Source organism: Symphalangus syndactylus, chromosome X (assembly GCF_028878055.3).
Source record: "Symphalangus syndactylus isolate Jambi chromosome X, NHGRI_mSymSyn1-v2.1_pri, whole genome shotgun sequence".
Lineage (NCBI taxonomy): Eukaryota > Metazoa > Chordata > Mammalia > Primates > Hylobatidae > Symphalangus > Symphalangus syndactylus.
This window is the reverse complement of record NC_072447.2, coordinates 133,388,302-133,460,390: the sequence shown is the minus strand read 5'-3', so window position 1 is coordinate 133,460,390 and position 72,089 is coordinate 133,388,302. Positions and strand designations below refer to the sequence as shown.

At 40.7% G+C, this 72,089-nt stretch overlaps 3 protein-coding genes across 6 annotated transcripts in view; 1 reads left to right on the top strand and 2 right to left on the bottom strand.

The window, feature by feature from the left end:
* The window catches only part of RBMX2 (RNA binding motif protein X-linked 2), an 11,393-nt gene extending 849 nt beyond the window's left edge, over positions 1–10,544 (bottom strand). Inside the window, exons 1-6 of the mRNA XM_055267927.2 lie at positions 10,442–10,544; positions 10,117–10,232; positions 8,637–8,688; positions 3,425–3,554; positions 1,300–1,477; positions 1–440 (exon numbers count right to left, since the gene is read on the bottom strand). The exon at positions 1–440 is cut by the window's left edge and continues 849 nt beyond it. Coding sequence (XP_055123902.1) covers positions 1–440; positions 1,300–1,477; positions 3,425–3,554; positions 8,637–8,688; positions 10,117–10,232; positions 10,442–10,446 — 921 coding nt within the window. The 5' untranslated portion in view covers positions 10,447–10,544. The remainder of the gene's footprint in view (positions 441–1,299; positions 1,478–3,424; positions 3,555–8,636; positions 8,689–10,116; positions 10,233–10,441) is intronic.
* A 16,417-nt stretch (positions 10,545–26,961) lies between these two features.
* GPR119 (G protein-coupled receptor 119) lies at positions 26,962–27,969 on the top strand. The gene has a single exon (XM_055267411.1). It carries the CDS (start codon positions 26,962–26,964, stop codon positions 27,967–27,969), a length of 1,008 nt encoding a protein of 335 aa, XP_055123386.1.
* Positions 27,970–38,976: 11,007 nt separating this feature from the next.
* SLC25A14 (solute carrier family 25 member 14) lies at positions 38,977–71,366 on the bottom strand. Of its 4 annotated transcripts, XM_055267939.2 has the most exons (12): positions 71,263–71,339; positions 70,895–71,132; positions 65,890–65,983; positions 64,478–64,625; positions 61,839–61,933; positions 60,457–60,542; positions 52,480–52,575; positions 52,074–52,166; positions 46,516–46,640; positions 45,594–45,729; positions 40,368–40,448; positions 38,977–39,425 (listed from the first exon to the last, which is right to left on the bottom strand). In XM_055267939.2, the coding sequence occupies exons 2-12, from the start codon at positions 70,958–70,960 to the stop codon at positions 39,384–39,386; spliced, it is 1,062 nt and encodes a 353-aa protein (XP_055123914.1). In that variant the 5' UTR covers positions 70,961–71,132; positions 71,263–71,339; the 3' UTR covers positions 38,977–39,383. The 4 variants fall into 4 exon arrangements, with proteins under 4 accessions (XP_055123914.1, XP_055123915.1, XP_055123916.1 ...); XM_055267940.2 differs by lacking the exon at positions 52,074–52,166 and having other exon boundaries at positions 70,886–71,132; positions 71,263–71,337; XM_055267941.2 differs by lacking the exon at positions 52,074–52,166 and having other exon boundaries at positions 71,263–71,337.
* Positions 71,367–72,089: the final 723 nt, after the last annotated feature.

The following is a 72,089-nucleotide window of genomic DNA, read 5'->3' as shown; positions in this document are numbered from 1 at the left end:
GCGCCGGGCCCTTTTATGCCTATGGGATTTATCTCGGCTCCTACTTCTACTTCTGTGACTACGCCCTTCGGAACGCCCATTGTACCAGCTAGAATGTGCATCTGAGCTCCGCCCTCTGTCCCTAATCCTGGTCTTTTCTTCTCTTGCCTCCCGTCTGCTTGAGGACTTGTGCTCGTGCTTGGGTTTCTCCTTCTTCAGCTCCCTCTCTAGGTCCTCTGCTCCACCAGAGTAGGCCATCTTGGATTTGGGGAGCTTCTGCCCCTCCCTGGGCTCTGACTTCTGAGCTCTCTCCGAGTTCTTGCTGCTGTGCTTCTTAGGGCCAGGGTGATCCTTTTCCTTTACTGTCTTGCGTCTGGGTGACGAAGAGGATGGTTGCTCTGCCTGTACCTCCCGGTCGGCTTTCTCTTTTTCTTTCTTTTTTTTCTTTTTTTCCTTTTTGTCTGGAGGATAAAAGAAGCAGTAAATAAGAAAAGGGAAAAAAATAAAGAACTCCCTTAAAAAAAAAAAAAAGCACCTTTCTTTTCTGAATACATCAACCACAGGTGCTATAGTTCAAAAACATTCACGGCTGGGTGCGGTGGCTCACACCTGTAATCCCAGCACTTTGGGAAGCCGAGATGGGTGGATCACGAGGTCAGGAGATCAAGACCATCCTGGCTAACACGGTGAAACCCCATCTCTACTAAAAAACAATACAAAAAAATTTCCCTGGGTGTGGTGGCGGGCGCCTCTAATCCCAGCTTCTCAGGAGGCTGAGGCAGGAGAATGGCATGAACCCGGGAGGCGGAGCTTGCAGTGAACCAAGACTGCGCCACTACACTCCAGACTGGGCGACAGAGCGAGACTCCGTCTCAAAAAAAAAAAAAAAAAAAAACTTTCACATGCTAGGAGGTGGGGAATGTGCATAAGGAGAACAACCTTGGCAGCAGCATGAAGCAGCCACTGTCTAGGCCTCCAGGAGAGTGCCTCCGAGAAGCCAATTTGGATGTCTGTCACCCTTGATATGTCAAGTTGCTGTACAAGGTAATTCCCATCCTGAGTTACCTCTTCAAAGACCTTATCTCCAAATACAGTCGCATTCTGAGGTGCTGAGGGTTAGGATTTCACCACTATTAACTTGGGGAGAGACACAATTCTGCCCATAGCACCAGCCTTCCACTGATACTCCCCACTTTCCCAATTAAACTATGCTTCCCCACACCGTCCCCTTTCACACTTGAGTTATCAACTATCAGTGAATGCAAGGAAGAGCAGACATTAAGGCCACCCAGAATCTTCTCTTAGGTCTTAATGCTTTACCTTTTTTGTGCTTTTTTGTTGGTTTTTCATCTTCAGAGCTCTCAGACAAACTTGGTGAGGGGGTATGAGCCCCACAGCCCTTCTCCTGGAGCTGTCTGGTCACATCATCCATTTCTTCTGAGTCTTTAGGAGCCCGATAGTTAGATACATGATCCACTCGGATAGTTCTTCCTTTGATCTAAGCAAGACAGGCGATGCTTCAGTGAAGACAGAGCTCATACCAAACTGTCAAACTATTTGAACACAAGCTACAGAGAACCATGATTTGAACTACATCCTTCACCTTCTTGTTAAATTCTGTCACTAAAGCAGACCTGTCCAACTAGTGTGTCATAGCATGTACACCTAAATATTAATACACTCAGCTCTCAGTGCAGCCAGATGAGGCCTGGGGCAGTTGTACCAGCAGCCTCATCACTTTACTCTGGGGCAGCATACAAATATCTTCATGTTCCATATGTGCCATAAAATGAAAAAGACTAGGAAAACTACCTCAAAGCATAAGCATCAGGGAAGACTGAGATTTAGATGCACGATGAATTACCCTTGATCTGTAACCTAAGTTTACAGTGAAACATACCCTAAGAAGGTCTGGCAACTAGAAGGAATTCTTGAAGTCTAGCTTAATGCTACAACTGCTTTCTCCACCCAGTAATTAGGAGGCAAAGTCAGACCAACAGTTTGGAGGGAGAAAGGAATCAAGAAAAGGGCACTTGCTTTTTTCTTAAGCCCTCACACCTTGCTCTAGCCCCACCATACTGGAACAATCGGCTCACACTGATTCTTGCACTACAAATCACATCTCTCCAGATGAACAACAACAAAAAATTAACCCCTCTGGCCAGGCGCAGTGGCTCACACCTGTAATCCCAGCACTTCAGGAGGCCAAGACGGGTGGATCACTTGAGGTCAGGAGTACGAGACCAGCCTGGCCAATATGGTGAAACCCCGTCTCTACTAAAAATACAAAACTTTGCCCGGCGTGGTGGCGCACACCTGTAATTCCAGCTACTCAGGAGGCTGAGACAGGAGAATCACTTGAACCCAGGCAACAGAGGTTGTGGTGATCCAAGACCACGCCACTGCACTCCAACCAGGGCAACAGAGTGAGACCCTGTCCCCCTCCCCCACCCCCCAAAAATTAACACCTCACTTAAAATAAAAACATTCTATTTATAGGCAGATACAGACTTACTCCCTAGGCAAAGTCATCCAAAATTTAAAGTTTGGCTTTTATTGTTCCAATACAAGAGCAGATTTTTATTTTTACCTTGAAGCCTGAGGGGCTTCTGTCATGTATCCTCTTCTCCATTTTGAAACACTTTGGAAAACCTTCCTTTTACAGTGATGCCCTCTGACTGCTGGCTCCCTTAAACATCAAGCCTAGAACCTTGTTCCACTGTTCTACAATCTCCAGCTATTCCATACTCGTGAATCAGTGACAAACTCTCCAACTCAAGCCTCCCCCCACCAACTCTGTAACACTCTTTTCCTAAATGAGTGCAGCAACCACATGGAGCATCAATAAGCCTGACTTGCCCTATCTCCTTCTAAGAACTCAGTGCCTCACTTATGACAGTGGAAATGAGAGGGAACTGGGGGGAGAAAATTTCAGGATGAAATTACTTTTGTAGAATCTGTCATCAGATTTTAACTAGAGAATTTCTAGGGCCCAATATGCTAGGTCACTGGAGATATATGACAGACATACATGGCTATGTCCTAGATTATGAGGCCATGATGAAGCCCAAAACCCCCAACACACCACAATATGGAAGAGCAATGTTTGCTAGTCTCTTCATCCTCCAGTATACCAGAGATGACAGTAGACAGTAAAAAAAGAAAGGTGAAAAACAGAGGCCTGGATGAGAGGCAGGCCTGGTGTCTATGCTCCTGGGGAGATGGTTTGTTAACAGATGGGGAAAAGAAGCAAGTCCTGCAGGGCCATGAGCCAATAGAATTATTTCCTGGAATCTCTTCTTGACCAGTGTCTCCACATCTCTGCAGCCCCCGCAACACACCAAGCTCACAAGTGCTGCCCTTGTGTCTGTGGGAACCAAGTAGAAAACGAAACCCCTATACATGGGAAAAAAGTCCAACCAACCTGCTTAGTAAGCACACTCACCTTGATCCCATTAAAATTGTCGACGGCCAGAATTGTGCTCCTCTGGTCTTCATAGCAGAGGAAACAGAATCCTTTGGATTTCCCAGTTTTCTTGTCCCGCACGAGATTAATGTTAACAATCTCCCCATATCTATTTATTTTATAAAAGAGTAAGACACTATTGACTTAAAAGGCAAAAACATGCAGATAAGGTAATAAAACAAAATTCAAATAATATAGTGTATACAAGAGATGCATCTAGAACAAGATGACATAGAAAGGTTGCAAAGAAAAAGTCAGACAAGAACAGGAATCCCCAATTAAAAAATGGGTGGCAATATCCAGAGCAAAGACTAATTCAAGGCCAAAATAAAAATATCACGAGACTAAGAAGATTATTTTACACTGAAAAAGGCCTAAATACACAACAAAGGTATAAGCCAGGAAAACTTTATGAGCCAATTAAGAAATCAAAAATGTTAATTAAAAAAGCTATTAGAAAGGCAAAAAGAAACTAATAGAGAAAGTTATGGGAGAATTTAACACATCACTTTGAAGTTTATCATGCACAAAGTGGACAGAAATAAACTAAAATCAGATTAATTAATACACATAATTACTCTATTATAATAACAAATATTAATGTAGGACTATTAGATACATAGATATCTTTGAATCCTACAAGATGACATTTTCAAGAATCCATGAAGCACGTATTAAAATTGACTATGGATTAGGTCTCAATGTAAACCTCAATAATTATACTACAAAAAACAGAACAGACTATGTTTCCAATTATCATGTTATAAAGCTGGAAATGAAATTTAAAATAAAACACATGTTACCTAACTAGAACTTGAAAGCTACTCTCCTAACTGCATGAAAGAGAAGACGAAGTAAAATTAAAAAAAAAAAATCAATGGCAGACTATTTAGAAAATAGCAAAAATGAGAATATATACCAAAACTTATGAAATGTGGCTAACGTCATACTCAGGAAAATTTGTAATTTTAAAAGAATTTTATTGTGAAGAGAAAGGATGAACATAAAGGAAGAAAGCAAACCTAATGAAAGCAGATGGCAGTTAATAAAGATAAAAGCAGAAATTAGGCTAGGCATGGTGGCTCATGCCTGTAATCCCAGCATTTTGGGAGGCCAAGGTAGGAGGACTGTTTGAGGCCAGCAGTTCGAGATCAGCCTGGGCAACAGAACAAGACCCTGTCTCTAAAACAAACAAACAAACAAAAAGGCAGAATTAAATAGAAAAAAAAAAAAAAAAGGCCAGGCATGGTGGCTCACACCTATAATACCAGCACTTTGGGAGGCAGGAGAATTGAGGCCAGTAGTTCGAGACCAGCCTGGGCAACAGAACAAGACCCTGTCTCTAAAAAAAGCTAACAAACAGAAAGGAAGATAGAAATAGGAAAACAAAAAGGAAATAGAAAAAAAAAAGATCAGGCACGGTGGCTCACATGCATAATACCAGCACTCTGGGAGGCCGAGGCCATAGGATCACTTCATGCCAGGAGTTTGAGACCAGCCTGGACAATACAGCCAGACCCCTGTCTCTACAAAAAGAAAATTTTTTTAATTAGCCAGACATAATGTGCACCTGTAGCCCCAGCCATTCAGGAGGGTGCGTGGGGTGGATCACTTGAGCCCAGGAGTTCGAGGCTGCAGTGAGCTAGGATCATGCCACTGCACTCCAAACTTGAGCAAGAGAGTGAGACTCTGTTTCAAAAAAAAAAAAAAGAAAGAAACATTAGAAAAAAAAAACTACCTTACTCCTTACAAAAAGATAAATTCCAGGTAAGTTAGAGGTTTATAAATTTAAAAATAAAGTCATAAAAATAAAATAGGAATTGATATGTTACATAATCACATACATACACTTCAGCCCAAAATCCAGCATCCCACTTAATGAGAAATACTAGAACCAATTCAACTAAGTTTAGGAACTATTTAATACTAAATTGGAGGTATAGGCCAATGCAATTAGATAAAACAGATACAAGAAATGAAAAAAGGAAGTAACACTACCTATTTGTAGATTACATATGACAGTAGCCCAAGAGCTCAAGGCTACAGTGGGTGTCAGAGCAAGGCCCTGTCTCAGAACAATCAATTAAATTAAAATGCTAACAGCTGGGGGATCTGGGTGACGGAGATACAGGTATTCTTTCTACCATTTTATAATGTTCCTGTATTAAGCCTGAAATTGTTTCAAAACAGGAATTTAAAAAAAAAAATACAGGCACTGGCTTGAAGGAACTCATGTTGACCCTCAAATAGGGAAAATTTGAGCATCAAGAAAGAATAATGATAAGTATAACATATCAAATTAAGAAAAAATAAGTCCATAGTATAGGCTGAGCATCCCTAATCTGAAAATCCAAAATTCAAAATGCTCCAAAGTCTGAAACATTTTGAGCACCAACATGATATCACAAGTGGAAAATTCCATATCTGACACCTTTAATTTCTGATGATTCAATGTACACAAACTTTGTTTCACACACAAAATTATTGAAAATATTGAGGGTATAAAACTACCCTCAGTCTATGTGTATAAGGTGTATATGAAACATAATGAATTTTATGTTTAGATCTGGGTCCCAGCCCCAAGATAGCTCATTACGTTTATGCAATTTGGTAACACTTCTGGTCCTCTGGTCCTAAGCATTTTGTTTTTTTGTTTTGTTTTTTTTTCTGGAGACAGAGTCTCACTCTGTTGCCCAGGCTGGAGTGCAGTGGTACTATCTCAGCTCACTGCAACCTCCACCTTCCCGATTCAAGTGATTCTCCTGCCTTGGCCTCCAGAGTAGCTGGGACTACAGGCACCCACCACCACACCTGGCTAATTTTTTGTATTTTAGTAAAGATGGGGTTTCACCACATGGCCCAGGCTGGTCTCAAACTCCTGAGCTCAGGCAATCCACCTGACTCGGCCTCCCAATGTGCTAGGATTACAGGCGTGAGCCACCGTGCCTGGCCCCAAGCATTTTGGATAAGGGATATTCAACCTATAATACAATACACAACAAAGTACTATAGCAAAGAGTTAATATCCTTCATACATGAAGGGCTCATGTAAAATCAACAAGAAAATAAGGAAAATACTTGTAGAAAAAAGTTGACAAAGGATATGAATAGACAATTTACAAAGAAAAATAATGGGCTGCAAATCTATAAACAGATGTTCAACCTCACTGATGATGAAATAAAGGCAAAGCAAAGTAACAATGAGAAGCCCTTTGGCAAATATTTTTTAAAATAGTCACTGTTAATCAGGATTCAGAAAAATGGGCATTCTAATGAGTGTGGAAATTGGTACAACCTTTTGGAGAGCAATTTGGCAATGTTTATAAAACATCTTTAAAATGCTAACATATTGATCCATATTCCTCTTTCACTAAAGAGACCATGAGGGATGCATACAAAAATTTATATACTATAATGTACATTGCAGTATAATTCATAATAGCAAACCATTGGAAATAATGTCCAACTTTTTTTAAAAATGATAAAGAGATATGCCAAAACATTAAGGTTTTCCTTAAGAGTATGTCCTATTTTCTTCTTTATACTTTATTTTGCCAAATGTTCTATAATGACTATATATTACCTTCAAAATCAGAAAACAAAGCAGTTTTTCTTTTCTTTTTTTTTTTTTTTTTTTTTTGAGATGGGGGAGTCTCGCTCTGTCCCCCAGGCTGGAGTGCAATGGCACGATCCTGGCTCACTGCAACCTCCACCTCCCGGATTCAAGCAATTCTCCTGCCTCAACCTCCCGAATAGCTGGGATTACAGGTGCGCACCACCATGCCTGGCTAATTTTTGTATTTTTAGTAGAGACGGGGTTTCCCCATGTTGGCCATGCTGGTCTCAAACTCCTGACCTCAGGTGATCCGCCCGCCTGGGCCTCCCAAAATGCTGGGATTACAGGCGTGAGCCACCGCACCCAGCCAACAAAGTAGTTTTTTGAAAGGCACTGTTATCAGTGGCAAAGGCAATCTTCATGGAGAGCAACGTGCATAACCAGAATAGAGAATACATAATTAGAATAAACAAACATGCACACATGCTAGCTGATCATTACTCAATGCAAGTAGAACAGCTCCAAGATGGAAGGCTGAGTAGAAGTACCACAAAGGGGTAGAAATTATAGGCTGCACCTGCTGTGAACTTCCCAACATCCAGAAGTTGGAGGAAGCAATCTTTGTCCCTGCCAGGGCCCTCCACCTGTGTGGGTTGTCCAGGTTCTCTATCACAGCCTTCTCATGGGTATTGCCCAATTCCTTTCCCATGTCTTGCTGCCCCATAAATGGCCCAACCACTCGGCCAGGGCCCTCTGTCCATGGATGGCCCTACCATCCTGCCATAGCAATCCCTCTGCCAGTGTATGCTACCTATTCGCTTGGCCAGCCCCTTTTGCCATGGTCCACTACCTGTACATGCTGTCCAACTTCTCTGAAACAGTACTATGCTCCCAAGGCCTACAAAACCCAAACGTAGTGGTCCTCTGGCCCTGTGGACTAACTGTGCTGTTTAGCTCTGGGGTTGCAGGCCAGCTGCCCAGCCCCTCTCCTACCAGCTGCTACTATCAGTATGAGCTGCCAACACCCTCTCCCACAAAATGCTGCTGCTAACACCTCAGCAGAATGAAGAATATACAGGTCTCCTATTCATTCTTGTTCCCTTTGGGCTGTGATTCTCAGCCTCCAGGTAGAGATTGCCTTTGCTCACTAACCTTACACTCATCGAGAAACAAAGAAAGCAAACTACAACCTTCTGTTTTTTACCCCAATTCCTCTGTGCTTTGCCCCAATCGTATGATGCCACACAGGTAAGGGCCAGAAGGGACCTGTGACCATGGGTCACCCCTAGTTTGCAAGAGCCCAAGGAGGCATATCGACATGGTACCTTCCTGAGGGTTCCAGTCTGTTCCAGTCTAGGCCCAGGCTGAACAAGCCTCAGTGAAAAACAACAGAAATAGACTAGAATCCCCCAGATGGCCTCCCAAATTAACAAACCTCTTGGATCTCCCACAGGAGAACATTCTAGAACCATGTCCTGGGACTGATCTAGACTAGAGCAGAAGCTCCAGCTCTCCCCATGCAGGGATGCCATTCAGCCTAGAGCGAAAATAACTGGTTTTTGTGATGCCACAAAATGTATTACAGAAACAAAGTACTCTGTCAACTCAGGAGGCAGGAAATGAAAGGACACTTACTGTGAGAACACACAGATGATGTCCCCTTCAGTCAGTTCATAAGGAAGCCCTCCTAGAAGAGAAAACCACGTTTCAGTTCCAACAACATTTACCAGGTGTTTACTACATACCATGCACTAGGCCAGGCACTAGGGGTGGAAACAGTAAGCAATAGGCCCTGCCCTTAAAGAAATCAAGTCTGGGCTGGGCGCCGTGGCTCACGCCTGTAATCCCAACACTTTGGGAGGCCGAGGCGGGTGGATCACCTGAGGTCAGGTGTTCAAGACCAGCCTGGCCAACATGGCGAAACCCCGTCTCTACTAAAAATACAAAAAAAAAATTAGCCAGGTGAGGTGGCGGGCACCTGTAATCCCAGCTACTCAGGAGGCTGAAGCAGGAGACTCGCTTGAACCCAGGAGGCAGAGGTTGTAGTGAGCCGAGATCGTGCCATTGCACTCCAGCCTGGGTGACAAGAGTGAAACTCCAACTCAAAAAACAAAAAGAAAGAAAGAAATCAAGTCTGATGCAACGACAGTACATATGTGTAAGGTACCAGTAGTACAGGAAAAGGAGTGATTAATTTTGAGTGGAAGTAGGGGTCACCACTAACAAAACTAATCTGATCACTCAGTCCTCCTGGCACCCAAAATCCTATGGACAAAGCAGATAGTTTCCATCACAAACCTCTGCTTCCACAAACATGTTGAATTCATCTGCTCATTACCCACAAATTTACAGCTATGATACAAAATCAGTCTACATATGTCATGATTAACCCCACCTACACATAGACAGAGGTTATAAAGACACTGTTGAGCATTTCCTAGAGAATAATTTCCCCTCCAAATGTTTCTTTCCTCATTTGTAAGATGGGGATATTAGCATGTAACTCACAAGATTATTATAAGAGTTAAATAAAACGATATATATAAAGTGCTTAGCAAAATGTTTGGCACAATAACCTCTTTGAAGCATCAAACTTGTACAATTACTGATTGTGATATAAAGTGAATACAGTAATGGTAACGTGGCCATGGACTACAAAGCAGGAGCTAGAGGAGCAAAGTGAATTCTGGAAGGGAGGGGGAATGGGGGAGGGCGGTGGTAGCAATATGGTGCTGTGGCTAAGACCATGAGTTCTAGAATGCTATAGTTCTGCCTGTTGCGCTTACTAGCTATGTGACCTTAAGGAAGTCCCTTAACTTCTCTGCACCCCAATTTCCTCAGCTGTATAACGGGTCAGAGGGTGAGAGAAATAACAGTCCCTGAACCTTAGCACAGCAAATGGCAAACAGTAACTCTCATGAGCACTGATTTGGCAGGAAAGGAAAACTAAAAATGGGGCAGAAAAGAGATGGAACACGGATTCCCGGGCAGACAGCAGATGGATATAAAGGTGGGCGATGAATGTAAGCAGGAGTGAAGGGTGAAAATGCTGAAATAGTCGGAAACCGAGCAGGAGAATCTGGAGAGCACTGCGGAAGAAAGATGTGGACCTCACCCAGGAAGATCCAGGCGCTGTCCTTGTACTCGGAGTGCCAGGATACCTTATCGGCCACCCCAAGCTGGACCTCTCGTTCATTCAGCTCGTTGATCAGCTTCACCTTAGTTAAAGGGCTTCACGGTGGCGGGGGGCGGGAGGCAGAAAAGCAGACAAGTAAGTGCGAACCGGCCGGAGCTGAGGAAGAGCAAAACTAGGGGACGAGCTGTTCTAGTCCCCGCGCCGCTCCCGCCCCTCGGCCCCGCAGACGCTCTACCACCCCTGCCCCGGTGGACCACCCCCAGCGGCCCGCTGCTCCTTTCCCAAAAGGAAGCTGACGCCTTACTTCATCTCCTCGAGTTCGCGCTCAGCATTCAGGAATCAGCGCCCGGGAGAGGCAGCGCAGCGCATGCGCGGCCCCGGCGCCAGTAGCCAGTCGATTCGGTGACCTCGCGCCGGAAGAGCCGGGGCGTACGGGGGCGTGGCGCCTGCGCACTAGCAGCCTTCTGCGCTTCGTGCGTTTACCTGTTGTAGCGATGGTTTTTCTCTAGTTTTTGTTTTTCCTTCTCTGTGAAATGGGGTAAAGGCACGAGCATGGGCCGTTGCAGGACCCCCAGCTCTTGAACGATATCTGAAACTGGTTAGATTAGCTATAAATATTTGCTGAGTGAACGGAACAAGCAGCCTGATGTGGCGGCGACTTTAGTCTCAGCCCTCGCTCCCAGTCCAGAGTCCCACTTGGACCTTCGCTCCTAGTCAGTTGCTAACGCACAGACCCATCAAAGCATCCCTGTCATGGCAGAAAAGTGAAGAAGATAGGTGAAAAGGTAAATCTTCTGTTGTCCTTATCCCAATACATAGGCAGCAGACCAGTGTGCCTCTATAGGCTGAATTGAATACCTACACATTTGCATGAGAGCTGCCGCACTTACTCTTTTCCATAGGCTCTCTCCTAGTTGAGCAGGAGGCAGAAATTAATATTGTTAAATTAATAGCTAACAATTGAGCAGATGATGTACTATACGATGCTAGAGTATGTACTAAGCAATTTACATGTGTTGTCTCTCCACCCTCACAACAACCCAATAAAGCAGATAAAATTACAATCCCTAGCCCGGGCACAGCAGCTCATGCCTGTAATCCCAGCACTTTGGGAAGCTGAGGTAGGAGGATTGCTTGAGCTCAGGAGTTCGAGACCAGCCTGGGCAACATAGCAAGACCCTGTCTCTAAAATAAAGGAAAAAAGGGGGGGACCAGGTGTGGTGGCTCACGCCTGTCATCCCAACACTTTGGGAGGCTAAGGTGGGTGGATCACCTGAGGTCAGGAGTTCAAGACCAGCCTGGCCAAGGTGGTGAAACTCTGTCTCTACTAAAAATACAAAAATTAGCCAGGCATGGTGTCACACACCTGTAATCCCAGCTACTCAGGAGGCTGAGGCAGGAGAATCACTTGAACCTGGGAGGCAGAGGTTGCAGTGAGCTGAGATCGCACCACTGCACTCCAGCCTGGGCAGCAGAGTGAGACTCCTTTTTATTAAAAAAAAAAAAGAAAGAGAAAGAAAGAGAGAGAGAGAGAGAGAAAGAAAGAAAAGAAAAGAAAAAAATTTCCACCCTCATTTTGTAGAGGAAGAAATGAGGCTCAAAGGAATAAATTAACTTGAAAGTTACTCTACCTGCACCCATCAGGTCAGGTTGATTTAATCAGTCCTTACTGAACATCTAGATTTGTCCTGTACAGCTAAGGTCTGTAGACAGGAGTATCAGGGTGGGTCCTCTGCCTTCAAGGAGCTAATATGATAATTAAGGGGACAAGATATATTTGCTTGATAGATTTCAACCAGAAATATCTAGAAACCAGTGGAAGAGATTATTAACATATAATATGTGATTTAACCCATATTGACAGTTTGAATCCATTTTGCACGTGTCCACATCAATACCTGCCCTTGGACCAGGATGTTCTAAAAGTGAAAGTCCAGAGCTGTGCGGCCCAGCTCAGAGCACCAGATATTAGGTCCTTCATAAAAGCATTTTGATGATGATAACAACTGTACTCTCAAGTGGCCCACCATGTAACCAATGTCCTGCTAAGAAGGAGAACAGAGGCTGCATACCAATGACAGTTCCTCCTCATTCATTCTGTATCTGTTCCGCCTTCCCCATTCCAACCCAGCTATTCATTAACTTTGTAAAATTATCTTGGCAATGAAAGCTAAACAGTGACAGATTGCATATGGGGTTTATCTGCTCCTAGGAATCTCAGGTTGCTTAGTTGTGGGTTGAAGTAACCACTGCAGAGTGGTAAACTAGCATGGAGCATTATCTTGCCAACTTCTTCAAATGGCTGTGAAATGAGAGAGTTAAGACTATACCTGGGGATCAGTCATCAGTGTTCCGAGAGAAGCTGAAGCAAAAGGGTAGAATAAGACCAATTTACATTGAGAACATGAGAAGGCTATTATTACTATGCAGCTGGTAGGTTCAGCAGAGGTATTCTGAAGGTGAGAGAGCTGAATATTGCTCCAGTTTTCCTGGAACTGAGAGGTTTCTGAGACTTCTGACTTTTGGAGCTAAAATTGGCAACCCCAGAACAAACCAGGATGGTTCATCACCCTAGGAGATCCTGAAGTAAATAACGAAGCAAGGAAGTCGGATTTTCCATAGATGTACTTGCATTTGGCAGGAATTGGTAGGTAAGATGATGCCTAGAGATATCCATAAGTCTGAGTTGAAAAGAGGTGGAGATGCAGAGGACCATCTGAACCTAACATCTGAAAGTAGAACCAGGGTTTGGCATCCAAGGTGGCTATAAGTGATCTCCACCAATAACATCCATTTAGCAAATATTCTATGCAGTATTTAGTTCTAGCTTCTGAGGGTAATGCTAAGGTAGTCAAAGGCAGTCCCCACATTCAAGGAAAGGCTGAACTATCTAGCCAGAGTCATCTCCCAACTTCCCACCACCACACCACACCCCCAGTTTTTCCTCCAGACTTCCCTATTTTGGGCAATATTATCATCATTTTCCTGGTTGCCCATGCTCAAAAACATGGGTTTCATATTTCAGTCTTCCCTTTTCTTCACCTCAACATATCCATTCACTCACCAAGTCCTAACAATTGTACTATTGAAGTATCTATAAAATGTGTCTCTTCCAGTCACAGTCCTATCTGAGCCATTAGTACATGCCTCCTAGCTCTTTCAGTACTCTTCTAGCTGCCCCAGCCCCTATTCTCCATTCTCTTCTGTCACTGCTCCCCCACTAAAAAACTCAGCTTAAGCCGGGCTCCACTTCTATCCATTCCCTCAAAGGCCCCTTTCATCATCCCACCTAGGCACCTCTGCTGAGAGAGCCTCATATCCCTGGGCCACCTTCCTCTCTCTCACTGAAATCTGCCCAAGCCCCAAGCCCCAAGCCCCCAACAAGTCGTTCATCATGCAGGAAACCTTTCCTGATCTTATGTGCCCACAGTGATGGCTCTCACTTCTGAACTCTGTAACACTACAGAACTCCTTTATGTTCTTCTCCCAGAAAGACTATGAAATCCTGGAAGGTAAAGGCTCTGCATTTATAAGCCCCTCAGAACCTCAAGCCTCGAACATTTTCCTACATACATAGAATGCAACCAATATACTTACTGGTTAATGAAATTGAAAAATGACACAACTATGATTACCTTTAGGAAAACAGATGAGGGTAGGGGTAAAGAAGACTTTATTTTATTTTCCCTTTGTTCATTTCTATATGGTTAGAATTTTCCTTTTTTTATTTTTATTTTTTTTATTTTATTTTATTTTATTTTATTTTTGAGACAGAGTCTCACTCTGTCGCCCAGACTGTAGTGCAGTAATGCAATCTTGGCTCACTGCAACCTCCGCCTCCCAGGTTAAGCGATTCTCCTGCCTCAGCCTCCCAAGTAGCTGGGACTACAGGCATGTGCCACCACAGGAAGACAGCGAGGAAGCCATGTGAGTGTCTGGGAAAACTGTTGTTCTGAGACACTCTTTTGAGTGTATTTCAGAAACAGCAAGGAGGCCAGGGTGGCTGGAGAGGAGTAGGCAAGGGGGAGGATGATAGATTTTTGTTTATTTGAGAAAATCTTACTTAGTACCTACCATGTACCTGACACTGTTCTAGGTACTTTACATGTATAAATTCATTTACTTCTTGCAACAACCCTATGAGGCAGATATTATTATCCTCATTTGGTAGATGAGAAAACAGAGGCACAGAGAGGTTAGGTTGCTTGCCCTAGGTCACACAGCTGGTAAATGGTAAAACCAGGATTTGAATCCAGGTCATATAGCTCCAAAGTCTGCACTCTTAACCCCTATACACAGGATAAGTTGAGGTAAGGAGAACAGATCAAACATGATGATGTTGGGTACTGGCTTTGGAATTTACTCAGTGTGAGGTAGGGAGTCACCAAAGAACTCTGATCTGATGTACATTTTAGTAGGTTCACCTTAGCTGCTGTGTTGATAACAGACCAGGGAGGGGGCAGGGGGTGCCTACAGTAGAAGCAGGAAGACCACTTTGGAAGCTCTACAATAAATCAGACGACGGATGATGGTGATTTGTCTCCAGGTGACAGCAAAGAAGATGGTGTTCCATGCTGGTATTGTTCCAAACTAAAAAAAATATTGTATTTTTAAATAAAAATAAATAAGAACACACATGACACCAACATAAAGACACATGCTGTGTTTGTCAGTGCCCAGACACTGGCCTAGATGCTGGGGATACTACAGTGAATAAAACCACAAAAGCCAGTACCTGCCCTTGAGCAGCTCACAGTGTTACAAGATAGTTACAGATATAAATAAGTACTTTGTATTCAAGGTGATGAATGTCATGTTGAATATATGAGTGAAATGCCTTTAGAACCAGCTGAGGGATAATTAATTCTGATGCTGGGGGTCAGAGGAAGCTGGGGGTGGAAAGTAGATTGTCAGGGAAAGTCACATAGAGTCAGGTGACTGTTGAGCTGAGCCTTGAAGGCAGTCACATGTAGATGGAAGACGCAGGATGGGTACCACACGGAAACAGCATTTCAAGCAGTGGAACCACCAGAGGCAAAAGCATCAAAGTGTGAAAAGTATATGATGTGACCAGGGGATGTGATGGGGCAGAGTGGTAATGGCTGAAGATAAGGATGGAAGAGTTCTGGCCATTTTGTTAAGAGCCTTGTAGATGAAGCCAAGAAGTTCTGATTCTAGCTAGTAGGCAATGAGAAGTGATCATATAGCTCAATCATTCAGTCATTCAACCAGTCAACCAGCTGACCACTTTTGTTGAGGACTTGCTATAGGCAGATACTGCTTTAGGTGCTGAGAATATAAAGGTGAACATGCTCACCCTATAAGGAAAACATATATGTGGGGACAAAAACATAATCTGAGCATGTTTCTTTGAGCCTGGGAGTGACATGGTCAATTTTCTCTTTGATCACTTTGGAACCAGTGTGGGGGACGGATTGAAGGCATGCAAGTCTTGATGCTGGGAGATCAGTTAGGATACCAGTTGACTGTGATGAGCAGGAGCAAACAAAGTCAACAGATTTCATAGTCACAACATGCTGATTCAAGTAGATGTGGGTAGTGAGGAAACATCTAAGGATGATGCTTAGGTTTCCAGCTTGAGACACTAGTTGGGTGTGACACACTTTGCTAAGGTAAAACAGGCAAGAAGACTGGTTTGGAAGAAAACTAATGAATTCAATTGGTAAATCAGTTAAAAATACCGGAGGAGTCAATAAAGGAGACTGAGAAGGAGGATGACAGAGGAAGATGAAAAAGCAGGAGAACTTGTATTCTAAAAGAAAAGGGGAGGGGCCCGGTTGTTCACATCTGTAATCCCAACATTTTGAGAGGCCAAGGTGGGAGGATTGCTTGAGGCTAGGCATTCGGGACCAACCTGGGCAACATAGTGAGGCCCCCATTTCTACAAAAAATAAAAAAAAATCCAGGCGTGGTAGTGTGAGCCTATAGTCCTAGCTACTTGGGAGGTTGAGGTGGTAGGATCACTTGGGCCCAGGAGGATGAAGCTGCAGAGAGCTGTGATTGTGCCACTGCACACCACCCTGGGTGACAGAGCAAGACCCTGTCTCTAAAAAAAACACAAAATTATATTAAAGTAAAAGGGAGTGAAAGGTGATCATTATTGTCAAACACTGCAGAAAAGTTCTCTTGGTAGAAGCACCTTTAATTTTTCAATGTTTTCACCCACTTATTTCAATTGATCCAAAACAACATCACCATCAGGAAAACTGATTTGAGAGGACCCATAAATCTAACCAGCATGCCATCGTGTACTTACCTTCTCCCATGCTGAAGACTTAAGTGTCAGATGGAAGCAAAACACATGTCTAAAAGAGTGGATGTGGGCCATACTTTCCTTGTGTTAAGAAAGCAGATTAAGTTTATGTGTTTATAAGTTCTGTTCCTTAATTGTAGGTTGCCTGGGAATAAGAAAATAAGAAATGATGCATTGTATTAACGGAAGATCTTATTGACTCTTCCAGGGATATTGACTTAGGATACATGCATGATCTTTAGGGAGTCTGCGAGGACCCTGAATTTGTGTGTACGATGTGTTTACATGTGAACATGTGCATTTTTTAGAAAGTCCATAGCTCCCATAAGATTCTGAAATAGTTCCATAGTTCAAAAACAATAGCTAAGGACAATTGATTTAGAGCATCTAATGATTACCTATGAATTACCGTCATCCACAGATAACTGAGAGCAGTTTGCAAAGCTTAGCAAGCAGGTGTTGTAGTAGAATTCTCGTGAGTTATGTGAGTCAGAGATAGATAAATTGGAAGCACAGTTGCACTGCCTTGAGCTCCCCCGGGGCTCAGCACAGCTGCTTGCTCCCAGCAATCTGATGCTTATGTAGACTCTTGAGGGATTGGAAAAAGAATCCCAAACTCTTGAGGAGGAGGAGGCCAAGTTGCCTCCAGGGGTGAGTATGCCTTCTAAAAGATGCACAACAAATGTCTTTTACCACCTGCCTGTTATTGTTCACCTTTCCTCCACTGCCTAAGCCAATGCAGCGATTTTCCGTACCTCAAGCAGCACAACTTCAGAAGCTGCCAAGATTCTTGATGAGCTGATTTAAAAAGCAGAATCTAGTTCCAGGGAAGAAAGGGAGAAAGTAGAGAAAAAAAGTGCTGGAGGAGCATATGTCTCTAGCTCTGGTAGAACCCACCTGTAATCACAAATCACATTTACTCTAAATTCATAATGTGAAGTTCCCATTGGCATGCAGTCCTAAAGGGCATGCTAGCTGGACTGAACCAAATGGGACAATCAGACCTGGTGGGAGGAGAAGTAGCACTGGGCAGATCTAACTGGAGCTGAATGTAAACGTATTTTTCAGGGATAACAGGAACCTACCTAGAGCAAGAGTTCCCAAATGGTCATCACAATTTCACCTAGGCAGGTCAGTCCCCCCAGTGACTAGTGCCCACTCCCTGTTCTCCAAAATATTCCTTGCATGGGCAGCTTTTACCCTCCTCTTATTCATTTTCACTGTTCTGAGCCAGAGTTTTCCTGGGGTGCTCTGTTGCCTGAGATGAAGAAGCCAGTTACCGGGAGTGCTAGATGAAACACTGATCCAAGGTATAGGAGATGGTCTACAAATTAGGGAAAGGAATGAGTGGGCCACAGCTCAAAGAAGCCAGATCACCAAGACATGACACTGTAAAGACCAGAGCGCATGAGTGCTCGGGGACAAGCTGACGGACAATGCTAAGCTTCTAGAAAAGAAGCACAGGATGGGTCTGTCTTGGCTCAAATCACATGTTGCATGAAGGCTGGCAGCATTCTACCCTGGAATGGCAGGAGGTGGCATCCTTCTTGAGGGTGGATGCAGGTTTTCAAGGCTATAGTATGATGCCACACAGCTTGCATTCCATCTCTGGTCAGCAACTTACATTCTGCAGAGAACAGGTGGGACACATAGAGCTTCGCAGACCTGGGTTCAAATCCCTTCTACCACTTGCTAGGTATAGAAACTTGGGCAATTTAATTAGCTTCAATTAACTTTTTTGTGGTAGCCTTCCCAAGTTATGAAATGGTGATAATATCACCTCTTAGAGATCTTGCAAGGATTGTGATGAGGTGAATATTACTAATATTAATAATAATATTATATTCTTTTCACATTCCAAATACTCCCAGCCATTGTTACAAACCACTGACCCCTTCTGCAACCCACAAATCTTACCTCCTAGTGAACGAAACCAGTTCTTCCTTAGGAAAAAGGTGGAAATCGCTTTCTGAGAGTTGGAGGGCTGCTATATAAAACTCAGCCTAGCATGACCCCCTGACTGGTATCTTTCTTGAAGAATACACTTCAAGAAAGATTTGCAATGAAAAAAGCTAGAAACATTAATTGAATATATATTTTCTCCCCTCACCCCACCCCATTCCACAAGCCACGGACATTGGCCAAAAAGGTACGTGTGTTTTTACTCAACTCCTATTCTGCAGGGGAAGGAAGGATTTCAGCCTACTAGTTGTAACTATATACATCCTTTTTTTAATGGAGCAAGAAGGTTCTGAGTCCTGAGTGACAAATGAAAATGTCCCTGAAGAGCTACTCTGGCTTGCATGAATCCCAGCTAAGATGCAACAAATTCAGAGCAACCCAGAAGTGCGAAAAGTGTCCTATTTATCCAGCTAAACAGGAGCAGAGCCTTTCCAAGGATTACTTTCTCCCTGCAGAGTGCCCTCTGCTGGGCTTCCTCGCCACTGGCATTTTGGCATCTCAGGCCAACAATGCTGCTGTTTCCTGGCTATGTAGGAACATTTGTAGTATTGCAACCAAATGCCTCTTGGGCAGTAGCCACCGCCAAGCAGCAATATAACCAGGACCCAGTTTTTGAATTGTCTCCACATACTAACCCTTGAAACCAATGTATTAATTTCCTATTGCCGCTGTAACAAATTACCACAAACTTTGTGGCTTAAAACAACACAAATCTATTATCTTCCAGTTCTCGAGGTCAGAAGTCTGAAATCAGTTTCACTGGGCTAAAGTCAGAGTGTTGGCAGGGCTGATTCCTTCTGGAAGCTCTAGGACAGGATTCCTTGCCTTGCCTTTTCTGACTTCCAGAGGCCTCTTGAATCCTTGGCATGTGATCCCTTCCTTGCATCACTCCAACCACTGGCATCTGTCATCACATCTCCAAAACTGCCCACTCTGATCTCCTGACTCCCTGTTGTAAGGACCCTTATAACACTGGGCTCACAGGGATGATATCACTGGGCTCACAGGAAAAATCCAGGATAATCTCTCCATCTCAAAATCCTCAGCTTAATCACATCTGCAAACTAGCTTTTGCCAAGTAAGGTCATATATTCATAGATTCCAGGGATTAGGATGTGGACATCTATGCTGGGGGCATGATTCAGCCTACCACACCCAGGCTTCTGCAACATGGAATACCAAAAAGACCATTGGACCAAGAGTAAGGAGAACTGGATTCCAAATCCCAGCTCTGCCACCCTTTCCTAGTTGGGTAACCTTGGGCAGGTCCCTTTATCTCTCCAAGCCTCAGCTTCTTTACTTATGAAATGGAGATGAGATAATAACCCATAGCTCACAACATGTTATTGAATGTATGAAAAGCTCTTTCCTATCATAGTAACTAACATAGAATAGGCACTCCATAAACCTGCTGTATAGGCAATGTTTGTGTGGGGTGACAGGATTAGTAGTTAGAAGGCTACAGTAATAGTGCAGATGAAAGATAATAAAGTACTGAATGAAAGAGGCAATAGCAAGAATGGAAAGCAGGAGTGATAAGATAAATGGAGAGGTGCACATGAGTCCAGATTTATACATTTCCTTGGGCTTAGGGTAAAATGAGCCTCATTTTCCATGATCATTGGACTTTATTAACAAAGAAAGGCTTCTACTACTTCTCAGCCTAACGGCCTTAAAAAAAACCCAAAGTATAAAAGTGTCAGCTTGAAGGCCAGCGGTGATAGGATGTGCAAAGGCACAGAGACACAAACTGGTAACAAAAGGGGACAGGATGTAATCTCTGTGATTGACATGAGACGGGATGAACTCTTGGTGGCTGTCCACAGGTCTCACACAAGCTGCTGGCCTGTATGTCGATTTCCAACATCTTCCACTTACAAGTGGTGTAGCCCTGGGGAAATAAGTCACCCTCTCTGTGTGCCTTGGTTTCCTAACCTGTAAAATCAAGGCATGAATAGTACCTACCTTACAAAATTGTCGTGAAGGTTAAATGAAAATCCATGTTGTATATTTAGCACAGTACCTGGCACTTAAAGGCCCCATAAATGTTAGCTGGTATCATCCATTGCTGCAAGAAGACTCAGATGCCCCAGAAGGATAGGGCTATTTCCTCAAAGCGCCTCCCACTCCAAGAAGAGCCTCAAATACTGATTCTCCCACCCTGTCATGTCCTACATTTCTTTCAATCCACACACACCCCTCTCTTTACAGTTGTAGCCCAGGCCAGTAACAGCAATATGAATAAAAGGAAACACACATCCTCTCTGTCTCTGTCTCTCTCTCTCTCTCTTTCTCTTTCATGTATGTATGTATGTGTTATTTTAATATATATAACGTGTATACTATATAGTGTACATATGTATCTGTGTATTTTGTATATAACATATATTACATATATAAAATAGTGTATATATGTATGTGTATATATAAATATATACAGTTCTGTGGCACATAATGATGTTTCAGTCAACAATGGACCACGTATATGATAGTGGTCCCATAAGATTATAATACTGTATTCTTACTGTACCTTTTCTGTGTTTAGATATATTTAGATACACAAATACTTACCATTGTGTAATAATTACAGTATCCAGTACAGTAACAAGCTATAGGTTTGTAGCCTAGGAGAATAGGCCATACCATATACCCTAGATGTACAGTAGGCTATACCATCTAGGTTTGTGTAAGTACTGTGATGTTAACACAATGACAAAATTGCCTAATAATGCATTTCTTAGAACATATCTCTATCATTAAGAGATGTGTGACTATAGATATTTGCGTGGGTGTGCAATCACACACACATGCACTTTTATATTGTTTGGAAAATCCCTTTGCAAAATGGTGCCTGAGTTGGAACAGAGAGAGGTAGTTAAGGGGCATGTTTGTTTCTTTTGAAATTACATAGATACATTCTTGCTGTGAAAATATATGACAAGTTATCCGGCGCGGTGGCTTACGCCTGTAATCCCAGCACTTTGGGAGGCCAAGGCAGGCGGATCATCTGAGGTCAGGAATTTGAGACGAGCCTGGCCAACATGGTGAAACCCCATCTCCACTAAAAATACAAAAATTAGCAGGGCGTGGTGGCGGGTGCCTGTAATCCCAGCTACTCAGGAGGCTGAGGCAGGAAAATCTCTTGAACCCAGGAGGCGGAGGTTGCAGTGAGCCAAGATCGTGCCACTGCACTGCAGCCTGGGTGACAGAATGAGACCCTGTCTCAAAATAATAATAATAATAATAAAATATTATATATTTTATATATATATACGACAGGTAAAAAGTATTCAAAGCAAATCGTGACTCTTCAGCCCCCACCAATCCCATTCCCTCCTCAAAGTTATTCACTCTTTGTTAATAGTCTCTTTTCTATGCATTCTGTTCATCTACATCCACATATATTTGGGTTCGGGGGTTTTTTCATAAGTGAGCCAACACTCTAGAAACTGATTTGTGATTTGTCAATCAACAACGTATCTTGGAAGTCTCTTTATATCACTACATATAAACCTATCCCATTCTTTTCACATTGCTGCATAATATTTTATAGTAATATATGTACCAGTCTAGGCATTCAGGAAGAGGTATTTATTAAATGTCACTACACCTTTGTCCTTAGGCAAGATGCAGCTAAATCATCACAGGCAGATGGCTGATCTAGGCACCATGAGAAATTAGGCCTGGCTTATCCTGGCTACCTTCCTAGAGCTCCTCTCCCAGGAGCCTGGTTCCAATGGCAGACTGTTGAAGGGGGGTTTGGGAAGGAAGAGATCCATGCAGCAAAGAATACCAGCATGGTAGGTAGAAAAATGTCCCCCAACACAGATGTCTGTGTCTTAATCTTAGGAACCTGTGAATATGTGACTTCACATGGCAAAAGGTACTTGCAGATGTGATTAAGTTAAGGATCCTGAAATGGAGGAGTTATCCTGGATTGTCCAGGTGGACCCAATGTCATCGCAAGGGTCCTTTAAAAAGGGAAACAGGGGTCCGGGTGTGGTGGCTCATGTCTGTAATCCCAGCACTTTGGGAGGCCATGGCGGGCGGATCTTGAGGTCAGGAGTTCGAGACCAGCCTGACCAACATGGTGAAACCCCCGTCTCTACTAAAAATACAAAAAAAATTAGCTGGGCGTGGTGGCGCACGCCTCTAATCCCAGCTACTCAGGAGGCTGAGGCAGGAGAATCGCTTGAACCCGGGAGGCAGAGGTCGTGGTGAGCCAAGATGGCGCCACTGCACATCAGTCTGGGTGACAGAGTGAGACTTTGTCCCAAAAAAAAAAAAAAAAAGGGAAACAGGAAGGTCAGAGAAGAAGACGTGACCATGGAATGATGTGTCCAGGAGCCTAGGAATGCAAGCAGCCTCTGAGAGCTGAAAAAGATAAGGAAATGGACTCTTTCCTAGAGCCTCCTGAAGGAACACAGCTCAGCTGACACCTTGACTTCAGCCCTGTAAGACCCACTTTGGACTTCTGACCTTGATAACTGTAAGATACTACATTCCTGTTAAGTCAGTTTGTGGTAGTTCATTACAGCAGCAAAAGAAAACTAATACAGCTAGACACCTGAGAGTAGGAGAGAGGCAAAGATAAATGTGCATGCAGATCACCTAGAGATCTTGTTAAACTGCAGACTATTTCACTAGGTCTTGAATAAGGCCTGAGATTCTGCATTTCTTCTTTCTTTCTTTCTTTTTTTTTTGAGACATAGTATCACTCTGTCACCCAGGCTGGAGTGCAGTGGCGCGATCTTGGCTCACCGCAACCTCCGCCTCCCAGGTTCAAGCAATTCTCCTGCCTCAGCCTCTCGAGTAGCTGGGATTACAGATGCCCATCACCACACCCAGCTCATTTTTGTATTTTCAGTAGAGACGGGGTTTCGCCATGTTGGCCAGGCTGGTCTTGAACTCCTGACCTCAGGTGATCTGCCCACCTCAGCCTCCCAAAGTGCTGGGATTACAGGTGTGAGCCAGTGCGCCCAGCGGAGCTTCTGCATTTCTAACAAGCTCTCAGGTCATAACAATGCTTCTGATACACACTTTGATTAACAATGTGTTAATTTGATTAGCAGAGACTAGAAGACACTGGATACCCATGTAACATTTTACACTTTATGAAGCCTTTTCATAACTATCATACCTCATTTTTAAAATTTTATTTATATTTATTTATTTTTATTATACTTTAAGTTCTGGAATACATGTGCAGAATGTGCACGTTTGTTACATAGGTATACATGTGCCATGGTGGTTTGCTGCACCCATCAATCCATCATCTACATTAGGCATTTCTCCTAATGCTATCCCTTCCCTTGCCCCCCACCCACCCAACAGGCCCCTGGTGTGTGATGTTCCCCTCCCTGTGCCCATATGTTCTTCAGCTCCCACTCATGAGTGAGAACATGTGGTGTTTGGTTTTCTGTTCCTATGTTAGTTTGCTGAGAATGATGGTTTCCAACTTCATCCAAGTCCCTGCAAAGGACATGAACTCATTCTTTTTTATGGCTGCATAGTATTCCATGATGTATATGTGCCACATTTTCTTTATCCAGTCTATCATTGATGGGCATTTGGGTTGGTTCCAAGTCTTTGCTATTGTGAATAGTGCTGCAATAAACATATGTGTGCATGTGTTTTTATAGTAGAATGATTTATAATCCCTTGGGTATATACCCAGTAATGGGATTGCTGGGTCAAATGGTATTTCTGGTTCTAGATCCTTGAGGAATCACCACACTGTCTTCCACAATGGCAGAACTAATTTACATCCCACCAACAGTGTAAAAGCATTCCTATTTCTCCACATCCTCTTCAGCATCTGTTGTTTCCTGACTTTTTAATAATTGCCATTCTAACTGGCGTGAGATGGTATCTCATTGTGGTTTTGATTTGCATTTCTCTAATGACCAGTGATGATGAGCATTTTTTCATATGTTTGTTGGCTGCATAAATGTCTACTTTTGAAAAGTGTCTGTTCATATCCTTCACCCACTTTTTGATGGGGTTGTTTTTTTCTTGTAAATTTGTTGAAGTTCCTTGTAGATTCTGGATATTAGCCCTTTGTCAGATGAATAGATTGTAAAAATTTTCTCCCATTTTGTAGGTTGCCTGTTCACTCTGATGATAGTTTATTTTACTGTGCAGAAGCTCTTTAGTTTAATTAGATCCCATTTGTCAATTTTGGCTTTTGTTGCCATTGCTTTTGGTGTTTTAGTCATGAAGTCTTTGCCCATATCATACCTCATTTTATCATCCTCACAGCCTTGTGATATAACTATGACTGTCCCCATGTTACCAATGGGGAAACCAAGGACAGTGGTTCTCAACCCTGGCTGAATATTAGAATCACCCAAGGAACTTTTAAAACTCCCATTGCACAGGTACCACCCAGAAAAATTATGTTAGAATCTCTTGGTGTGTGGCCCAAACATCAGTATTTTTTGGAATCACCAGGTGATTCCAATGCACAGCTAAGGGTAAGAACCATTGCACTAGAGCAGTGCATCTGAAAGTGTGGTCCCTGAGCAAGTAACAGCAGTATCTGGGAACTTGTTAGAAATGCAGATTCTGGTCGGGCATGGTGGCTCATGCCTGTAATCCCAACACTTTGGGAGGCCGAGACAAGGGGGTCACCTGAGGCCAGGAGTTTGAGACTGGCCTGGCCAACACGGTGAAACCCCATCCCTACTAAAAATACAAATTAGCTGGGCGTGGTGGCTGCACAACTGTAACCCCAGCTACTCGGGAGGCTGAGGCAGGAGAATTGCTTGAACCTGGGAGGTGGAGGTTGCAGTGAGCTGAGATCACACCATTGCACTCCAGCCTGGGCGACAAGAGCGAAACTCCTTCTCAAAAAAAAAAGAAAAGAAAGAAAGAAATGCAGATTCTCAGACTCACCAATGACCTGAAACTCTGGGAGTAGGGCCCAAGAACCTGGGTTTTAAGACACCCTCCAGGTGATTCTGATACACTCTCAAGTTTGAACATGGGTTTGAAAAGGGCTAACTTGACTCCGTGGAGTCAAGAGCTGGGGAAACCCAAGCACACCTTAGGTCCAGGTATAAAATTAGGCTAGGTTCTAAGCAACTGGAATCAATTTCCTAATGGACATACCAAAGAATAAGAACTGTTTTCAGGATGGCCACTAGAATACTGAGTCCCCACAGCACAGTCTTTCTGATCCTTTTTTAGGAGAGACATCTGCCAAAGGCCCTCCAGACTGTCAAAACATCCTGGAATATATTTGCGTCCAACTCTGCACCTTGCTCTCTATTCCCTCACTTCAAACACTAACCTTTCCCATTTGTGCTGTCACCTGAACTGAGTAAATAAGCTTCTAACCACTCTTCTCTCCACCCCTCTCTTCTTGGTATCCAAGATAAGAGTGACAGGCGAAAGGTTAGTTCTAATGTACCCAAGCAAATGGATACACATCCTAAAACAGGAGTGACTTATGCAGCTGCCCCTCTGGAGTGCATCTCACCTGCTTCAGCAACACAGTCGCCCTTTGGTCTAACCTCCCCCCCCCAACCGCCCCCATGTTCCTATTCCTGGAAAATGGAAAATTCCATAGCCAAACATCAAGCAGACACTTCCCAGAATGCAGCTCATCTCCTCTTCTCCTCCCACAGAGATACCTCGGGTCTATAGGATTAAGAAAGGCAAGCCCAGCAGCCACTACTCACTGACCAGACCTGGCCCAACATGCTGCAGAAATAATTATCAATGAGTATACTTGAGAGACAGCAGCGCGAGGTGGCGAATGGGCTCTAAACTGAATGACAGCTGTTAACAGTTTTTGGCCCTGTTTTTCCTGTCCTGAATCCTCAACTCAGTTCCTAGGGATGAGAAACGGGGGAACAGCACGCCCTACTTCAGAGAATTAGAATTTGAGGCGCTAGGAAGCAAAAGGTAAGAGACAGCTTAAATGTGTGGTAGCACTCCTGAAAGTATGCTGGGACCCCTCAAAAAGCTCACCTGCCCTCACTTCCCACTTCAACTGATTATGAGCATCTTGCTTGATTAAAAGCAATTCATAATAGTAATTGAGAATTAGTTATTAAGAAAAAGCTTAATTAAGCTGAGATTAATTATTTAAGCTGGTACTCAAGGTTTTGGAAGAAAACTAGAAATTTAATGTCAAGGTATGGAGGAAGAAAAAAGTATGATTGGAGTCAATTATATCTTTTGACAGACAGGAGACCTGATGAATGTCCCTGTCCCTCCAGAGTCCCTGAAGCACCAATGAAGGGAGAGGGCCTGGCGAGACAGCATGTACAGGTACTTGGGAGTTGTCTAGTAACTTGGTGGTTGGAGGGGGAGGGACTAGTTCAGGGCCCAGGGGGAGGTCTATACTGAAGTTGCTGCCTTTAGAGAGCTGGAGAGGCAGGAGGCTGAGGACTGAAAAGAGAGGGTAATTCTTCATGACCTGTAGGATCCCAAAGATGGCGACCTGCCAGCCTGGACTGCCAGTGAAGGCCAGAATCGTGCTCTAGCTCTGAACCCACAGCTCCTCTTCCCCTGGCCCATGAGAATTTCAGCTGGAGAGACAGCATGCCCTGGTAAGTGAAGTCCTGCCACTTCAAGACATGGAATCATCTTTCTCATTTGGAGTGATCCTTGCTGTCCTGGCCTCCCTCATCATTGCTACTAACACACTGGTGGCTCTGGCTGTGCTGCTGTTGATCCACAAGAATGATGGTGTCAATCTCTGCTTCACCTTGAATCTGGCTGTGGCTGACACCTCGATTGGTGTGGCCATCTCTGGCCTACTCACAGACCAGCTCTCCAGCCCTTCTCGGCCCACACAGAAGACCCTGTGCAGCCTGCGGATGGCATTTGTCACTTCCTCCGCAGCTGCCTCTGTCCTCACGGTCATGCTGATCACCTTTGACAGGTACCTTGCCATCAAGCAGCCCTTCCGCTACTTGAAGATCATGAGTGGGTTCGTGGCCGGCGCCTGCATTGCCGGGCTGTGGTTAGTGTCTTACCTCATTGGCTTCCTCCCACTCGGAATCCCCGTGTTCCAGCAGACTGCCTACAAAGGGCACTGCAGCTTCTTTGCTGTATTTCACCCTCACTTCGTACTGACCCTCTCCTGCGTTGGCTTCTTCCCAGCCATGCTCCTCTTCGTCTTCTTCTACTGCGACATGCTCAAGATTGCCTCCATGCACAGCCAGCAGATCCGAAAGATGGAACATGCAGGAGCCATGGCTGGAGGTTATCGACCCCCACGGACTCCCAGTGACTTCAAAGCTCTCCGCACTGTGTCTGTTCTCATTGGGAGCTTCACTCTATCCTGGACCCCCTTCCTTATCACTGGCATTGTGCAGGTGGCCTGCCAGGAGTGTCACCTCTACCTTGTGCTGGAACGTTACCTGTGGCTGCTCGGCGTGGGCAACTCCCTGCTCAACCCACTCATCTATGCCTATTGGCAGAAGGAGGTGCGACTGCAGCTCTACCACATGGCCCTAGGAGTGAAGAAGGTGCTCACCTCATTTCTCCTCTTTCTCTCGGCCAGGAATGGTGGCCCAGAGAGGCCCAGGGAAAGTTCCTGTCACATCGTCACTATCTCCAGCTCAGAGTTTGATGGCTAAGACGGTAAGGGCAGAGAAGTTTCAAAGTGCCTTTCTCTTCCCCACTCTGGAGCCCCAACTAGATCAGCAGGAGCTAGGGGGATGAGAGCACTTGCTTCAGGCAATTGACCCCTGTCCCAGCATCCCCCACCCCCAGACTGAGAGGTAACTGAGGCAGGGTCCTGACTTTCTTCTATAATCAGTTTCCCCATTTTCAAATCGCCACTCCTCCCTGTCCTTCTTTTGAAATAAGCCTGTCTCTGGTGTACAGGTACACTTGCTTAAAGCAAGACATGTACTGCTAAAAAGATGCTTATAGATCAAATTCTATTTTTGAGTATACCAGAGCAGCACTGTCCAACAGAAATATAATGTGAGCCACACGCATAATTTTACATGTTCTAGTAACCGTGTTACAAAGGTAAAAAGAAACAGGCAAAACTAATATTTCATTTATCCCAATGTAACCAATATATTGTTTTCAACATGTCATCAATATAAAAATTATGCTGGTTTCTTTTCATACTAAGTCCTTGAGATCTGGTGTGTATTTTGCCCTTACAAAACATCTCAGTTTAAACTAGCCATATTTCAAATGCTCAGTAGCCACATGTGGCTAGTGGCTCCCATACTGAACAGCACTAGAGAAATGAGGTTCTGTTATTTTTAAGTGTTTACTATAGTGACTTACTACAGTAATTGCTTTGGCAAGGTGAGGAGTCTCTCCTCCTCCTGCCCTTACTGATATTAATCAGAGATCTTATATGGTGAATGTGCCTAAAAGGTAGAAACCTCAATTCCTCTAAAGCTTGTCTTTTTGCACACCTCATGATGTTTAAAATAGGCTATTTCCCAAAGAAACACTATCTTGTGATTATTTCTGCTGCTACCAGTCCCAATCCACCACCTTTTAACTCTCTGCTGCCCCTTCCCTTAAGATGGCCTCATATGTCACTTGTGGCTACTTGCTGATGACAATGCTGGATCACAAATTCTGAGGCACTGGGAGGGAAGAGAGAGAGAAAAAATGTGGGTACCAAGGCAGGCACAGCCAAGCTCTCCAGACTGGAGCCACTTTGCTCCTCAGGGCTCCTTCCACTTACTCCCAATTTTGCACTTCCCTAAGAGACTGTTGCACAGGAGACCAGCTGAGGTGCAGGTGCCTCATCCTCCTTTCCATGGGGTACAAAAAATGACAAGGTCGGCAGATGGGAAGTATGCTCAGTTTCTCTCTGGGCAACCTGGCAGCAAAAAATCAAGAACAGAATGGCGAAGACACTCAGGAACCACTCTCTGCCTTTCTGAGTTTCCCTGTAACCCTCTCCAAAACCTCCTGGCCTCCACAGTGGATTGCTAGAGAGTTTGGCTCTCAAGACCTTAAACTGTAATATTGCCCCAGAAAGCTGCCGAGTTGACAACAAAAGAGGGCAAGAAGAAACCAAACCAGTATGGATTAACTTGCCTAGGATTTGGTACTGAATTAGGTACCAAATTAGGTACCAACCTTAGGTTGGTTAATCCCTCAATATCCCTAAATTAATGACCTGAGGATGCATTTGAATCCAACATGTAATGGCTAATTCCACGAGGCCCTTGAAATTTTTCATTCTAATCACAAATTATAATGTTTAGACCTGGATGGAATCCAGCCACCCTCCTTTCAAAGGATGTCACCACACCACTATGCTTTGCACTCAGATTTTCTTAATTCCCCTTAGTCTTAGATTAACTCCCAGCTTTCTTTCCTCAGTCATTCAGAGGATAATGATCATCCCTTTCAGTTTCCCTACTCTTGAAAATTTCCTTCTCCCTACCTTCACCCTATATCTTCTTCAGCCCAAATGGTCTGTTTCTCATTGATCTATTCTACTACGTACACATCAACCCACCTTTGGTAAATTTTTTGCAGTCGCTTTACTTACCAGTCTGGCCCAGAGGAGAAACATGCTTGCTTTCACCATAGCAAGCATCGTGTTCCTACAACTGAAGAACTTTTTGACTCTCAAGTGGATGATGGAACCCAATATGCCTTGAAATGCTGAGCATCCAGCAAGTACCAGGCCAGCAATAAGGCACATTCTTGGATTGTATTATGAGTTACTGGGAACTAGGTAAAATACGAATAACTGGATTTTGGACAAAATTGAAAGCAGGCTCAAACCAATGCCCTCCTTACTGGTGGTTCAAAGCTTAAATCCTGGCCTTGCTACAAAGGACTGATCTTGCCAAGGTAATATAAGCAAGGTGGAATGAAAATTAAAGTTAATTATGAAGCCAAGGTCCTTTTAGAAAAAAAAAAAAAGGAAATTAGCCTGATTTAATCATTCCACATTTTAAACATATATCAACATCACATTGTACCCCATGTAATATATACAATTATTTGTCAATTAAAAATAATATATATATATAAGTACAGAAAAGCAGGAGGGGAGGGGAGGCCAGGTGATCAGTGTGTTATTAGGTTCAATCTAAGAAACTCTGCTACCCCTGGGAGTCAGTATGTGCAATGGAAAAATCACAGGTCTTGAAATCCAACAGACCAGTGTTCAAATGATAATTCAGTGATTTAAATTCTCAAACTAGATCTCTCATTCATCAAACTGGGGTAATAATGCCTACTTTACATGGTTATATTGAAGATTAACTCAGATAATGTATATGTAAATATCTAGTAAACTACAGCATATTGTTAGTGCTCAAAAATGTCAGTTCTCTTCCTCTTCTTTAAACACCCTGAACTAAACAGTCAGTTGACCCGTTTAAGGGAGTCCCTCATATTCAGATATTATGACATATAGGACAAGGACAATTAGACTCAGAACTGTAAATTCCTCAACCCCTGAATAAGATTTTTAAAAATAAGTGATGAGAGGTGATTCAGGTTGAAAAAGACAAACAATAAATCTAATACCTTAGCAATATCAAGACAGAGCAGATACAAACAAGGCACTGGCACTAGTATGGTAATTGGATTTAAGAGTAATCACAATTAAAAACACTGCGTTTGGCTGGGCATGGTGGCTCACACCTGTAATCCCAGCATGTTGGGAGGCTGAGGCGGGTGGATCACAAGGTCAGGAGTTCAAGACCAGCCTGACCAATATGGTGAAACCCTGTCTCTACTAAAAATACAAAAATTAGCCAGGCACAATGGCAGGCGCCTGTAATCCCAGCTACTCAAGAGGCTAAGGCAGGAGAATCGCTTGAACCTGGGCGGCAGAGGTTGCAGTGAGCCAAGATCGCACCACTGCACTCCAGCCTGGGTGACAGAGTGAGACTCCGTCTCAAAACAACAACAACAACAACAACAACAACAACACTACTGTGTTTAATAAGCCACCAAGAGCAGAGATACAGGATGCTATACAAAAGTCTAATGGCTTTCTTTGATGCAGGCTCCTTCACAGATAAGAGAATGTACTGGAAAAATTTAGATTTCATTCATACATCTGATGTTGTCTCCTGATAGGCTTACCAAGAAGCCAGATTCAGTTCAGCAAGGTGATCAAAACATCCCAGATATTAATACCTTGTAGGATGCAATGTAGGCCAATCAGTCCCATTTATTATTTCCATGAACAGCTTACTGTGAATTTGTGGTGTTTTTGTTTTAAGAGTGGTGTGATCATGGCTCACTGTAGCTTCAACTTCCCAGACTCAAGCAATCCTCCCACCTCAGCTTCCTGAGTAACTGGGACCACAGGCACATGCCACCATGCCCAGCTAATTTATTTATATTTTGTAGAGACAGGGTCTCCCTATGTTGTTCATGATAGTCTTGAGTGATCCTCCCACCTCAGCCTTTCAATGTGCCGTGATTACAGGAGGAAGCCGCTGCACCAGGCTGAATTTGTAATTAAAATCGTAACATGACTAAGTTTTATATTAATTCCTTAGGTAGGAAAGGTTATACATATCAACACCTCAATTTCAGAGGACTATTCTCAAAGAACATAAGGACACTATAGGCCTCTGTACAGAGGTGTTTTAAGTGGTTTCACAAGTGTTAGAGGCAGGTTGCCCTGACCAACACACTCCTGCTTGTCCATATGTCCAGTGTCAGCCAGAGATAGCCTTGGGATATCTTCTCCCTAGAAGGAGAAGTGTTAACTGGTTCAAATGGGAATGGAACTCATGACCTTGATTTCATTCCCATCATGCTCAGTCACTAGCCAAACTGAATAGAGACCAGTGAAAACAGCAGGCACAAGATACTTAAGGACACACATAGAATCAGCAAAAACAAGAATAGCAATGGACCCAATGACAGACCACAACTCCTCGGCTACTGTCAGCCACCCAATTCTGTGGCTCCTTCAGTATTTTCCATGTCATCCTTCAAACTGCTGACAGGTCTGGAATTTCCTCCTTTTAATTAAAAAATCTTCACTTGTTATTTCTGCAATCTTATAAATTAGATGATGGTGACTACAAATGCCAATCGTCATGCATTCATTCGTCTGTCCATCCACTTACCTATCTCACAAACATTGAGAGCTATGTGCTAAAATTGCCCCAGCTTTGCTGGGATATCTTCTAGAGGTATAGATTGATATATAAATGATGTTTACTATTTCTTTTACGATTATAAAAACAACTTTTGTTCATTAAAAAAATTTTGCAAACATAGGAAATCACAAAGTTACCAATAATTATACTATCCAGAGATGACCACTGTTATTCTCCTTCATCTGTTTTTTTCACTTAACATTATATTGTGTATATTTTCCTATGTCATCAAGTCTTTTTCAAAAACACAACTTGTAATGGTTGCATGCTTTTTCAACAAATGGTATAATACTTTAACTATTTCCCTGTAGCTGTGCTAAAGCTTAGGTTATTTCTAATTTCTGTTATAATAGCATGATAAATAACCCTATGTATAAATCATTGGCATGTCTCTGTCCCATTCCTTAGGATAAATTCACCAAGCAGTATTACTAGATCAAGAAGCATTAAATATTTATAAGTATTTTTTTTTAGATGGAGTCTCACTCTGTTGCCCAGGCTGGAGTGCAGTGGCACGATCTCGGCTCACTGCAGCCTCCGCCTCTCGGGTTCAAGCGATTCTCCTGCCTCAGCCTCCTGCGTAGCTGTGACTACAGGTGCACACCACCACGCCCAGCTGATTTTTTGTATTTTTTAGTAGAGATGGTATTTCACCATATTGGCCAGGCTGGTCTTGAACTCCTGACCTCGTGATCCACCCACCTCGGCCTCCCAAAGTGCTGGGATTACAGGCATGAGCCACTGCACCGGGCCAAGAATTTTGATTCACATTTGTGCTGGCATTTCTTGAAGTGTAATATTTCCCTGAGACACCTGCTAAGAGAAGTCATAAGTGAGCCATAAATGAACAGACCACACTGATAGGAACATCCCAAAGAGATAAAAGCACATAGCTTCCTGAAAGAATAAACCATACTGAGGAAGTTAACCAGTTGCTTTTTTTTTTTTTTTTTTTTTTTAACAAAAGGAAACTTTTTGATATGGCCTACTGCTAGGGTTCATCTGCCTTCTGCAAATTCAGAAATCTGAACTAACAGAACACAGTAGTTTAAGAATGCCTCTCACAGAGTACAACTCCATCAATACAGTGCAGTGTGATATCCAGATATCGATTTCAGTGTTTTTGGCTCTTAAAATTTTTGGACGTAGTTGCTCCATAAAATGCTAAGTAGACATGAGAATAAGAAAACATTTTCACGCAGAGCTGGGAAACCGTTCTTGAATCTGCTGAATGAAGCCTTGAAGCCATAGTCTTGCAGTTTGCTGAAAGGGCAAGATACACTTCACCTAATGGATCAACCATGGCAGGGTAAAGTGCATGAAAGCTTAACATGCTACTACTCAGCCATATGTTCCCTGCATTTACAAGCTGTTGGGACCGTAATCAGCCACCGGGCTCAAAGAGCCCTCTCATGAGGAGTCCTAGAAACGACCGATGCAGCTGCTAAGAGTCTAAGAGTCTGTTTTAATGCACAAAGCAGTTCCTGTTTCTTTCAAAACGCCTTGTACACAATGGGGCAGACGGGATTCAGTTGCTACCAAGCACTGGGGAAACTAAAACCCCGTAGGGCCAAGAGCCTGAGGGGCTCTCTTCATCTGCTTAAGTTTGTTTTTATTTGGTGTATGTTGCCCAACAATCCCATGACTGAATCACAGTTCCCATTTACCATGATACATCCATAACAGTTCCAGTTCTGTCTCAATTGTGTTGACATTAAGGCACTAAAAAGCTGATTAGCTTGCTGAGATAACACAGTCACAGGCCCAGTAAAATGCCATGCTGTATAACAAAACTGTTCAATGTGCTTTTACCCACCAGCCCCTCCTTAGTATTTTTGCAGATATGTCCATTGAGCCACTCAACAAATATGAAAGCATTTCCTATAGAAAAGCAAATGGGTATCATATCATCTCAGAAGTAGTTGAAAAAAAAGATGAGAAAACTAAACCAAGAAATTGTAGCTGAATGGCTCTGAGATTATTTCAAATGTGAAAAACAGATGCATAATCCAAACATTTCTTATCCAAAATTCCAACCGCCACTCTAATATTACTAGGTCCCTTAGTAATCTTATACAATGAAAGTGCTAAATGGTTTTTCTTATTTACAAAATAAATGGGAGTGACAAGGATGCATGAAGTGTTTATGGTAAGTAAAGCACAGCGCAAAATACAACTGAATTCTGATGCTGAGACACTGAATAGAGAGAAGAAATATCCTTTAATAGTGAAACCTCAGAAATAAAAATTATTGGCCGGGTGTGGTGGCTCACGCCTGTAATCCTAGCACTTTTGGAGGGTGAGGTGGGTGGAACACCTGAGGTCAGGAGTTCGAGACCAGCCTGGCCAACATAGTGAAACTCCATCTCTACTAAAAATACAAAAATTAGCCGAGTGTGGTGGCGCATGCCTGTAATCCCAGCTACTTGAGAGGCTAAGACAGGAGAATCACTTGAACCCGGGAGGCAGAGGGTGCAGTGAGCCAAGATTGCACCACTGCACTCCAGCCTGGGCAACAGAGGGAGACTCCATCTCAAAAAAAAAAAAAAAAAAATATATATATATATATATATGTAGAGAGAGAGAGAGAGAAATGGCCATTTTGAGAAGACATGAAGATATTTATTTTTTAATACCCAGCAATTTTATTACTTTAACCTACATGCAATATCCTGACTAGATTAGGCTAATAAAAATATTACCCCTTAAGTGACATGCTTTGGTGAATAGAGATTTAATTTATAATCAGGTTCATAGTAATCCTTCCTCCTATAAATTTGTTTATAAGTGTAACAAAATTCTTCTTTCCATTGGAGGAGAAAGGGTGGATAGCCTGGAGGAGAAAGGGTAGAAAGCCTAGCCCCATGTCCAAATTACTAAATTTCAAACTAGTGGCATCTGTGTCAGTAATTCCACATTCTTCAACAAATGGTCTTACATACAACAGGAACAAGTTCATGTTGTTCTGGTGTGCCATCTCTGACTGCAAGACCCTCTTTTTGAACCCTGTTGTGCTACCCCTAGTGAACTGTCCTCAGACTGGAGGAAGAAGGGGGTGGAGCAGTGATGAAGGAGGTCATGGAGAAGAAAGGCCAACAAACAGAAGAGGGAGAAGCGGGAGAAAGTGGAGAAAGGGGAAATGATGTATTTGCAGTCACAGGTCTCCAGGAAAATAATCTTAATCCAGTATTACTGTTAAGTGATAAAGAGTGACCAACCACAAAAACTATTGACCTTCTTTCTCCCAGGGCGCTATAAAGATAGGGGAATTAATGAAATCAATATTCTTTACTGCTCACCTGCCATAAACTTTAAGTGACTCTGGACAAGGTTAAGTCAGTACACCTCAAGCACAGTGATTGTAAGTATGGGATCATGAGCCAGACTGCCTGGGCTAGAATCCTGACTCGGCCATGTTTTAGAGGCAAAAGTATTTCACCTTTCTGTGCCTCAGTTTCTCATCTGAAAAAGGAGAATTGTACCTACTCTCATAGGGCTGGTTGTAAGGATGTAGACAGAGTATAAACACAATATGCTTAAACAGTACCTGGCACATAATAAAACCCATACTCTGTATTACCTATTATTAATAGCTAATAATTAAGCTAATTATTAATTAGCTATTATCTGGGTTGTTTCATTCTCCAGCCTCTCAAAAAAAGGGGAAAAAAGTTGAAAGTTTTTGCATTTTACAACCTACAGATTTTGGTTATCATTTTATCCCTTCAAATATGACTTGCTAGGGGAAAGGATGTGGGTTGTGGAAGAGAGCAAGCAGAGTTAAAGATTACTTCAAGGACTGAGCCACTAAAAGGGTTTTTAGGGGCAAACCCAGAATTTTGTTTTGTGAAGTGTCTTTTAGACTTTATTTTTTAGAGACAGGGTCTTGTTATGTTGTCCAGGCTGGCCTTAAGCTCCTGGGCTCAAGTGATCCTCCCGCCTCTGCCTCCTGAGTAGCTGGGGCTACAGATGTCTGCCACTGAGCCCAACTTGTGCCTATTAGACTTTAAGAGTGATGTAGAATAAGCAGTGGGACATAGAAATATGGAGTTCAGGGGAGAAGTATGGGCTGAGGATGTATATTTGGAAGTCACCAGCAGATATATGGTACTAAAACCATGGAAAACACTGCCCTGCTACTTGCTCATACCTTTAGTAATCCTTAGCTTACAGCCATTTTCCTAATAATTCAAAATTTATTTTATTTTATTTTTGAGACGGGGTCTTGCTCTGTCATCCAGGCTGGAGTGCAGTGGCACAATTGTGGCTCACTGCAACCTCTGCCTCCCAGGTTCAAGCGATTCTCCTGCCTCAGCCTCTCTAGTAGCTGGGATTACAGGCCACCACGCCCAGTTAATCAAATTTTAATTTAATTCAATTTAAATTCCACAGTATTTGTTGAACCTTTCCTATGTTTTAGGCATTTAATCAGATCCTTTGGATACAGACCAGTTCATTTACTCATTTAACAAATGTGTACTAAGTGCACATAACTGTATAAAGCACTGAGAACCCAGTAGTGAACAAAACTGACATAATCCCTATTTTCATGGAGCCCCAAATGATAGGAGATACAGAAATTAGTGAAATAATCACACACATACAGTACATAGATATAAATTCTGATACATGGTATATGAAATTATAATGAGGAAAGTTATTTACATTGGGGGAGAGGAAATCACTGAAAGGTTTTTCTGAAGGAATAATATTTAGGTTGAGGTGAATTAAAGCCATTTTGCAATATATATAAATCTTTCAAGAAACTATTTTCAGGCTGGGCGCAGTGGCTCACACCTGTAATCCCAGGACTTTGGAGGTTGAGGCGGACGGATCACCTGAGGTCAGGAGTTCGAGACCAGCCTGGTCAGCATAGTGAAACCCCATCTCTACTGAAAATACAAAAATATTAGCCAGGCATGGTGGCAGGCGCCTATAATCCCAGCTACTCAGGAGGCTGAAGCAGGAGAATCGCTTGAACCCGGGAGGCGGAGGTTGCAGTGAGCCGAGATCACACCACTGTACTCCAGCCTGGGCAACAAAAAAAGAAACTATTTTCAGCCTGTACTATTGTGAAAAAAAAAATGTGTTCCCTTTTGCTAATTTGGGGATGAGTAGGGTATCTGATGGATATAGTAAATGTTTTAAAAAATAAATAATATAAACAATGAGATACCACTACACACCTATCAGAAGGGCCAAAATCCAAACCAATGACAGCACCAAAAGCTGGAGAAGATGTGGAGCAACAATAGCTCTTATTCATTGCTGTTGGGAATGCAAAATGGTGCGGCCACTTCACAAGACAGTTTGGCAGTTTCTTACAAAACTAAACATACTTTTACTGTACCACCTAGCAATTGTGCTCCTTGGTATTATATTTACCTAAATGAGTTGAAAATGTCTACACAAAAACCTACACATAAATATTTATAGCAGTTTGATTCATAATTGTCAAAACTTGGAAGCAACCAAGATGTCCTTCAGTGGGTGAATGAATAAACTGGTACATCCAGACAATGGAATATTATTCAGTGCTAAAAAGAAATGAGCTATCAAGCCACGAAAAGACATGGAGGAACCTTAAATGCATATAAGTAAGTTAAAAAAAAAAAAGGCAATCTGAAAAGTATGATTCCAACTATATGACATTCTGGAAAAGGCAAAACCTTGGAGACAGTAAAAAGCCTCAGTGGTTGCCAGAGGTTAGGGGAAAGGAAGGAACGAATAAGAACATAGAGGATTTTTAGGGCAGTGAAACCATTCTATATGATTCTATAATGATAGATACATATTACACATTTGTCAAAATGTATAATGCCTTATCCTCATGGTGACATAGACTCTTCTTCTGTCTCACTTCGAGTGTCATTTCTGCTATGAAGCCTTTGGCAAATCCTCTAGGTAAGGCTGTTCCTCCTCTGTGCTCCCACACAGCATTTTGTTCATCTCTCACGTAGTACTTAGGTCTTACTGTAATTATTTACTTACAAATCTGTTCTTCCACTATAATGTGAGCTTGAAAACAGACACTATGTCTTAGTCATTTTATAGTCCTAGACATAATAGATACATAATAAATGTTGAACAAATTAATGAATGGATAAAGATGAAGAACTATTAATTCCACAAATATCTGAATGCCTACAATGAGCCGGGCTCTGTTCCAGTACAAAAAAAGTAGCCAGAACTTTGTACCTGTAAGATGATTAGAACCCTGGGAACAGGCTTCTATTTTAAGCCTTTTTTTTAGCTTTTTACCTGTAGAAACTTCCAAGTGAGCCACTTGCTTCTTTATTCATGTTTAAGAAAGAACCACCTGCCCAACGTTTAGCAGTGGCATTATGACAATGAATGGCAGTGGGAAAGCACAATGCACTCATTCTCGTCTCATAAAAGTGCACTTTAAGAGTCCAGTCTCAATTTCATAGTTATCTTCCTTTATTACTCTCTGGAGAATGTAACTTCAAGAGTTGGCAAAGGAGAAAATAGTAAATGAAGACAAGGCCAAAGTGATTCTGCCAATAAATACTTTAATGAGAACCGAGGTCTGTAACACATATAGCAATAACCACCCTGGCCTATGCCTTCTGCTCTAGCCCAAGTCTGGGGCTAACCAGTTACGTTTAACCACATTTGGAAAGCAGGCCGTTTTCAATGTCACCCATCAGTATCCATCTTCATAGAAGATACCAATCTGGGGCCAGAGTCTCAATGTTAACACTTTCTCTCGGGGAAAAGTTAACATGGTAACACAAACATAGAAATAACTTTGAACCACCCCACTGTTCTTCCATCAGGAGGCCCTTAGGAGACCAACGGCTTGGTAAACACTTACAACATTGTCAAAATACATTAGAACACGGGAAAAGGGCAAAGGAGTAGAAAGGCTGGCAGGGCTGGGCTCACATATAACTCACTTCTTAGATTTGAAGCCTCTTTAGCTGCTCGTATGTGATAAAAAACTGAGGAGTAAGTCAAGGAAGATCACCAGGTTGATACTGAAAGCCAAAGCTAGTTCTAAAATTAGTATTGCATTCTCTTAAATTAAGGTAGTCTATGCTATTCTAAGCTGCATTTGCTTTAAAATCTTTTTTAAAACACCACCTGTCTAATCAAGCATGCGTTGAGTGCCTACCATGTGCCCATTTAGATCACTGGCATCGAACAACATAAACAGAGTAAAACTCTAATATATTTATAGTCTTCAGGGGGAAACAGGACAAACACACACACACACACACACACACACACACACACAGAGTAACCAAGAACATCAGTGACGACATATAATTAGATGATCAGAGTGATTCTAAGAGGGAATGAGATACCCTCTCTCTGTCTACAGACCCCACAAGGGCAGGGAATTACTTTCCAACCCTGCAGTGCTTACCGTCATACACACAACACCACACACAGTATCCAATACATGGCTCTGCACTTAGGAGGCACTCAAACAAACTGAAGGAGATAGATTTACCCATGAAGAAAGAAGCCTACTTGGCTGTGGATTCCTTCACCCCATGAATGTCTTCTGTCCTGTTTTTATTTCCCAGCTATTTTGGTCCTATAGTTAGGGGTAGGAAATCTGAACCACCTCAGCATGGACTTTCCTGTAGGCTTCTTCCATCAGGGTTTCTAAAAACTTCATAGCCCCTTCCAGATTAGCTGTGTTTGTTGTCATTTTGTTTTAAAGAGTAAATTTGACATATCTTTTCTATGCCCTTTAGTTTGTATTAGCCTCCAACTGAAAGCTGTTTCTCTACTTAATTCCATTCTCAAGGGTCGCTAATGGGATGCTTGAGTTTCTCACTAGCCTAAAAGGCTTTAATAATCAAATTTTCCTTCCCATAGCCTAGAATTATCTGGGAGCTTGAAGCACTTGCTTTCATTCTCTCAAAGGATACAATGATGTTCCAGGGTCCAAGCCGAAGCCAGTTTGGCCAAAATCCTTTATAGAGTGCAAAAAAGCCCTCATGTTTCCACATCTGCAGGAAAGATATAACCAAAAACAGAGTGAACTCACCTTTCTCTACATTTGACATCACCTTCCACTCCCACCCCAGGGCAACTTACGGCTCCACGAATAGTCTTTTCTCTAAAGGTCCATTTTAAATTCATCTGTAGTCTAAATCCATCCACCCACTTAATCAATAAATATTTACCTACCATACATATGCAAAGCACGATTCTTGATGTTGGGAATATACTAATAAACAAGACAGAAAAAGTGTCTATGGTAGCCAGCCTCCAAGATGGCCTCCAATGAACCCTACCTCCAGTTATTTGTACCCTTGTGTAGCCTCCACCCCATAGTATTTGGTCTGTGTCACCAACAGAATATGGTAGTAGTGAACATATGTCACTTCCATTGCTAGGTTATAAAATATATTTTATATATAATAAAGCATCTGCCTTATTTTCTCTTGGATTCATTCACTCTAGAGGAAACCATCTGCTATATCGTGAAGAGAGGACTACATGGTGAGGAACTGAGGGCTCCAGCCAACAACTGCATGAGTGATCACTGAAGCAGCTATCCCAGCCTGTCGAGGCTTTAGATGGCAGCAACCCTAGCTGCCATATGAACTACAACCTCAGGAGACAGCCTAAGCCAGAATCAACTCAGCTAAGCTGCTTTGCAATCCCTGGCCCACAGAAACTGCAAAATAACAAATGGTTTAAGGCAATGAGTTTTGGAGTAATTTGTTACACAGCAATAGATAGCTTATACAGCAGTTTCTACCCTCATGGAGTGTATATTCTAGTGGGGCTGACAAATACACAAATTGATATCTATTATATCCAAAAATAAGTGCTACAAAGAGAACTAAAGCAGGGTAAGAAAATAGAAAGTTGGGCAAGTCATTATTCTTCTCTGAGTCTGTTTCGTCATTATAAATTCTATATAATGCCATGGCCTACCTCATGTGAATGCTTTGAGGATTACATGAAGAAAAATGTGAAGTGTTTTGAGTTTTGGTTTCCTACTTTATACAACAGGGGTCTTATATACATGGTAATGATAATTAAATGACAAATTATGCATAAACGTTGTAAATTGGTGGCATGTGCTGAATTTAGCCAGCAGAAACGGTTCATATATAATGGACAAATATCTATTAAGTAACTACAGTGTGTTAGGCATTATGTTAGACATTGAAAAATGAGATCATCATTCAGATCTCAGCTCAAATGTCACCTCCTCAGAGGCTTTTCTTGACCATCCTTGCTGAAGTAGTTCCCCACTACTGAGTCACTATTGCAATATGCTGTTATTTTCTGCATAGCATCTATTTCTATCTAAAATTATGCTGTTTCATTGTGTGTTTATTGTGTCTCCCTCAACTAGAATGAAATCTCCAAGAGATCAGAAACTAGCTTTGTTTGTTCACCATTGTGTCACCACCACCTAACACAGTGTCTGGTGCAAGAAATTTTCCCGTAAGTATTTGTTGAGGAGGTGAACACAAAAACAGTAAGGGTCTCTAACACTCTTGTGAGCCATCTGGATCTTTTTTTAAATTAAGAAACATGGTCTTGCTCTGTCGCCTAGACTGGAGTGCAGTGGCAAGACTACATAGCTCACTGCAGCCTCAAACTCTGGCTCAAGCGATCCTCCCGAGTAGCTAAGACTACAGGATGCAAGCCACAGCACCCGGCTTGAATCTTTATAAATTTCCAAAAACAGTGACCAATTTCTTCACAACGTGAGAACTGGGAGGCACCTTTTGGCATAGGCAGTTGGGTGAAAACAAAGAACTTCTATAGATAAGCATAGACAAAATAATAAAGTCTGATGCTATTACATATAATGGCAAAATAGAACAAAGTCATTTTAAAAAATGACTGCTATTAAAAATTTTTAATAGCAAGTGAGTAAATGAGTGAGCAAATGTAAGTACTTAAAGGTTACTACCAACATAAAAACATGTTTCTGCAGATTCGGAACAGCATAGTGGTTGTAAGTACAAACTTTGGAATCAGACAGATTGTGGATTAAGTCTCAGACCTGCCTCTTATTAGCTGTGTAATCTTGTGTAAGTTATTACTTAGCTACTCTGAACCTAAGTTTCCTCCTTTATAAAATGGGAAAGATAATATCTACTCCACAAGGTCGCTGTGAGAGTTAAAGGATATACTCTATGTACAGTGCCTGCGACAGAATAAGCATTCAATAAACATTAGCTATTACTATATTATTGTATAGTAAATCTTATAGTAAATCTTTTAGCCAATCTTCTTGAAACAGTGCTTTACACTTGTCTATTTATCATTACTTCCTGTGTTTATCTTCTATTAGAATCTAAGTGTCATAAACACAGGGACATTTTGGTTTACCAATACATCCTCAACAACCTAGAACAGTGCTTAGCACATAAGACAAACATTTCTTTCTTTTTTTTGTGTGTGTGGGGGCCTCTTCAAGAGTCAGCTTGATTTTTTCTTTTTTATTACTTGAATGAATAATCAAACATATTCCTCAATGCACAGCAATTGGCTTTTGCAAACACCAATTCACCAAACCTTCTAAAAAATATTAAATCCAACAGACTCTTTGCAGTCCTTATCATATTAGATCGCTATTGCATGTGACATTAAGTAACCACTCATTCCTTCTTGAAACTCATTAACTTCTTTGGCTCCCATGACACTACTCTCTAAGTTTCCTTGTCTTTGGTGTCTTTCCTAGGTTCCTCATCTGCCAAGACCTTAAAAACTGGTATTCCAGGCAGGGCACGGTGGCTCACGCCTGTAATCCCAACACTTTGGGAGGCCGAGGCGGGTGGATCACGAGGTTAGGAGTTCGAGACCAGCCTGACCAACATGATGCAACTCTGTCTCTACTAAAAACAAAAATAAGCCAGGCGTAGTGGCAGGCGCCTGTAATCCCAGCTACTCAGGAGGCTGAGGCAGGAGAATTGCTTGAACCCGGGAGGCAGAGGTTGCAGTGAGCAGAGATCGCGCCATTGCACTCCAGCCTGGGCATAAATAAATAAATAAAAATTGGTATTCTGCAGTGTTATTTCCTTGGCCCAGTGCTCTTCCCTCTACACCAGTGATTGTCAAATGCAGAAATACCAACGGGGGCTTTTGCCAAACTATACTTTCCAGGGTCTGAGAATTGCTGCCTCAGTCAATCATTATTACGGGAAAGAATTTTATAGTACTCCAGTATGCTGGGAAGGCAAAAAGGTTGTGAACTCCTCTACCTACTCTCCTTGGTCAACTCTCTCCACAGTTATATACCACCTGTGTGCTAATGACTCCATGGGCTTTTATCTATATCCATGAACCCTCTCTTGAGTCAGGGCTCTAGAATATCCAAATGCATCCACTGGATTTTCCTCATGCACATCAAACTGGGTATCCAAAACTACGATGCTTCCCCCAAGACGTGCTCCTTTTGTGATGTCTCTGTCAATGAATGTCACCACCTGGTCACCAACTCCAAAAACCCAGAGCTTATCTTTGACACCTCCTTTCTCCCACACCTCTCCACATCCAGTCAATCAAATCCTGTTGACTCTATCAACTAATTCTTTCTTGACTCTGTCCCACCTTCTATATCGCCATTATCATGCTCAAGTTCAGGCCTTCATCCCCTCTTTCTCAGATTACAAGAGCCTTCTAATCAGCTTCCTTATCTGTAGGTCAGTGGTTCTCAAAGTGTGGTCTCCAGACTAGCAACATCAGTATTGCCTGGGAATTTGCTAAAAATGCAAATTTCCAGGTCCCACTCCATACTTACTAAATCAGAATCTGGAGATGGATCCAAGTGAACTGCAGTTTAACAAGCCCTCCAGGTGATTCTGATGCATGTTAAACTTTTAAAAACCACGGCTCCAGGCTTATCCCCTTAGTAGTCTTCAACCTTGGATGAACATTGCAGTCACCTGATATAGTTTAAAATATTGACACCTGGACCTTACTCCCCAGGTTCTGAGTTAATTGGTCTAAGGTAGAGGAGGGAGCTGCGAAAGTTCCCCCAAGTCATTCCAGTGTGTACCCAAGATGAGGAACCCCTGTGGTAGATCCAGTCTCCACAAAGCCAAAGTGATCTATTTAAAATGCAAAGCTAATCTGATTAAAAACTTTCAACAGCTCCCTGATAAGTTAAAAAAAAGTCCAAGCACCTCAATATAGCATTCAGTATCCTTTATAATCTAACCCTTGGCCACCAATATGAGGAAAGCACCATAGTGAAGAGGTAAATGTCAGTTTGAGGTCAAATGATCTGAGTTTAAATTCCAGTTCTCTCACTTAGTAGCTGTGAAACCTTAGGCAGCTTACTTAATCTTTCAGTGCTTCAGTGTCTACCTCGTGGAGTAATGGTGAGGATTCAATGAACGAATACACATAAGTCTCATAAGGACAGTTGTTGACACACAAAAAAGCACTCAGTGGATGTGAGTTATTGTTATTCAAGATGCCACCATCTACAGGGAGCCTACCTCAATGCTTCCAAATTGAGAACTCTGAGTTTATCACTTATCAGGCTGTACTGATGATCTGTTTGTATACCTATAGTACTTTTGTAATAACTGTAATTTCTCTCTAACTACTAAAATGGTGTCTAATAGGTAATAGTTGTTAAATAAAACTGGTAACAGGAGAGAAACCATATGGCAACATCATATTTTAGCCTCAATTTGTTTCCAGTAGCAATAATATCACCAGTAATGATGTAATACTTTTAGAATATTCAGTTCCCACAAACACAACAGCAGGAACTTTCAAAGCCAAAGTGAACAATAGCATAACCCTGAACTGAAATAAAATACAGGCTTTTTTCCTGAAGTATTGAGTTTTCTATTGCAGGGTCTCTGTGTTGTATGAAGTAGGCAAATGGGGGATATACTGTCTTTTCTATCAGTAATTCTACATGATACTATTAATAAAAGTATCCTGTATTTTAAAGCATTCAAATGGGAATCATTATATTAAGTACCACTGCAAATTAGCAGATTGCTAAGGAGACAGCTTTTCTACCTGAGAATAACTGAGAAGCTACTAAAAAATACGACTCTTTCATCTTCAAAATGGTATGTAGCAACTAATAATAAGAACTGAAGGAAGGTCTAAGACATCAAAGAAAACTAAATTGTAACCCAAATCCACAATGTACTTACCTTTAAAATACCGTCAACAGTGCCCTTATAGAGATCCACATGTCCCACGATTGCCCTCTGGTTCATCATGCGAGTTCGAACCACATCAACCGGGTTGGAGGCCAGAGCCCCAGCCAAACCACATGTAAAGCTGGAACTAAGAGGAAAAGTTTAAGTAGATTGACCCCACTTCCACTCCCTGCCCACTTAAACAGAAATTAGGCCAAACGTAAACTGTACAATGTAACTCAGACCCATCAGATAAAACCTGGCACTTGGCCTTTCATTACAATCTAAAGAGACAGGAAATTTTTCTAAAGAGACATCATTCAAAGGCTGTCCCTTCAGTTTTCAATCTGAAACTCAGCCTTTTTTTTAAAGGAGAGTTTCTAAACCTAACAAGATTCCTAAGTAGAAAGTATCATGCACCATCTATTAGTTACATAAATTTTTCAAACCACAGCATCACATGCCAAATGCATTTGAGTAACAAAATTATCATAAAGGTTGCAAGACAAAGAAAATGTAAAATGAGATCAGCAACAGTCTTTAGCCAAAAAACTGCTTTAGTTTCACAGACCTTATTTACCCCTTTTTTTCTGATTCCCACTGAGAAAAGTTTGCTTTCTCAAACAAAATTAACCAAAGCAAATAATAGATGTGCTTATTAGATATAGAAGCTGTGTATGGATAAATGTAAATCAATTAGACCTCTGATAGGCTGCTGTATTAGACAATGTTCCCAAGTACCCAAGCCCCCATAGCACCTGGCATTTCTGTGAAGTATAAAGTGTTCATAAGGCTTGAAGTTCTGATAATAGGAGAGACAAGGGTATTTAGGCCATACCTACCAGTTATCAAATTCCACCTGAGGATTTCAGTAAAAGAGGCTTTTTGTGCTCAAAATACTGGAAATAAAATGAGCACATCCCATCCTACTTACACGAAGTGAGTTAAAATTGTATCGCCCATCATTCCTGACAATATTAAGTGCTTCTTAGTAATATCATAGACTGGTAGCTCTACTCCCACAACGATGGCAGCACGCTGAGCAGTTGGAACCACACCCTACAAAACACAAGTGACATTAGGCACCAAGGAAATACAAAGGGAATGATGTCTTAGAGTGAACAAAATAGGTCAGGAGTTGAAAAGTAACAGAAAAATACAAGTCTGAAGTATAGAGGTCGCTCTTTCAAATCAATGACTAATAATGGAACATATACAAATTTCCAATTCACTTGCTATACTAAAAATAAAATAATTGATATGACACCCAAAGCACAAAAGACAAAAGAAAAAAAAAGATCAACTGGACTTCATCACAATTAAAAACTTTTGTGACTCAAAAGACACTACCCAGAAAGTGAAGAGTCAACACACACAATGGAAAAAAACATTTGCCACTCATATATCTGATAAGGGACTAGTGTCAAGAATATATAAAGAACTCTTACAACAAAAAAGGCAAACAATCCAATTTTAAAATGGCCAAAAGACCTGAAGATATTTCCTTCAAAAAAGATACACAAATGGCCAATAAGCACACGAAAAGATGCTAAACATCATTAGTCACTAGGGAAATGCAAATCAAAACCACAAGGACATACCACTTCGTACCTACTAGGATGGCTATAACAATTTTTCTTTTAAGTAAAAGAAGGCCAGGCGCAGTGGCTCATGCCTGTAATCCCAGCACTTTGGGAGGCTGAGGCAGGAGGATCACTTGAGGAGGAGTTCTAGACAAACCTGGGCAATACAGTAAGACTCTATCTCTTAAAAAATTTTTTAAATTAGCCAGGCATGGTGGCATGTGCCTGTGGTCTCAGCTACTTGCGACGCTGAGGCGGGAGGATCACCTGAGCCTGGGAGGCTGAGGCTGCAGTGAGCCATGATTGCACTACTGCATTCCAGCTTGGGCAACACAGCAAGATCCTGCCTCAAAAAAAATAAAAATAAAAATAAATAAAGAAAAAGTAAAAGAGCAAGTGTTGGTGAGGATGTGAAGAAACAGGAACCCTTATACGCTGCCAGTGGGAATGTAAAATGGGGCAGCCACTGTGGAAAACAATTTGGCACTTCCTCAAAAAGTTAAACACAGATTACCATATGAGCGAGCAATTCTACACCTAGGTATATACCCAAGAGAACTGAAAATATATGTTCATACAAAAATGTGTACAGAAATGTTCATAGCAGTATTCATAATAGCCAAAATGTGCAAAGAACCCAAATGCTCATTAATTGATGAAGGGACAAATATAATGTGGTATATCCACACAATGGTATATTCAGCCATAAAAAGGAATAAAGTACGGATACATGCTGCAACATGGATAAACCTTAAAATCAGTATGCTAAATGGAAGAAGCGAGTCACAAAAGTCTACATATTGCCTGATTCCATTTACATGAAATACCTAGAACAGGCAAATCTATACAGACAGAAAGTAGAGTAGTGGTTGTCTACAGCTAGGAGGGCTGGGGGAAATGAGAAGTGACGGGTAAAGGGTAAGGGTTTCTTTTTGGTCATGAAAATGCTCTAAACTTTGACAGTGGTAATGGCTGCACAAATCTGTGAATATACTAAAAACAATTAAATTGCATGCTTTAAAGATGGTGAATTTTATGTGAATTATCTCAATAAAGAATTTGGGAATTATCATTATAATATGTGAATTTTCTCAATAAAGCAGTTATAAATAAAATCATGAAGCAAAAATCAGTGGGGAGAAGAGAGCTTTCAAGTTTAATTCACAGAATTTTCAGATGTGCAGAAAGGACAAACGCTAGGGTGACAGCAAAGGTATGAAGAAACAAGAGGAAAACCCAAGGGAAAGTGGTCCTTCGCTTACAAGTCCTGCTGTGGTAACATTACCGGGGTTTCACTCACTAGCACGATGCTCCTATCACAGCCCACATTACAACACAGGGTTGCTAGAGCATTAAAAGTCACATGTTTGAAGAATATTAATGACACAAGAAAACGCTTATGATAGCATGATAGCATGTTAAATAAAGCAAGGCATAAAATTATATATAGTATTATTCCATCTTCAGGGGAAAAGGTATACACACACATGCCAAATTCTTAGAAAGGATTAGAATGAAATACATCAAAATATTTTTTTCCTCTGGTATTAGGATAAGAGATGTTAATTTTCATTTTTATGCCTATTTCTTTTTACATTTTCACAATGCATGTTTTAATTTTATAACTGTGTTTAGGTGTCAGTTAAAATTGAAAATAACATACCATGGGGACATCTGCTTTCTGGGATAACTACTATATTAAAAAGTTTTCAGTTATCTCTAAGTTCCCAAACTCAATTTATAAAGTGGGGCTGCTCTGCCTATGGAGTAGCCATTCTTTATCCCTTTACTTAATAAACTTGCTTTCACTTAAAAAAATAATAATAATAATCCCAGCTACTCGGGAGGCTGAGGCAGGAGAATCGCTTGAACCCAGGAGGCAGAGGTTGCAGTGAGCTGAAATCGCGCCACTGCACTCCAGCCTGGCAACATAGCAAGACTCCATCTCAAAAAATAAATAAATAAATAAATAAATAAATAAATAAATAAATAAATAAATAAATAAAATGAAGTGGAAGTGACACAGCTATGCCAAGATGCTTGATTGTGCTGATATGGCTGGCTAGCCGAAGGGTACCTTCCTTGCTGGCTCTTTGACTTGCTTCTCATAAAGAGGGTACCCTTCACAGAAGACTACCTTGGTGAACAGTAAGGCCCCAAACTGGAGCCCACAGGCCAAAATGAGGCTATAGACATGTTTTGAGTGGCCCACAGTGTTTCCAAAAGACTGAATTGGCTGTTAATATGTAAAAATCAGGATATTTCACACAGAAATGCAGATTTCCAGCTTCTCTTGAAAGGCCAGAAAATTTGACCACACTGGGCTCACCGTCAACACATGGCAGCAATGGGCTGGAGCTAAGGAGTAGCTGTCCTGTCCTCTCTCAAAGGGGACTGTGCTCTCCGTGCTCTCCAGGACCACAGTCCTTACCACGCTACTCTCTCTCCAACTCTGTGGTAAGTGCTAGTTATACTTTGTTATTGTGCTCGTGCTATTTTTTCTTACAATGAAATTAGGAAGAAAGTGAAATGTTTTCAGTATTCATGTTACAATCAGAGCAGGAAGATAAACAAAGATGAGCACATATTTGAAGAAAAATGTAAACATATTTTCTTGTTGAAATGAAAAAATAAGTCCTGTATTTTTAACAGGCAAATAAAACATGCCTGTCTCAGAAGAATACATTCAACAATGTACTTTGCTTCTTTATGTTAGGTGCCTAGATCATGTAAGTAGCCTGGATCATAAAAACAGTTATGTTCAGTTTCTCAAAAAATAAACATAGATTTACCACAGAATCCAGCAATTCCACTTTTGGCTATATAACCAAAAGAATTGAAAGCAGGGTCTAAAAAAGATATTTGCACACCCATTTACCCAGCAGCATTATTCACAATAGGCCAAAGGCAGAAGCCATTCAAATGTCCAATGGTTGAATGGATAAACAAAATGTGGTATATACATACAATGGAATATTATTCAGCTTTAAAAAGGAAGAAATTCTGACACATGCTACCGCATGGATGAACCTTGAGAACATTATGCTAAATAAAATCAGCTAGTCACAAAAAGATAAATATTGTGTGATTCTACTTACATGAATTACCTACAATAGTCAAATTGATAGAGACAGAAAATAGAATGGGGGTTGCCAGGGGCTAGGGGAAGGAGAAATGGGGAGTTGCTTCATGGGTATAGAGTTTCAGTTTGATAAGACCTAAAGAGTTCTGGAGATCAGTTGTACAACAATGTGAATGTACTTAACACTACTGAACCATCAAAAATGGTTAAGATGGTAAATTTTATGTTATGTCTACTTTTTACTACAATAAAAAATAAAGTAGCTATGCTCCTGTGAAAAAATCTCCAATTCTATTTATTCCTCTGTTTGTGTTCCTTGTCATCAGTTTGTGAGAAAGTTCTAGTTAGTTCTATTTTCTGGCTTTAAATTAGACATATCAAGCAAGTGTACCCTGCTGTTACCAAAAAGTGAACCTCAAGGACCATTATGGATGCAAAGACCATTAATTAGATGAAAGGTGATTAGATATTAGGATATATGCGTATCAGATTACTTGCTAATTGCAAAGGAGGGGAAAAAATTATGTTTTACAATGGCGAGATCTAGTGGATGTCATCTTACCAAATAATCAAACTTGGCACCACTAATCATGGGACAAACTAATATTATGTGCCTCCTGCTGTGATGCAGTGTGAAATACACAGCATCACCTATGAAGCACCCTTACTAAAAATGTTTAACATGAATCTAATCAAGCCAATGGACCCTATTTACAGTTTATAGGAAATACAAAAGATAGAGAAACAAGTTAAACACAATGAGGAAACACTTTATAAGAAAACTAGCCTGGCCAGGCATGGTGGCTCACATCTGTAAGGCCAAGGCCAGGGGATCACTTGAAGCCAGGAGATCAAGACCAGCCTAGGCAACAAAGTGAGACCCTGTCAAAAAAAAAAAAAAGGAAGGAAAGAAGGAAGGAAGAAAATAAATTATAAATTAGCCTAGTCTCATTAACAAGAAATTCTAATATGGGCTAGATATTAGGTATTAGGGACTTGTTCATTTTCTTAGATATGATAATGGTATTGTTATTATGTAGAAGACTATCCTTATCCTTAGGAGATGCACAATGAAGAATTTAATTGAGTGCCATGATGTCTGCAACCTACTTTCATTTAGCTTAGCTAAAAAGAGTGTATGTGTGTATACACATAAACAGATAAAGAAATACGATCAAACTTTAACAGCCATCGAATCCAGCTCATAGGTATGTATTTCATAGTTCTATTCTTTCAATTTTTCTTTATGCTTGAAATTTTTGTTATGAAAAATTATAAAGGAAGAAAAATAGCAAAGCTTTCATTTTTATTTAAAAGTCTATTAATAGATTTCCCATTTCACTCTCTCTGTATATTCTACTAATAATATTATTAATATTACAATAATTAGGGATTAAAAAGTTAGAGCAACAAGGACGAAAAGCAAAGTATAGATAGAAGACTGAAAGATAATATGACAAAAAGTTTAACAGAAATTATCTCTAGGCAGTGGGACTACTGGATTTTTTTTCTTTTTACTTTTCTATATTTTCTCAATATTTTACAGTACATGTTATACTTTTTAGGTTAAAAAATTGTTTAAGGTAACAGCTTTTCTTTTTTTTTTTTTTTTTTGAGACAGAGTCTCACCCTGTCACCCAGGCTGGAGTGCAGTGGCATGATCTTGGCTCACTGCAACCTCCGCCTCCAGGGTTCAAACAATTCTCCTGCCTCAGCCTCCTGAGTAGCTGGGACTACAGCCATGCACCACCATGCCTGGCTAATTTTTGTATTTCTAGTTGAGATAGGGTTTCACCACGTTGGCCAGGCTGGTCTCGAACTCCTGACCTCAAGTGATCCACCTGCCTTGGCCTCCCAACGTGCTGGGATTACAGGCATGAGCCACAGCACACGGCCGGTAACAGCTTTTGAACATAAGCACTACAAAGACATACATCATCGTGTTAGTACAGAACTGGCAAAAAAAAATACACTGAACAACTACATTCACTGTGAATATGATCGAAACGGCCATCTCAAATAATGTAATAACTTTCCCCACCTATATAATCCCCAAACATTATGCAGAAATAAAAGGCCAATGATAAGTTTTTGGCCTTTCAAGGGAGATGAGGAGTTTCTTACCTTAGTTTTTGGATTATAATTCATGATTTTATGTCTTTATATAAAAAAAAATTCTCTGCAAATTGTAGGAACTGCGACTGTAGGATAATAGCAGGAGAAGAGTACTTACCCTCCACAGACCCCTGGTGCCTTCTTGTTGGTATATATCGATAAAGCTTCCAATCATGCTCCCTTGGAACAAGCTTCCTTGAGCCTGCATTCGAATCTAAAATGAAAAGAGGTGAACATTTTGTTTTGTCAGAGAGAACCAAAATGCTAAATTCATTTTAAGTTCATTTAAATTCATTTTAAATTCATCTAAAATTTAAAAAGCAGTATTCAGGAATCCCAGAAAAATATCTGCTATTATGATAAAGTTAATTAGTTAAACTGTATAGAAAAAGAATTTGTGTCAAAGTGTATTTTATAAAGATGATTTTCATCAGCCTCACATTCCTCACACTAAGTCTATTATTTCTGGAGGTAGAAGAAAATTTGGAAAAGAGAAAGAACAAGTACTCAGCAGGACTAAAAAATGACTCATTTAGTGAAAAATTAGAAACAACTTAATATCCAAAAACAACAACTACACAGATTGGCTACAGAAATTATATATTCATTTAATAGAATACTATGGAGCCATAAAATTTTGTTGTACAATGGTATTTGCTGACACTGAAAGATATAAAAAATTAATTGCTAACCAGAAAAAAAATTGCAAAGTACTATATCATTTTTATAAAAAACATGTAAACTTAAAAATATCCATAAGCACAGCAAAGAGACGAGGTGAACATATAAAACTAAATACTTACAGTGGTTTATGTCTGAGTGGTGAGGCTACAAGTAAGCATTTTTCTCTTTTGTGTTTTTTCTGCCTTCCATATTTTTCTACATTAAACATGCATTGCTTATGTAATTATAAAAACGAAAAATGTGTTTTAAAATATAATTTTATGTTTATGAGACCTTAAGTTGAGTTCTATTTATAAAAAGCATGATATTATATTCTGGCAAGTGGCCTTTGAGAGCTGCAAGAAAGGAAAGATAGCATTAAATGGCCATGTAAAAGGTTTGGTACAATTTCCCACAGACTCTGCACACACACAATCCTAGTAGTCAGTCACTAAATACTAGTGGCCCAAATGTAGGCCTAATTTTTATGAAGCACCATGCTACCATTCTAGGTTTCAACAAATGTCTTTAGTAAGTCATGTAATGGCAACGTGCTTTTATGCAGAAAGTTAACTGTTACTACCAAGAGTTTTCAAATATTATCATTATAAAAACCTAAACCCATTAAATCAAGATACGAACTATCACAAAGATAAATGAAAACTACTAATACACTGTGGTAAGTAGAACACTTCTTTAAGGAGGTGATTCTTGAGCAACAGAGGGACTAGCATGAGGCAAGTGAAGTACTTTTCTTAGGCATGAAATGTAAGGGAGTGCAAGAAAAATTCAGTAATCAAGATAAATGATGTCTCAATATGATATTTTTTAACCAAAATTAATCCACAAAAAGCCATGATGAATCAAATATCAAATTTAACTAAAGCTAGGACTCAACAGGGCCAGGATTAGGGTAAGGTGAATGAGATGAGTTATATGAAATTTTGGTATTTGGTTCATCATGAATTTTTTGCATTAATTTTGATTGTTTAAAAATACTGCATACAAATGTTGTTTATATTGATTACTGAGTTTTGTGGCACCTTCTTACATTCTGCATCAAAGGGGACTGCCTTGCTTGTTTTTCCCTAGTCCTGGCCCTGTTTATGAGCCTGGTCTTGAAGGACAAATTCACCAGGAAAATGAGAAAGACGTTTCAGGAAGAAAGTGTTACATGCACAAAGGCAAAGAAGCAGTACATAGTAGATCAGATATGGATTTAGATAGATCTCTCCAGCTTCATCTGGAGATGGGTTGAGGGAGTGGAGTACACACTAGAGTGAAGGGACAAGTTAGGAGGCTACTGAGATGAGGCCCTACAACAGGAATGGTGGGGAAAGGACAAAGTTGAGAAATACAGATGAGGCAAAATCTGTAGAAACTTGATACCTAATCCAATACTAGAAGGAAGCAAAGATATAGAAGAATCAAAGATGATCTAGGTTTCTAGTTTATATGACCCAGTAGGTCTGGGTAGTGTGGTAGATTATTGTCTCCCAAAATCTACTCTCCTTTCTTGAAGCTAGATGTAGCCATGGAACTAAGTCCTTCAGAATGGAACATGAACAGAAATAATGGTTGAAACTTCCCAGTGTCTTGCTTAGAAGGAAATTGCCTGTATTTCAGAACAGCCAAACAGCCCTACTAAATGAGAAAAAGTTGTTCTTGGCCAGGCACGGTGGCTCCTGCCTGTAATCCCAGCACTTTGGGAGGCCAAGGTGGGCTGGTTTGAAACCAGCCTGGCCAACATGGCGAAACCCCGTCTCTACTAAAAATACAAAAATTAGCCAGGCGTGGTGGTGTGCACCTGTGTAATCCCAGCTACTCGAGAGGCTGAGGCAGGAGAATTGCTTGAACCCAGGAAGTGGAGGTTACAGTCATCCGAGATCATGCCATTGCACTCCAGACTGGGTGAGAGCGAGACTCCGTCTCAAAAAAAAAAAAAAAAAAGGTTGTCCTTGCAGAAGAATTCTAGCTAAGAAACATGGATGGAATGAGGAATTAGAAAATCACCACTTTGTGACCTTAAATGAAACAACTGATTCAGGTAATGGCCACCAATGGATGAAACCATTAGATGAAGGATTGACAGGAAACTACAAAGGAGAAATCGGGCTGTCATGCCTGAACCCACTGATCAATCTTAACATCCCTATACTGGGACAACCAAACACTGTGTGCCTCCTCAAATGACTCGGTATGACCTTTACAGAAACCTTCCTTTTACAGAGAGAGAAGATTTAGAGGAATAAGTTAAATGATATCACAAGGAAGCAAAAAGACAAATCCAAAACTTGGGAATTCTAAAGGAGAGCTGATCCCATTTATTTGACAAGTTAATGGCAAAAAGCAAATAAATAAATAAATAAATAAAAGGTATATGGACAGGAGTGGGGTGCTCTAGCATAAAAAGGACTTAAGAAACATAACTATTAAATATAATGCATAGGCTTTGGAACCCAAGTTAAACAAATCAACTGTAAAATATAAGACAGTCTGGAAATGTGAACATAGATTATTAGATGTTACTAATGAATAAATGTTAATTTTGTTAAATGTAACAATAGCACCATGGTTATATAGACAAATATTGCTTTTAAGAAATGCACATCGAAGTATATGGGGGAAAATGACAATGTCTGGAATGTGCCTTAAAATAATTCAGAAAAATGGAATAAAAAAGCACGTGTAGCAAAATCTTAGCTACCTCCGTGATGTGTACAAAGACATTCACTGTACTATGTTATTTTCTACTCACTCATATGTTTGAAATTGTTTATCAAAAACTACATAAAGATTTAAACTGTTAAAGATAAAAATGGAGGCAACAATTGAGATAAACCCCAAGACCAGCCACCCATCATCAGGTAACCGAAACTTAAGTCATCCTATTTCCTCGGAACTGCTATCTCTAATCATAAACACAAAACATAAGCTTTACATCTTTGTCAGAATGCTTCAGTGAAATGAAACCAATAACTATAGACAATCACCTTAAACAGCTGCTTGCCTTTAAAAGAAGGATAATTTACAACAGCCAATCACAAAAAAGGTCAAAATGTTTCTGTCCTTCTGCTTTATAAACTGTACTGTAAGATAAGTTTGTTATCACTTGGTTTGAAGTATCCTGAATCAAGATCTGTACTTTCTCTTATTGCATACAATAAACTTTAAAATTTTTCCTAACTCATTTTATTTTTGACAGATCAAAAGGAAACTGCTTTCCCTTGACTCTCTTCCCATGGGCTGGAATGTAGGTTTGATGGTGGTCCAACTTCAACTATACAGATTAAAATAATACCATAGGACAGGGGTCAACAAACGTTTTCTGTAAGGGTCCAGACAGTAAATATATTAGGCTTTGCAGGGCTTATGACCTCTGTTGTGACTACTCAGCTCTGCCGCTGAAGCACAAAAGCAATTATAGACAATAAATAAACAAATGGGGTGGCTGTGTTCCAATAAAACTTTATTTACAACAGGGGGTGGGCCAGATTTGACCCACAGACAGTAGTTTGCCAATCTCTGCCCTAGGAGATGGCAGTGCAACAAAAATGAAGAAACCTGGATCCTGGATGACTACATGAAGTAGTTCTGCCTTACCAGCATTAACTGCAGTCCTCTAGATGGTTACATGAGAGAGATATAAAGTTGTATAAGGAGACCTTTTTATTTTTGAGTTTCTTTGTGATAGTAGCTTAGCCCATAACCTAACTGATATAGTGAGAGCTAAAGTATTAAGAATGAAAAAGGTGGTCGGGCACGGTGGCTGACGCCTGTAATCCCAGCACTTTGGGAGGCCGAGGCGGGCAGATCACGAGGTCAGGAGATCGAGACCATCCTGGCTAACACTGCGAAACCCCGTCTCCACTAAAAATAAAAAAAATTAGCCAGGCGTGGTGGCGGGTGCCTGTAGTCCCAGCTACTCAGGGGGCTGAGGCAGGAGAATGGCATGAACCCGGGAGGCGGAGCTTGCAGTGAGCCGAGATCGTGCCACTGCACTCCAGCCTGGGAGACAGAGCGAGACTCCGTCTCAAAAAAAATAATAATAATAGTAAAAAAAAAATGAAAAAGGCCACCAAGGAGAGACTGAAGAGGAGAAAAGAGCTAAAGATGGAACCTTGGGTGGGAGAAGAAAAAGATTTAAAGTATACGCATAAAAAGGAAGCCCAGGAATGAAACTAAGGAACAGGAAAACTAGAAGCAGAATCTAAATAGTGTAGTAACAAAACCAAAAAAGAACTTCTAGTAGAAGGAATTAGTCAAAACAGGTTAAGTAAGATGAGAACTAAAATGTCCAGTGGATTCGATAATGAGGACATTACTGCTGACTCTGCGGAGAGTGATTTCAATCAAGTAGCAGGAGTGATTACAGCAGGTTATGGAGGAAATGGAATGTAAAGATTACTCTTTTGTAAAATCTGGATGAGAAGGTAAGAAAAGAGATAGCATGGTGTTTTGAGGTCAGAGGGTCAAGAAAATATTTTAGGATCGAGAGACTTGACCATATTTATCATTTGAGAGCAGATAACCAGTAAAGGGGAAGACACTGAAGATAAGAGAAAGAGGACAAACGACAGAGAAAGGTCTCTGATGAAACAGAAGTGAATAAAAGTAAGTAACCAGGTTTTTTTTAAACTTGAGCATGTATCAAAATCACTTGAAGGGCTTGTCAAACCAGACTGCTGGGCCCCATCTTACCCTTTCTGATTCAGTAGATGTTGGATGGGGCCTGATAATTTGCATTTCTAACAAGTTCCCAGGTAATACTGGTCTGGTCTGGAAAACCACTACAGTAAGACAAGATAAGGATGGGTATAGATAAAAGTAAGTTTACACCTGTAAGGTAGAAAGGACACGAAATTGAGAGGTATAAGGCCAGGCCATAGGAGGTGGGGTTGTCTGCTGAGAGTAAGAGGAACAAGGAGCTCTCCAATTAAATTCTCTTCATAAATACTTGTTCTAAGTCAACAAAAATAAGCATGAGGAAAGGACTCCCTATTCAATAAATGGTGCTGGGATAGCTGACTAGCTATATGCAGAAGAATAAAACTGGGCCCCTACCTTTCACCATATACAAAAATTAACTCAAGACAGATTAAAGATTTAAATGTAAGACCTCAAATTATAAGAATCCTAAAAGAAAACCTAGGAAATGCCATTCTGGGCATTGGCCTTGGGAAATAATTTATGACTAAGTCATCAAAAGCAATTGCAACAAAACAAAAAATTGACAAGTGGGACCTGATTAAACTAAATATCTTTTCACAACAAAAGAAACTACCAACAGAGTAAAGCGACAACCTACAGAATGGGAGAAAATATTCACAAACTATGCATCTGATGAAAATCTGGTATCTAGCATCTATAAGGAATTTAATTCAACAAGCAAAAACCAAATAACTCCATTAAAAAGTAGGCAAAAGACATGAACGGACACTTCTCAAAAGAAGACATACAAGCAGCCAACAAACATGAAAAGATGTACAATATCACTAATCATCAGAGAAATGTAAATCAAAACCACAACAAGATACCATCTCAGACCAGTCAGAATGGTTATTATTAAAAAGTAAAAACAACAGATGCTGGCGAGGCTGCAGAGAAAAGGGAATGCTTAGACACCATTGGTGGGAATGTAAATTAGTTCAGCCACTTTGGAAAGCAGTTTGGAGACTTCTCAAGGAACTTAAAACAGAGCTACCATTCAACCCAGCAATCCCATTACTGAGTATATATCCAAAAGAAAATAAATAATTCTACCAAAAAGACACATACACTCCTATGTTCCGCACAGCACTATTCACAATAGCAAAGACATGGAATCAACCTAGGTGCCCACCAACGTTGGATAAAGAAAATGTGGTACATATACACCATGGAATACTATGCAGTCATAAAAAAGAACAAAATCATGTCCTTTGCAGCAACATGGATTGAGCTAGAGGCCATTATGCTAAATGAATGAATGCAGGAACAGAAAACCAAATATAGCATGTTCTCACTTATAAGTGGGAGCTAAATATTGCATACTCATGGACAAAGATGGCAACAATAGACACCAGGGAATAATAGAGGGGGGAGAGAAGGAGGGGGACAAGGGTTGAAAAACTGTTGGGTACTGTGCTCACTATCTGGGTGATGGGATCATTCATATCCCAAACCTCAGCATCATACAATATACCCATGTAATAAACCTGCACATGTACTCCCTGAATCTAAACGTTGGAAAAAAAATTGTTCTGTAAATCTAAAATGATATAAACATTCTGTAAATTACTATCACTTTAGTCCAGAAAGACTGTCTCATATTTTTATCCGTCAACCACCAGTGGTTTATTTCATGTGTGTTGTTTTTCATGTCTTTCTCTCAGTTCTCAAACCCCTCTCTGAATTGCAATAAACAGATCTCTCCTTTGCTAACCTAGCCACTTGTGGTTTCACTAGTAGTCAAATTAAAAAAAGCATGTGTCCTCTTACTTTTTTCTCGCAATCCCCTTAAAATAATTTTAAAATAATTTTTTAAAACTTTGGGTTCCCCTCACTTATTTTAATCCTATATTTAGTGCTTTTAACTAATCATAAGTTTAAATACGTTAATAAGTAGAAAATATTTACCATTTTATGAAATAAGATGAAAATGTATATTAAAAGAAATGTTTCAGTCTGTGACTTGAAAAAACCTTAAAGAAATCCAATTATACTCTTAACAAGTCAGCACCATCAACCTATACTGTTCTGGTTCTGAATTCAGAATATTCCAATACAGGCCAAAATATACCATTTTTAAAGCCAAATCTCACCCTGAATAGAAATATTAATAAGACAGGGAAAGACAGAGGCATTACAGACTTAAGGTACCCAAATTAGTTACTAAAGTAGGCTTCTCCAAAAACTGTATTTCAATTTACCCCTCTGTTTGGCATCCCAGGTTATACCACAGGTCAACATACCATACCAAGATTTAGAATAGGTGGGGACGTACCTTTCTTTTGTAAAATTGAGTAACGGCTATTATGAACAGATTCATTCTCATACCAGTTTTAGGATGGAGTACAAATGGATGTAAGAGATCTGGAAATTGATTCCTATAAAACTGCATAGCCCTTGGAAAGAACCTATAGGGTCTTGCATACCCCAGTGTGAAGACCAGTGGATTAACACATATCATAACAAATTGACTGCCATTTATTGAGCATCTACTACACCAAGTACAATGACAGGCAGTTTATATATATATTATCGCTAATCCTTTACAACTCTATGTTATAAACACTGTATTATATTCGTTTTTCAAATGATGAAATTGAGGCTTAATGCAGTTAACTGATTTGCCCAAGGTTCTACAGCTGGCAAGTGACAGAGTGGGAATCTGAACCCAAATCTGACTCAAACCTTATGCTCCTTTCAAATCATACTGTATCTCTCTTACCTTTAGAACATCGGTAGGATTGGCTATAGTGGAAGATATCACTCCTGACACCACCCCACAGATCATATTAATTAAAAGAGTTTCATCTGTGAAAAGGAAAAGAAAAAGAAAGGACTGCTCGTATTAGGCACCAGTTTGAGAACACAGTACTGACTTACTGGAGGAAGGGAAACTTGGTTAGAGAGATGACTTTAGAAATGAACCAAAAAGCTTAGGAAAATAAAGAAACTCAAATATTTCTAGATCTCAATTCAGTGCTAAAATATATTAAAACTTGTAAAATATAAATCATTTCCAAAAACATCATTATTTCTAAAGGACACTGGAACACATCCTTTTCTTCTACATAACTATCAGTATCCCACACACGAATTCAGAAGGTGGTATTTCCCCTTCGACCTTTTCAAACATCTAAAGAACATACTTTTTAAGTCTTTTTCTGGGTAATCATCAACTCTAAAGATTCAGGAACTGAATGTTAAAAGAGAAAATCTTATGTCTAATACAAAAAACTTATCTGAATATTAATTTTCATAGGCCTGAGATCTCTCCTAGCCTCTGTTAATTTACAAAAGATTTCTGTAGTCAAATATGAAAAAGCAATCATTTAGAAGTAAATCTCCTCAGTGAGAAAAAAGAACAAAGAAACCACAGAGCACATTGTTCTATAGTGAAATTCAATCTGTACCGCTCCTTCACACCATGAAGACCCCACAAATAGAAACTAAATAAACCCGAGTGAAGAATCTATGAAAGAAAAATATTTCAGAAAGAGGTGGAAGAGAACCCTTCACAATCCCCAAAAAAAGTCTTCAGAAAAAGTTGATTTTAGGACAATAAAGTGATTCAAAGGACATTACTAACCGAAAGGCTTTCCAGCTGTCCCCAAACATCCAACAGCCCCAGGCCTGTGGTAAAATAACCATTTAGTGTAGTATCATGATGGAAAATGCTACAGCAGCAAACAGACATGATAATGCTGAATATGCATAAGGTCGCCATAGGTACATCAGAATTTAGAAAACAGCCTAAAATTATTCCGCCTAATAAAAGCTTATCAAAATTGCCAGCTAGAAAATGCCTTACAGTTGAATTCCTCTTATTGATGAAGATAGCATTAATTTTCTGGACAAGATTGTTCCATGTTTCTTTTGGGATGATCACGTGCCTTTTTTGTTGATAGGAAAAGGGACAAATTTGAAGAACAGGTCTCTAATTCATATATCACCTCTGCAAAAATTTATTCCAAGTTAGAACAAGCTCACTTTGTCTTTGCAGTGACTCTCCTCCATTCTCAGGCACCTCATGACCAACATTTCTCACTAAGCATGATTTCAACAATACCTTTGAGTATCATCTCAAAAGAGGGTGAGTATACTGACCTTCTAAACGTTCTACGAATAAGCGCTTCAAGCTTTGGTAAATCCCAATTTTAATGGTGCCATATGATGCTTGTCTTAGCAACGCAGGAGCAATTCTGAAAAAAAAAAAGTAAAAAAGTTATTCTCAACATGTATTTGCAGATTATACATATCTAGACAGCCTACTTATTTGCACTACCCATCTCATTCCACCCAACAACAGCAGAATATGATTTTTTTCAAGCACTCATGAAACACTCAGCAAGAAACTGAACATTCTGGGTCATAAAACCAACCTGAACAAATTTAAAAGAACTGAAATCATATACAATGTTATCTGACAATAATGGAATCAAACCAGAAATCAATAAGAAAAATCCTCAAACATTTAGAAATTAAACAACATATATCTAAACAATCTATTGGTCAGAACAAGTGTCTGTCAAAGGAAATTTTTTTTAATTCACAGGTCTAAATGACAACAAAATTCAACCTATTAAAATGTATGAGATGCAGCCAAAGCAGTGCTGAGGGAAATTTATAGCATGAAATGCTTACATTTAAAAAAAAGGGGGGGGGGGGCAGAGTCTCAAATCAATAATTTATGCTCCTACCTCAAGAAACTAGAAAAAGAAGAGCAAAATAAACCCAAAGCAAGCAAAAGAAAATAATACAAAGCACAAATCAATGAAATTGAAAATAGGAAAATAGAGAAAAATCAATGAAACAAAAAGTTGGCTCTTTAAAAAAAAAATCAACAAAATTGATAAACCTCTAGTAAGACTCACAAAGATAAAAAGAGAGAAGATGCAAATAAGAAATGAAACAGGGACTAGCACTACAATTCCTGCAGCCATTAAAAGGACAATAAGAGTATGGTATAAACAACTTTATACTCATAAATTCAACACCTTAGAAGAAATGGACAAATTCCTTGAAAATCACAAGCTACCAAAACTCAACTAGATAAAACAAATAATCTGAATAAAACTCATACCCATTGCAATGGACTGAATGTTTGTATCGTCCCCAAATCAAGATCTTAAAATCCTAACCCGCAATATGATAGTAATAGGAGGTGATTAGGTCATGAGGGTAAAGCCCTCATGAACAGGATTAGTGCCCTTATAAAAGGGATCCCAGAGAGCTCCCTCACTCTTTCTGCCATGTGAGGATACAATGAGAAGTCTTGGCAGTCTGCAACCCAGAAAAGAGACCTCAGCAGAACCTGACCATACTGGCACCCTGATCTCAGATTTCCTGCTTCCAGAACTGTGAGAAATAAATTCCGATTGTTTATAAGTCACCCAGTCTATGGTATTTTGTTATAGCACCCCAAACTATGATAACCTTAAAGAATTTGCATTCTGAATTTAAATGTTCCCCAAAAAGAAATAGTCAGCCCCAGATAATTTCACTGGGGAATTCTACAAAACATTTTAAAAATTAACGCTAAACTTACACAGTTCCTTCCAGAAAACAGAAGAGGGAATGCTTCCCAACTTATTTTGGCTAGTATTACCCTGATACGAAAACCAGACAAAAACAGTACAAAAAGGGAAAACCACAGACTAATGTCTCTCATGAACTTAGATGCAAAACTCCTTAAGAAAATATTGGTAAACTGAATCCATCAATGTATAAAAAGAATTATACATCATTGCTCACCTAATAAAGATTTTTTTAAAAAAATCAACCTCTACTTCCTAACAGTTACAGATATGTCTTTAACCACATCAACAAGGAGGTACTAGAGCCAAAATTCCACCCTATTTAAGTTCTCCTTTAAACTGGAGACATTCTCATTCATACCTCCTTTGGGATTCTTCCAAATTGCAGAACTATACTGTAGGAGGTATAAATAGAAAGACAGCAGCAGCTCAAATGGTTAGGATTTTTAAATGATGACTAAATATGCATATTTCTGACTTTATTGCTTGCTATCAGAAAATATCTTGTGATGATCCATGCTGATGAAAGCACAAGGTGAAACAGATGATCCACAAATCAGGATGGTGGATCATCTTCAGGATGCTTCAGGATACACTACTTGATTTTTCTCCCAAGAAAATTACCTTTTAAATTAAGTCTAACATAGTTTAACGATAAAATTGATGTCTATTCTCTGAGTAATAAACTGGTAGCCTAGATGCAGGAGTGCCTAGGAAACTGGCAACAGATGAACTACAAACTAGACAGTAAACCACAAACTTATGGCTAATCAAAAGGTGATGATAAAGATGGATCTCCCTCTCTCTCATTATGCACTTTCTGTTTAAACTGCAAGAATAATATTTTTTCAAAGAGAAAAATTTTAAAGGAAGTCAGAATTTGCCAACTCAGGAGGGATATCACAAAAATATATATAATTAATTGGTGCTGTTATTAACAGTGGTTATTAGTGACTCTCGGGAAATCCACAGAAAGTCTATGCTGCAACGACATATCCATTTTAAAATGTTATTATCACTTACAACCAAATGAACACAAAATCCAAAGTTCAAAACTTACAAGCAGGAGAAATATAAACTGGCATATCAATACTGAATTACAAGTTAAAATAGTGAATATGAAACGGACACAAACTATCAGACAGCTGAAAACTATGGCTTCTTTAAAAAGCATTTCTGTTAACGATATAAGGAGAGAACCAGTCTCACCCTGAATAGAGAGCCAGTACACCTTCCTCTTTACAGATGCGAAACAGCGCATGGAACATCCCTCTATATTTTATCTCTTTGAAACGGGCATCAATGCTTTGGCCTTGAACCTGAAGTCGTGTTTTGGTAAGGTCCACAGGGAAAGTCCCTATAAAGGAACACACTCATTTATAAGTATGTCCAAAGAATCACAGTTAAGTTGTTGCTAAATATAAGCCAAGGACAATATTTGAATCCTAAGACAAAGTCCTTTTTATAACACATAGAAGAGCTCTAGTAGAATACCACTGTCAGAGGACATGAGTTGCATGTGGTAAGTGAAAAATGCACTATACTATACATAGGCAGCACCAATTGACCCACAATATACTTCAAACTGTAATATAATAAAATGCTTTCAGATTGCCCTATTATAAATGCAAAATAATTAAATGTTGTTTTTTATTTCATCTGTAACATACAGTCTGGCATTTATCAGTCTCCCTCCTGCCCCTTCCCACCCCAAGTCTCCCCACCTCTGTGTCTCATAAAATCTCCCCAAATTTTCACAAAGATAGGAAAGCATGGGATTGCTGCTCCAGACGCTCTTATATAGTGTTACAAAGTTTTGTGGGGTTTTTCTTTTATCTGTTTACAAGAAACAAATAGTCCCCTAATATTATGAAAGATAATGGCAAAGTCTTATTTGGTTCTACTCATCCTGGTCCCTTAGGTAATTCAGGACTAATACCAGCAGAGTGCTTGGGGGGGGAATTTCTTTAACCAAACCTTTTACATCAACAAACAGAAGTGGTCATCACATTGACAAAATATATTTCAGGGTGCAAAACGAACAAGGTGATTAGGTAGCTCTGGTCACTGATGACCCGAATATCACAACACCACAGGATATGCCAAGAAGGTCAGTAGTCATTTATGAATAGTTTAGAAAAGAGAATATCTGGAAGATGAAAAAACGACAATCTAAAAATATTTCAAAATTAAAATCATGTAGAAGAGAATCTTGTTTGGTCTTGTTAGTACATTTTCTTCTAAAATGGGACAGAGGTTTAAAAAAAGGACTTTCAGTACAAATAAACTTATAATTTAGTATAAAAGACTATTAATACAGAAATATAGCAAAAACCCTTATGACATATCAACTCCCTCTATACATTCATGTATTTTACTTAAGCCTAGCAAATTAACAAATCACTAAACTACCAAAAAAGCTTTCTTCAGTTTGACTTTTCTTAACTCATCTGCCATACCATCAGTAGTACATTCTCTGAAATATTACTTCATGGCTTTGAGACAATTTTCAAAATAACGCAAGCTTCTTATTTTTTATCTAGCTTTCACCAAAAATAACCATCATCATAAGCTACCATCTATACCGTATAATGCAGATTTGTCATTTCTCACATTCTTACCAAACTCAGCCACGATAGAGGCAAGGCCGCCATATACAAAGGGTTTCCAATTCAGACCAGACATCTCATGACTTACAGTGGTACTTTTCTGGTGCTAAAAATAAACACAAATCAGAACAAGGCACAAGAGTGAGGAGCATTTGTTAGCATCTGATCATATAATTTAGATAAACAAAATTGGCAAATAAAACAGATGTAGAGGAAAAACCCCACCAAGTGGAATGACACAAAATGGGGGATCCTGTTTTATGTGCTGGATGATCATGAGTTTGTTCTTTACTGACATTTTGTAGGGGTAGGCGTGTGATTCACTCAGAGATTGACCTGTGCCCTTCATTCTCTCCAGTTTCTTTAATGTTATATTCATCCCCACCCAGAGAAGAGGCTTCGGTCCATCCAGCACGCCCAGCTTTGACATTCAACTAGATAATTACAAATGAAGGAACCCGGAATTCAAATTATATAGGCTGAGGCATCTCATAAAAGCAGTTCATGGTATTCAGTTAGCTTGATTCAGGTGCAAAGCACAGGCTCACACTACTACTCTCTCATATTCTTAGCCCTCCTATCTCTCCACTATAGGGTTTCTAGCTATATATAACTTTGTCCCTCCAACTAGGCCCAGGCTGAGCTAAGAACCTTTTCACCTTCCTTCTAGCGCCCAAAGGAATGATAGCAATATGATGTCTCTCTTCCCTCTGACATTAACGTACATCCATCTAGTGGATCTCCTTTTCCTTCCTCTTGACCTTTTAAAACACACACATATAAATACTGTTTTTCTTTTATGTTCTAGTTCTTTAACAACGTATTCTGCTCCCAGCCTCCCTTTTCTCCTTCCCTATCCCACCCCCGTTAGACCTGTCATCATCAATCTTTTCAGCTTTACTCTCTTGTTCTGCCACTTTCAGCTTGTTCTCTCTTGAATTTTATTTTTTCCACAGCTCTGGCCTCTAAGTTTTGCAAATTTTAGCATGTATTAGAATCATCTAGAAGGTCTATTAAACCATAGATTGTTGGGCCTCTCCCCCAGAGTTTCTGATTGGTGGTATGGCCCTGAGAATTTGCAAGATCCCAAATAACGCTGATGCTTCCACACTTAAGAACTGCTCTAGGCATTGCCTACTAAATCCTGGTCCACCTGAAAGTAGTATCTGTTCTTAGCATGGACTCTCAGATTTCTTTCAAATATTCCTTTTTCAGAGCTTCACAGTATGTATACTTCTGAATTTCAAAAGCAACTTCCAAGTGGTTTATGGTCAGGAATGCAGACTCCTGAAGTCAGACTGTTAAAATTTAAATGCTAACTCCAGATTCATTTCCTGACTCCACCACTTACTAGTTCTGTAACCTTGGGCAAGTTATTTAATCTCTCTATGCCTCCACTTTCTGAACTGTAAAATGGAACTAATAATAAAAACTATATCATAGGGTTGTTGTGAAAATTAAATAATATATGAGAAACACCTTTAAAAGTGCCTGGCACGTAGCTCAATAACTGTTAGTTAACTATCATTATTACATTTTTTAAAATTTAAGTACCCAAATTTACATCTTAACAGATATTACTTGCTGCCCACCCCTCCCTCCCATTGCCCAATCTGGGGTTAGCAGCTATGAGTCACAGTATCTCTTTAAAGGTTTTGCTTTGTTTCCACATAAGGAATTCTCTGTAACTAAGCAAAATACAATTTTCCAGAGAAGATAGCAAACACGCTGATTAAATGTTTTAGTCACAGGCCACAAAAATCATTATGGAGGCTCCCTTTCAAGCATAGTACATATAGAGTCTGGGATAGATAGCCCTTTTGGGGGAAAGTTGTTGAAAAGAATTCTAATGAGCAAAGTAGGAATAGCCACTTCGAATATCAACTGCAGCTGGAAATAGGAGTCTTGAAGACTAAATACTACCTTATCACCATTTCTAGCTATGCCCACATTTTCCAACTAGAATTGATAGTAAAATATGACACATATGGTGAGAGTAGAGATGGAAAAGCAAGACCATGGCATATCCCCTCTTTGAGTTTGTGAGGAAAAAATTAACTCTCCATTCACAAATGTATCGATTGCCCCAAATAGTCTTAAAGGTTTCAGACAGCTACTTTTACATAAAGTTGTCTCTCCAAAACTTTCTCTTTACAACTTTTTTCAACTCTTTGTATTACAGAGGAAGCCTCTATCGGAACTTCACAACTTGCTACCAGCCCTTTAATAAGGAAAATGTGCTCAGGGAGCAATGATGAATCAGTGAAAGGCAGGGAACAGGGAGGATATGGCAGGAAGATGAAAGACCAGTCACTGAATCTTAGGCCAGTTAGCCCAGTGGTTCCCTAATGAAGTTCCCACAATTCTGGGGCGAAATGAAAAAAATAAGGGCACTTAGTCTTTTTTTTTTTTTCAGCTAAATGTATTTAATTTAGGGACTGTCTATTATTAACAGATCACATTCTTCTTACACCTGGAGCATAGGCTAACTAGCCTGTATTTGTGTACCCTCCCCACACTTTCATTTACATTTTACTGGCCCATGAAATCCAAAAATCTGGAGACCACAGGCAAAACCCACCATTGCCACAATCATGACTTCCCTAACCCCATCTGATAGTAAAATCTCTTTCATTCCAATGTTAGGAAAAAATCTTATGAAGAAATCCTGGATCATCTTTGATTAGATCTGTTTTTAGACACTCCCTCCTCATATTGAGCCAAAAGTCTGTCTTCCTCTAATTTATACCCAGTCTTTGGAGGTAATATTCAACAAATGCATTCTTTTTTCCCTAGGCAAGCCCTTCAAATATTTAAAGACAGCTATGATGTTCTCTTACATCTCATGTTTCTCGAGCTAAATATCCATGATCGTTCTCTTCATTTGACACATTATACTTCAACTGCTAGAGCTTAAAATTGCACTCACTTTTTTGGGAGCCACATCACACTATCAAATCATTAAACTGTCAGCTGAAACCTCCAAGTCTTTTACATAAAGTTGTCTACATGCATGCGTGTTGTGTCACACCTATTCTACAGGTGTGCAATATTTTTTGAACATTCTTTTATCCCTTCTATATCGTAATCTCAGGCATAAAAATAATGACTAGGATGAGGGTCAACTTCAAGATGTCCAATGTTATTTCCTCTCTTAACTAAGTAAGATCCCCAAGGGAAGATACTATATCTCACGGTACTTTTTATAACCCCCATTATAGCTTGCATAGAATTGAATACACATCCATTCAATACTTAGTTGGTTTTGCAGTGTGACGTCCTTTACCTATGTATGCAGCCCTTATATAAAAGATTGCAGGGGAAACCAGGAAGGTAACTTGCTGGACCTGGCCAATCCTACACACCCTGTGTATGACACTATCTTGATCCCCAGATGTTCTCTGCCTACGAACCCTGTTCCCTTGCTTTTGTTGCAAAGAATTACTTATGTAAAATACCCCAAGCCCTCTAAAAATTATTTTAACTTGTAGGGGCTAACTCCAGATATGGGTAAAAGTAATCATATCTAAGGTAAAATAAAAATATAGTACCCTAAATATTTTTACTGTATAAAGAAACCAATGAAAATTGTCTTCAAAATGCCAACATTTATTCTGAAGATCTGACTTCGGAGAATTTGATAGACTAATGAGTGAAAGTAAGAATGTCCTACAATACAAGTTACATTGCCCTATACTACTCCCAAGATCTGGTCAGGAAACTCTGGTTGCCTCTCCTGCTTTCTCCTTTAAGAAAGAGTAGAAATTAGAGATCCTCAGATTCAGAAGGTAACAATGGAGAGCCAAGCAGATATTTATTGAAGGCGTGCTAAATGCCCAAACCTGCAATGCACTTTGGGTATAATCATATTTGAAAAACATAGATATTCGTTCTAGCACCAAGACAATATTTACCATTCAACCTATCTTTTCTGAATAACCAATGAGATGGGACAGGGAAAAAAGTACAAAATACAGTACTTGCCTTTCAAGAGATTATAATCTGGTGGAAGAAATCAAAGTAGTGCGTTAGAGAAAAATTAAGTGCTAAACTGTGTAGTACAAACTTTAAGAGCAAGAGGAGCATAGAAAAGACTACAACCAGCATGGGATTGACTAATTTGAAAATTGCCGAGGTGAGAGAACCTAAACTGAACCTTGAGAGACGGTAGGTACAACCTGGTTAGGTGCAGGTAAGGGAGAGGGGCAGGGAAGAGACAGAATGAACAGAAACACAAATGTGGGAACAAGCACAGCATGTAGAAGCAGGCATCAGTATGGTTTGTCCTTAGAAGAAAGGAAACTAACTGGAACAGAGAATTCCCTTGTTGATTGAAACAGTATCAGACAAGAAGTGTGATAAGGAGCATGTTATGTTGAAAGGCTTGAAAACAAGGGGTGGGGGTGGGGGACGTAGGAGGGGGCTGCATGTTTTGTGTGTGTGTGTTTAACAACGAAGTGACTTGAGGAAATCCACCACATTTTAGCCTATTGGGGCTGCATATTTTGTGTGTGTGTGTTTAACAACGAAGTGACTTGAGGAAATCCACCACATTTTAGCCTATTAGGGCTGCAGCAAACACAGTGGATTACATTACAAACGGGAGAGGCAGGGAGACTAGCTTAGGATGGTGCAAAGTACAGCAGACAAAGATGCTTGTTGGCACTGAGGTTAGAGATAGACTTCTCCAGTGAAGACACAAAGAACTCGATGATGTAGGGAATGAAGACAAGGGAAGAGTTCATGATAACGCTAAGCATCTCTAGGCTGGGGGGAAAAACAACAACAACAAGGAATCACTGACAGGAAACTATAAATGTCCCTGCTGTTATCCTGTCTGAGAAACTAATTCATGTTGATAACAGCTGTCATGCCAATCAAGTAACTGAACTGCATTTTAATAGATGTCTTCAATGCCTTGACCTCAGGAGTGACAGGGGGTAGAAACCGAAGGGGAGCATCTTTCAACAGTATCCCTCACACTAATACAATGGAGGTGTTTGCTTACTCCGCTTACAATCACGGCCGCCGTTGCAAACTTCACCCTTAGAAAAATTAGGATTATTCCGGGAAAGATACCCATTCACCCTCTGGGTAGCAGGATCTTGCCAGTTCCTCAGCTGTCAGAGCGAGCTCGTGGAGAGAAGGGAGGCGCCTGAAGGAGGCGGCCTCCCAGGGGGGTCGAGGAAGCAGGGTTCAATCGAAGAAGTAAAACCACCGATGCCAGAAGAGTGAAAGACAGGGAAGGGACTCAGCTGAGGGGAGAGAGAGACCAGAGGACCGTTAAGCCCCTCCCAGGCCGGGAACCAGGCCAGCCCGGCCCCGCGCGGCCTGGCGCGGCCCAGCCCCGCTCCCCAGCCTGGAAGTCCAGGAGCTCCCCCTCACCTGCTCGGGCTCATCGGACGACTGGGAAGCTGAGGCTCCCACAGTCGGAAACGCCACTGCAGCGCCAACCCGGAAGCATTGAAACCAACGGAAGTAACCAAGGCGTTGCTTCGGCAACGGCGGCGCAGTCATTTCAACTCCGCCCCTTCCAAAACTAAAAACAAAGGCGCGAAATAAGAGGCGGAAGCGGCAGGGTTCTAAAGGCGAGGGTCAGAACCACTGCAGGCGCAGAGGACTAGAGGGGCAAACGGACTTGCGGGAGGTGGAGGCAGGGCAGCTAAGGCGTGAGAATTTGGCAGTTTCCCCAGTTAACGTGCTCGCCAGAGGGGAAAGAGATGTCGCCTCATCACCGCGAAACCCACCCACCTGGCGCGTGGAAGGACTAGAAAAGGAAGGGGCCTCACTCCGGTATCAGGGCTTGAGGAGTGGGGCAAGGGGAGTGGTGGGCGTAGCGCCCTGCGCGCTCAGTACGAAAAAGGCGGCAACGTGGAGGGGGTGGGGCAAAGGCTTCAAAACAAAAGTAGGAAAATGAGACATAGGGGTGAGCCAAATTTAGTGAGGTGCCTGGGCTCAATAAGAAAATAAAGTTCAAGGCCAGGCGCGGTGGCTCACGCCTGTAATCCCGACACTTTGAGGGTCCGGGCGCATCACTTGATGCCAGGAGTTTTGAGACCAGCCTAGCCAACATGGTGAAATCTCGTCTCTACTAAAAATGCAAAAAAAATTAGCTGGGTGTGGTGGCACGCACCTGTGGTCCCAGCTACTCGGGAGGCTGAGGCAGGAGAATCACTTGAACCCCGGAGGTGGAGATTGCAGTGAGCTGAGAT

Excerpts from the sequence above, each read along its gene's own strand:
- SLC25A14 (XM_055267939.2), bottom strand. The coding sequence starts at position 70,960 with ATGGGTATCTTTCCCGGAATAATCCTAATTTTTCTAAGGGTGAAGTTT. Across the intron at positions 60,543-61,838 it reads ATTCGTAGAACGTTTAGAAG|ATGAAACTCTTTTAATTAAT; the intron begins GTCAGTATACTC and ends TCCTTTTCACAG. Across the intron at positions 40,449-45,593 it reads CTGTTGACGGTATTTTAAAG|ATGTGGAAACATGAGGGCTT; the intron begins GTAAGTACATTG and ends TCTTTCCTGCAG.
- GPR119 (XM_055267411.1), top strand. The coding sequence starts at position 26,962 with ATGGAATCATCTTTCTCATTTGGAGTGATCCTTGCTGTCCTGGCCTCC.